The sequence below is a fragment of the Chenopodium album genome, chromosome 20 (assembly GCF_948465745.1).
Source record: "Chenopodium album chromosome 20, dcCheAlbu1.1, whole genome shotgun sequence".
Taxonomy (NCBI): domain Eukaryota; kingdom Viridiplantae; phylum Streptophyta; class Magnoliopsida; order Caryophyllales; family Amaranthaceae; genus Chenopodium; species Chenopodium album.
This window is the reverse complement of record NC_137853.1, coordinates 17,492,500-17,564,588: the sequence shown is the minus strand read 5'-3', so window position 1 is coordinate 17,564,588 and position 72,089 is coordinate 17,492,500. Positions and strand designations below refer to the sequence as shown.

Below are 72,089 nucleotides of genomic sequence, written 5' to 3'. Positions count from 1 at the left end.
AGAAGTCTAAATAAGTCATATAATATGTCGTTGGAAAGCTCTTAAAGTCTACTTTCTAATGAAATTAAAATCAGATAAAAATATTATGTAGATCAAAAGATATGGCCGAAATAGTGAAAGTGTGTCAGTTTTGGATAGAGTTTTATATTTCTTTCATATCTTTTTCGTTATAGCTTGGATTTAATATTATAATATATCATTGGAAAGATAATTTCAAAATCTATCCAACCATATTAAATTTGGATAAAAACTATGAGACACGAAAATAATATCTGACTATCTTTGAACATCTTTAAATTCGAATAGAATTAGGAAAGTTTTAAAAAAGGAAAGTTTATATTCAAATCAAATTCCATGATCTTATCTTTTCAAAAAGGATAATTAAGATATTTTAGAAATTTATAGAAGATTCTAATCAATCCTAATTAGTTTAGGAATAGGATTAAACCTTTGGACCCTCCTCATGATCATTGGGTCGCAGGTAAAATCCGGTTTGGGCCCAGTTTAGTATTTTGGCCATAACTTCCTCATTATTCATCGGAATTGGGCTTATAATATATCGTTGGAAAGGTCTTTTCAATCCCCATCAAACTACACCATTATTGGATACTTATCATGGACACTAATAAACTGGATTGGACGTTTTCATAAAATAGAGTGGGTTTTCGAAAACAGAAAGAAGGATTTTAATAAAAACTAACCGCAGCACTAGACTTTTCACACTTTCACCTCATTCGATTATGGTTCGACGTGACAGGTATTCATCACTGGGTTTGGTTTTGGGGAGACACAAATGGGTGTCTACAGAAGCCCCCACTTTGACTGAGTTTGGAGAAACTTAGGTTTCGAAAACAAAAGTCAAAGTAGCGATAGGGACGGAGAACAATTTAGAACGTTCTGCGATTCTAAATCATTCTTGTAACGCCGATACCTGCAAACAATGTTAGTTAAACAGATAAAAGAGTTAAGAAACGCGTATCTTGCACCGTCGAGCACACGTCTCTGGAGGTAACCAATTTGTTGCACTTTGTTATTGTGACAACTTTCCACAAGCTAGGGAACGCCATCTTGCTGTTGTTGATTTTCACTCGTTTATGAACAATGGAGTCTTTTTTGAGGATTGTTCACTCGTCTCTGAACAATGGAACTTTCTTGAGGAATGTTCACTCGTCTCTGAACAATGGAGCTTGAAAGAATGCCCACGCGTCTCTGAGCAAAAGAGCTTTGATGATATGTCCACGCGTCTCTAAACAATAGAGCTTGATAGAATGCCCACGCGTCTCTGAGCAAAAGAGCTTGAAAGAATGCCCACGCGTCTCTGAGCAAAAGAGCTTGATGATATGTCCACGCGTCTCTGAACAAAAGAGCTTTGATAAGATGTCCACGTGTCTCTGAACAAAAGAGCTTGAAAGAATGCCCACGCGTCTCTGAGCAAAAGAGCTTGATGATATGTCCATGCGTCTCTGAACAAAAGAGCTTTGATGATACTTGAATGCTTGTTGCGATCGTTCGGTTGGCTGCGAACAGGAGCTTTGTTGAATGGTTGTATCTTGTAAAAATCAAAAGAATTGCCAAAAGACTTTGCTGGTGTTTTTCTTAGGGTTGACCTAAGGCTTGATGTATTTCTTAGGGTTGACCTAAGGTGAATGATTGACTTGAGGTTGACTCAATGTGACTGACTGACTAGAGGTTGACCCAAGGTGAATTGACACGACATGACTCAATGTACATGACTCGTGTGTGACGTGTGACTCGAAAATGCAAAAAAGAAAAAAAAAATTCCGTCATTTTTGTGGAGGGTACCGACCTTCTCCCGAAAAAGAAAGACGCAAAAAAGAATCGAAGTGTTTGATGGTGCATGTTGAATGAGCTTAATCAAGTATATGCGTTCAATGTTGTCCCTCAAGTTGCAAGGATTAATTCCTCCTAAACTATCTTAGTTGACTCGATTATGAAAGTATTTGGGTAACTTAGGCATGGAGGCTAAGCACTTCATACTTCCTGATACAATGATGATTACAAGTGATGAGTGATGTTGATATGACAAAGCATGCTTCAACGTTATGTTAAGACTTCATGACAAAGGGTTCCTAATTGGAAGTCTATTTGGTCATGTATCTGTGATGTGTGTGAAAGTGACACTAAAGTTAAGCTGCAAAGGCTAACGGTGGGGAAAAGTATTATTTGATAAGAGTCAAATAATGATGACTCTTAGGCTAGGTAGGCTAATGATGTAAGGATCAAGCCCCCAAATCTAGCTCTAAGTGAATAGGGATGAGCATTGGAGATCCCTTGACATGATCATGGTGTGAATGTGTGAATGTGAAAATGAATGCATTTTTATTATGGCCGCACCTCAATGTGAGGTTGCCTACGTATCCGTTAGGAATCAGGCCAAACGTAGCTCTAGCCGAACCTCGCACAAGTGTATGTATACCTCAAAAAGGTCTTTTTAAGGGTTGTAACGTGGTTAGGCTAAAGGTTAGAGAAGAAGGGGATAAAGGCTCAAGACCCTAGATAAGCCCCCAAGATGTGCAACCTTGCTTTTGAATCTTTATATTTTTATGCTTGAGCTTTTCTCTCTTTTGAGCTCTCTTTTATTTATTTATTTATTTATTTATTTTGCTCTTTTTTTATTTTGCTTTTGCATTTTTCATATTCGCATTTTTTTTATAAGTGTGGGCAATCTCGATCATGCGGTCTATCACTCACTTGGCATTCATGTTTCTCAGGCACGGTACCGAGCACTCAATAAGAGACGCAGTCTGGGACGTGTTCTTATCAAAGATATTTTCATTTCAAAGACATTGGAACACTTGCCCTTTTGTACACTTTTATTCATTTACTTATTTTTATTTTATTTTTGAGATCACTCAAGCTTTCATATTTGGAACTTGCATAAGTTACACACCATCCCATCCCAAGGTTAGTAGATGTGGGTTGAAAAATGAAAGGTCTATCGTTAGACAAGGCTCAAAGTGGTTTGTCAAGAAAGGGATTATATATTTGAAGGGTGAAAGGTAATATGATATGGTTACAAGAGGTGCCTCAAATCATTGGTATACCCTGTGCTTAATTCGACCTTGATTTTTTTTTTTTTTTTTTTTTTTTTTTGCAATGCAATGATCATATGCAAGAAAATAAAATGCTCATTTTATTAAAAGGAAAAAAGTAAATGAAAGACCTACAAAGTAAAAACTAGGGGAAATGAAAGGTGCCTATGCTAGACTTATGGGGGAAAGGTTTGAAAAAAAAGAAGAAGAAAGCATGAAATCTTAGTGAGAAGTTTGCCTTGTATTTTGTCTCATCATTACTTTTTTTCTTGTTAATCACATGATTCAAACTCGATTCAACATGCATAGATGGGAAGAGATCATGAAAGAATGAAGGGAATGATATGTATGGAGAAAGTATGTGGAGTGTAGGAAGAAGATGTAGATGAAGAAATATGGAAGAATTAAGAATAGAATGGACCCCCAACTCAAATGACTGAAAAACGACTCATGCATGAACCTAAGACATGGCCATGGTGACATATACAAAGTGTGTGCTAAGACTAATGAGTGTGGGTAACATGTTAATACTTGTGTCATTACCATGTGGCTAGACTATGTGACTAGACTCAAGTAAAGACTAAGTTAAGACTTCACGTATGTGCATTAAACTGGACAGGCTGTGGTATTTTAGTCATAACGTTTAATCTGTGACTCTGATTGGGACTAAACCAACGCCAAATTGAAGATAGAACTCGGGGCTACAGATCCATAGGTTATACGACTCGTGGTTCTTCCTAGAACTCTGGCTATGACCAAAACAAGTTGACGCATGTGCAGTATACGGGAATAAAAATCCGGGTTGACTAAAAGGAACTATGACTCGATTTTAGACTTGTTCATTAGTTCAAATTAATTAATTAATTAATTAAACAAAGTCTTTTAGTCATTGGTTAGTTTATTAAACTTATTTACAAACACAAGTCAAACCAAACGGTTAGTTTAGTCACATATAAGCTATGCACAAGCAAATAATGCACAAGTAGTTCATATAGTCACAAAATGATGTAATGAGTTTGCAACCTAACCATGGCTCTAGTTCTCTAAAGTTCAAGGATATGGGTTAAGTAAAAAAGGGTCCATGGTTATGAGTCCGTATGCATTGCACACAAGCCTACCGTGAGGGTTGGTGTGAATGGACGGGACCCCGCGAGTTCGTGATGAAATCGAACTCGACTCCATGGTTTGGTGGATTCACAAACTTTGCACGTACCCGTTGTTGCACATAAAGTGGATATTCAATTGGGCAGGTGAAGCAGGAGCCCCCAGAGGGTTATGTCCATATGTAGAACACATATGGGTTCAGAAAAGTGAAAAAAGGACTCAATCAATAAGTAAAATCGAGCCAACAGTACCAGAAATGGTCAAAACAAGAAGGCATATCCCTGGCTCGGTATTGGAAGAACTTGGCGCCAGATTACAGGGACTGTCGCCGCAAAAGAACCCCTGTCGCCAAGCGACAGAAGCTCTTTACAGGCGACAAGTCCTGTTTCTAGACGCTAGTTCCTACATGCCTTGGCAAGTGTCTGTGTTCTTAGAATTTTCCAGATTTCGTAGCGTTTTTTCGATTCTAGTCATGAAAGATATTTCTCAAATTTCCTACGTGTAAAAATCCTATGTTTTGACTCATTGGTCTATCCAATGAGAACCTTTTTATGCATATGACAATAATGTTAATCAAATTACGCACATGAAATACTTAGAATTTTTCGAGTCTCATCCGCTCATTCTAAATAATTGCCAAAATAAATTTCAGGAATATAAATAGAAATCCTCCCCAGTGGAGTCGCCAAAAAACTGTAGGGAATATTTCAAGCATTATGATCCCAAACTTGAACCCCACTGTGATCATACACTTAAGTATGGAGGCGTTCCAAAGGGAAGAAAAAGAGAGCAAAAGAGTCGCCAATAAGTTTTAGGAACTTGTAAACCCAAAAGACAATCCAAAAGGACCATCAACTCCATATGGTCTTGAACCAAATAGGGTTCGGGGATGAGGGTACGAATCCAATCTACAAAAGAAAGGACCCGCCCTATAAAATAGGCCTCTACTTTGTTCTGCTCGTATTCATGTGCGCTTTTTGAATAACATGCAAACATTATATTAAACCTAACCTGTTTATCTATGTTGGTTGAATATTAATGCACAAATAATTCTATTATTGGCGATCACTTGAGTTAAAATCACATTAGCCTAAACCAAATTAATAATTATCTTATTAAGCGTGATTTCAAGTACAAATTCCCTTTAACAAGCATAAAAGGTGTGACCAAGCAATAATAATAAATAAATAATATCAAGCAACATAATAATAACAATAATAAATAATAATAATCATAATAACAATAATTATAATTATGATAAGGCATAATAAAGCTTAATAATAATAGCAAGATCCTAGGCATGATACTAACAAGATTAATAACAAATCCTAGCATGTCACTAAACAATAAAAATCAAAGCTTTAAACCTAACATGGTACTAACATGATATTAGAAAGAGTAAAAACACCCTAAACATGACACTAGAAAGCAATAAAAACATCCTAACATGATACCAGGAATTGATCAATAATAAACAAGATTTCTACATTGTGAAAGAAATAGAGTGTAAGCTAATCTACTTACTTTGAAGCCTCATACCTCTTTCTAATAACAAAATACACAAGTTAGCAAACTTCAATGAAAATAATAAATCAAAGAATTAAATTAAATAAATCAAAAGAAAGAGTTATAAAGTTTAGACTGGATTTGGGACCAAACCCTCAGAAAATATTAAACCTTGCACGTCTAGGGCGAAGGCAACTTCGAACTTGGCTAAGTAATTCTAAGTCTTGTGAATGCGGAATATTGTATTTAAGGGTTGGTTTAGAAAAAGAGAGAAAGAAAGAATTAATCAATTCTTAATGAGAGAATAGAGAGAATTGATTGGGAGAATTGATAGTTGATTGAGAGAGTTGATGAGAATTGATTGATTATTGATGAATAAAAACAGAGGTTCGGGACCCTATTTATAGGAAAAAAGTCCGGAAAATCATAGAATTTGAGAAGGAATAGAACTCCACTCTATCGCTAGAAAACTAGACCTGTCGCCAGAAACTTATCTTGTCGCCAGGCGACAGGGTCTGTCGCGAGGCGACAAACCTGTCGTTTGGCGACAGAAACAATTTTGCGGATTTTGTTTTTATCATATCTTTTGACCTAGAAGTCCAAATAAGTCAAATAATATGTCGTTGGAAAGCTATTGAAGTCTAATTTCTAATTCAATTGAAATCAGTTTAAAATCTTTTGTAGATAAAAAGATATGGCCGAAATAGTGAAAGGGTGTCAGTTTTGGATAGAGTTTCGTATTTCTTTCATATCTTTTTCGTTATAGCTTGGATTTAATATTATAATATATCATTGGAAATATAATTTCAAGATCTATCCAACCATATTAAATTTGGATAAAAACTATGAGACACGAAAATAATATATGACTATCTTTGAACATCTTTAAATCCGAATAGAATTAAGAAAGTTTTAAAAAAGGAAAGTTTATATTCAAATCAAATTTCATGATCTTATCTTTTCAAAAAGGATAATTAAGATATTTTAGAAACTTATAGAAGATTCTAATCAATCCTAATTAGTTTAGGAATAGGATTAAACCTTTGGACCCTTCTCATGATCATTGGGTCGTAGGTAAAATCCGGTTTGGGCCCAGTTTAGTATTTTGGCCATAACTTCCTCATTATTCATCGGAATTGGGCTTATAATATATCGTTGGAAAGGTCTTTTCAAGCCCCATCCAACTACACTATTATTGGACCCTTATCATGGACCCTAATAAACTGGATTGGACGTTTTCATAAAATAGAGTGGGTTTTCGAAAACAGAAAGAAGGATTTTAATAAAAACTAACCGCAACACTAGACTTTTCACACTTTCACCTCATTCGATTATGGTTCGACGTGACAGGTATTCGTCATTGGGTTTGGTTTTGGGGAGACACAAATGGGTGTCTACACGTCTGTATACATTCTTTTCCGTTTGTATACATTTTCTTTCAAAAATAAAAATGGACTCTCCATCCACATACACGGCACTGCCTAGGATATTCAGTCGGTCTCCTGGTACGGCTGAGTCTAGAACCGGGATTGCCTTTTTTGGATAGTCGGAACTGCTTTGCTCATCCCCTTTTTTTGCCTCCCTCTCTGTGTCTGTGCAGGACACAATGGCAAGATTTAAGCAAACGGTTATACGACACAGACGGCGGCGCGCTAGGGAAGCGCCCGCAGATGAGGTTATTAGGGATGAGGACTATGAGGGTCCGGATGAGCAGGACGGTTCTTAGGAGGGTGCCGGTGCCCCCTCCACTTCAAATAGCAATAATACTGAAGAGGCAGACAGTGAGAATGCCGCCTCCTCTTCTGAGCACGAGAATGAATCTGGCGGAGAAGTCGTTGAAAGGACATAAGCCAAGGCATCTGGCTTTGACTAAGAACATCTTGCTGCTGATTACAAGCGGCCGGCCAAAGCTGCCGCTCTCCCCAATCCTAAAACGATAAGGATGCTGCCGGGAGATATCTCGATGTTGGAAAGTGGCTTCGATACCTAAAAGGAACAACATCCCTTTGGAAAGGGATGGGATATCATAGTCCCGCCTGCTAACGCAGTGATGACTTGGGACGATACAATTGAGAACGCAGACAATTACTTTGTCTGCTATGAGGCGGTAATAGAAGTCGGCCTCCGCTTCCCCCTGAACCGAGGAATAAGGAAAATTTTGAAGGGGTATGATTTGAGGGTTTGGCAACTCACCCCTAACTCTTGGGTCAACATCTTGAGCTACATCGCCGCCTGCGAGTTTCAGGATATTGAGCCCAACTTCACTGGCTTTGCTCACATGCATTACCTGAGCAAGGCCCTAGGCGGGTATGAGGCGTGGTATACTCTGTCCACTCTCCCGGAATATTTAATGTGCTTGGACAAGGTGTCCAAGTGGGGTGGATGGAAGGAGAAGTTTTATCTGATCACCTCCCCCACTTTAAGGCATAATCGGACACTGCGCCGGTAAAACAAATTACAACTTTAATTACATCATTAGCTTCAATCCAGCATCATTAGCATGTTTCTCATGCTTAGGAAATGGAAAGAGTTTAGTAAGTAGAGTTCATGAGACATTTTCATAAACATGAATTTTGCAATTTCTAAATCTTATAATCATTTTCATCTCCATACACTAAGAATTTTCCTACGCCTTTTCGCAAGGAACTTTGGAATTTCTAATTTGTATTCCAACGTTATATTGGGTTTCGATTGAAATCTATCATCACTTGTTTTAAAACACGTGAATCAAATAGACGAGTATAGTCCATGGCATGCATGATGCATCACTACTAAGGTGTATCTTAGAGTGGGAGCAGGAGAGGATCATGGAAGAAGCACACTCAGGGATATGTGCCAACCACATTGATGGAAAGGCATTGGGAGTAGAAGTCCTCAGAAGAGGTGCGTACTGGCCAACTTTGACGCAGGATGCGCTGGCATATGTGAAAAAGTGTAACAAGTGTCAAAAATATTCCCCAGTCATAAACCAACCAGCAAATGATCTGACCTCGATTCTTAGCCCGATCCCGTTTGCTCAGTGGGGAATGGACATATTGGGACCTTTCACCACTGGGTCAGCGGGCAGAAAGTATCTCATTGTGGCAGTAGATTATTTTACCAAGTGGATAGAGGATGAACCTACTAAGTACATAAAGGCAGTCCAAGTAAGGACATTCATATGGAAGAACATCATCACAAGGTTCGGTGTGCCACAGTGCATAGTCTTTAACCATGGATGTCAGTTCGACTGTGACACTATCAAGGATTACCTGGAAGAAATGGGCACCAAGTATGCGAGTGCCGCAGACTGCCACCCACAAAGTAATGGCCAAGCAGAAGCAGTGAACAAGCTGATTTTAACAGTCCTGCAGAGGAAGCTGGAGGAACATAAGGGCCTATGGGCTAACCTAGTCCCAGAGGTGTTATGGGCAAATAGAACCACTGAGAAAGAATCTACTGGTAAAAGCCCTTTCACCCTAGCCTATAGAGCTTATGCAGTTGTCCCAGTAGAAGTGCAAATTCCCAGCCTGAGGATATGTTGGACTTAATGATTTTGATGATGACACAACCTCACTTACTTACCTACTAATAAAGGCTTGATTGTTTAAGTGTGTGATCAGTGTAAAGACTAGGAGAATTAAGTGTCAAGCAAAGATACCATGAGGAACAGGAAGACCAAAAACAAAGCTATAAAAAAAAAAGAGTTCCCTCACAGGAACTGGCGCTTCAGAAATGAAGACTTGAGAAGAGAAGGTAGCTTCAGAGAAGAAGCATCACTAGAGAAGAGAAGTTCCTTCCAAGGAACAGAAGCCTCGGAGTTGAAGCTTCATCAGAGAACATGAAGACTAAATATATTTTAATATTTTAGGATTTATGTAAGTATGGAAAAATTAGTTACACTCGAAAAATCTGTGTGGAATTGGTCTTAGGATAGAATATTGTGCATGCTAGTTTTTAGGAAAACTGTTACAATTTAAATGATTATCTTTTTCTTGAATTAAAAGATTTTATTTTATTTTCTTTTTCTGATTTTCGAAAAATATATTTTAAAATAAAATCTCCCATATTTTCCAAAACTTGCGGCCTACTCTCCCATGATCTTCATCAGTCATGGCTTTGCACATTGAGGAGTTCATGGTTCCTTAATTCAAGGGACATGATCTTCTTAGTGGGTATGAGTAGTGGCGTAGTGGATTTGCTGCACAATGAAAGTTTTCCAATACGTTTATTGCTCTATAAATAACACATAATTTCTGTTGGAAAAACTCACCCTTGCTCACCTAAGTTTTAAGCTTTCAATTGAGTTAAGAGTCCAATTCCACATAAGTCAATTAGAGTGTTCTTAATGTTCTTGTACTAGAGTTTTTATTTCTTTCTTTCGAGTTGTAATTTGGGGAATGGGGAAGTTTGAGTGAACTTCTGTATTGTGAGAAAGAGAAGTGAGAAAGAGAAGAGAAACAGAGGAGAAAAGTGAGAAGAGAGAAAGAGAAGAAAAGGAGTAACAAGTTTGGTGACTTGTTCCTCGGGGCTTCAAGTTCGTTGAGGAACTTGAAGTTAGAGTCTTTAGTTTGTAATAGGATTTACTGCCCTATTCTAGTGAAGATTTTTTTCCTAAAATCCCAAGTGGTCGTGGTTTTTCTCCTTGATTAGGGCTAAGGAGTTTTCCACGTAAAAATATCTCGTGCACTTTAGTTCCTTCAGTTTATCTTTCTGTTCCTTTAGCTTACTTAGTTTTAATTCCGCAAAAAGTTTGGCTAAACTCTCATACTACAATTCAACCCCCCTTCTTGTAGTATTCATTGAAACAACAGGATACAACACTACGAACCACAAGGAAATGATAAACGCATGCTGGAGGAGCTAGACTTCCTGCCAAAAGCAGCCCTCAAGCTGGCAGCCCAGAAGAGCAGGATTTCCAAAGATTTTAACAAAAGGGTCAAGCACAGAGTGCTCTTGCCTAGAGATTTGGTCCTTAGAAGGACATCAGCAATAGGAAGAGGAAATCGGCATTGAAAGCTGTCAGCAAACTGGGAAGTTCCTTTCATCATCCACGAGCAGGTGGGACCAAGTGCATTCCTCCTCGCATATCAAGAAGGCCAGGTTTTAAGAAATAGTTTCAATGCTGATGTGTTAAAGAAATATTTTGTTTAAAAGGCATGAAATTAAGAAGGAACGGAGATAGCTGTTTCAATTTTGCAAAAGCCTTGTTTAGTTCATGTTATGTTAACTAAGGCATTTGAGCCATTTTAATTCAATGAAATACAAGCCTCTACATGAGGAATATTACATAAACTTGTCTTAATGTACCATGCTTTAGCATCACATACTAACGTGCAGAAGTAAAAAAAAAATAATAAACAAAAAGCGCTGAAGGCAGAAAGCACTTTAGCATGATGCAGCAAAACAACGCTAAACGGCAAAAGAACATCCCTCCCTAAATTTTCACCTTCCCTGCTCAAAGTAAAACAGGGCACCACCTCGGGGACGGCTAAGGGGGAGGCCTGACACGTTCAACTTAAGCAGGGAGGGGCAGTAAAACGGAGAGAGATGAGCTACGTGGGCAACGCTAAAATTCTCTTAGCCCCACCCAGCTCACCTCTTTGAGAAGGAGAGGAGGAGGAGATATATACATAATAAGCCCTTACGAAGAGAAGTAAGTGGCACAAAATACTAAGTCGCAGCATAAACAAGCTGAACGGCATAAAATAAGTCACAGCAAAACAAGCTGAATGACACAGAATGAGCAGCCAGAAAGCTGATCGACACAAGTAAGTCTCAGCAGAGCAAATGGAATAATGCCCAGATAGGCAACAATCGAATAAACTAGTTAACATGCAAGCAAACCTCTATCAAATTTAATAGAGTACATAATACACAAGCATCTAGAGCAAATAGAGTAGAAGAGTAAAGCTCATCGATGTTCCTACTAAGCACATCAGAGAACAAGAAAGCAAGAGAGCCCTTAGCAACCAAATCAGGAAAATAGGGAGGCCTAACCTACGAGGCTTCACTGAATGCTACAAAGAGACTGATGTGCTAAGGTCTAGGTACTGCTACACCTTGGCCCAGCAGTAATTCCAGACAAACACGCAGGCTACGAAATAATCAACAGACAAAATAGCAGAGAGATCACCAAATACATACAACATAAAGCTGAACCCCTGCCCACCAGGGCAGAGTAAACATTCAGCAGGTCAATTACAATATATGCAAAGCTGAGCCCTCGTCCACCAGGACAAGGAAACACTCAGCTAAGAAAGTTAGAAAAATATAAAGTCAAGTTAAGCTGGGCAGGCCAAGCAACAAAAGATAAAGTATTCAGCAAAAGCACAGGAAAACACAATCTTTGGCGGCTATACACCCCAAAGATAGCAACAAAAACTACTTGGTTACTACAGATCTAGGTGAGGGAAACTCAGAAGAACCACTGGAGTAGGAGGGTGACAGCCGCCATAGTTTTTATTGATCACTAGCCAAAGACTCCACTCCAATAGCCGCAACAGCGTCAGGGCAGAGAGGAACTTCCAACTTCAGTTTGCCTGGTCAGGAACCTTACAACTAACAACACGAGGGTGATCAGCAGGGAGCTTAAAAAAACCAGCATCGCCTGCAGCCTCAAACTTATCCCAGAAGGTGTTGAAACGAGCCTGCTGCTCCTCACCTTCACCATATAAGCTGCTCACACACCGAGCCGCAGCCTCCCATCCACCATCATAACGATCAGCCAATAACTTAGCAAAAGTAGGGGAAAGTGCAAAGGCTTTGAGTGCCTCTTTCCTGGAAGCTTCTAGCTCGGTAATGTGCCCAGCTCGCAAATCTGCAATCTCTGCTTCCAACGTCTGCACCCTGGTCTGAGAGGTCTCCAACTGCTCCTCACAGCTCTTCAATTTGGTCAGAGTGAGCTGAAATTCTCCCAGCTGGAGTTGGAGGGCGTCCTCCCTCTCCCTCAGAGGAGTCACCTCACTGACCATGGCATCCCTCTCAGAACGAGCCTGCTAAATATCAAAATTTCTCTAAGAAAGAATCAGACCCTGATTCAAATACTCCTTCTCCACTGAGAGCAGGGCGTTGGACAAGTCTCCAACAGACCTGACAAGCCGCAGGAAAGATAAGGAAAGAAAGGATTAAACCAAAGGGGAATTGATTGAAAGTCAAAACAAGCAAGGCATTAACAAAAGAATGAGCAAGAAGAAAGAAGAAAACTAGAGTTAGAAGGAAGAAAGCCAGAAGCAAGCACTAGCCTTTTGCAAGTCATGACAAGTTGTAGCAGCAGGGAGACTGACTGAGCTGCGAGTAGAGTCAGCTAGAAGACGAACTCCCTGAGTGAGACGATACCCCAAGGTACCACCCTTCTGAGGGTCATCCACAAACAAGGATTCGTCAGCCCTAACGTTTATCTCAGGACGAAAAGGACCATTCTCAGCTCCAGCAAGGCACAGCAAAGGACGAAGGTGGGCATCGATGGGGACCCTAGCAGAAATCGAGGTCGTAGACAGCGGGTTCTCAAAAGCATCACTCAAGAACTGGTGAACGCAGCGGTTAAGTTCAGTAGAGTTCTGAGTATCCACCCCTCTGTCAGCATTCCCACCAGGAAGCCCAGTGTTAGCAGAGTTAGACGCAAAAGGATCAAGGCCAGAGGAGGTGCGAGCCTTTTTCGCGACAGGCTCATCTCCAACAAGGGTAGAGGACACAGGATCATCCTCTAAGTCAATAACTGGATGATCCTGCTTGTGAGAACCCCCTGCCTGGAATGCCCACCTCTGGAGGCACTTCGGAGCCTTCCTCTCAGTCCAGAGGGACGCGGTGGAAACTTTGGAAGCTCCATGATAGTTTCATTAGGGAGCTGGAAGTTAGTAGCTGCAGCAGAAGGATCAACAGTGTCCTTCGCAACAGTAGCAATATCAACATCGGAAGAAAAGAGCATAACATGCTCAGCAGAAGAAGTGGGCTATACACCCACAGCAGTAATCTCAGCCCCCTTAGGGGGAAACTGGAGAACACTATCAGCAAAATCGTCAGCAGTAGTTTTGGGATCATTAGAAGCTTGATTGCGCTGTCTTTTTGCAGCAGAAGTCTAAGGTGCCATCCGGCCGGAAGCCACAACAGATTGCTTCTCAGGAGAAGCATCATGCGCCACTAACGCCTCAGATTTTGAAGCCGCTCTTCGAGGGAGAGGCCGAGTCTCACGTCTACTCCCGTCAGCAGATGATGAGGGCTCAACTTCAGCACGACTGGACCCTACGCGGTCAGCAGTTGCTGCAGTGCCAACAACAGCTCGCAACTCAGTTGGAGCCAGACGCACTTCACCCTTCAGGGAGCCAGCATACACCTATAGTGTGTTAAAGAGCCAAAGGGATTTTCCGGAGTAGAAGTTAAAGGGTCCCTCCAATTATCATAGCCTAAAAAGGGGAAAGACAAGAAAATAAAATAAGGTAAAAAACTAAGACAAGGGAGGAAAAAGGAAAGGAAACGATAGAAGGCCAAAAAACTTACCAGACCCATGTGTATGGCACAAACGCATAGCAGAGAGCTGCTCGTTGCCCACAATGTATATGGAGTAGGGCAGCCAGATCGTGGGAAACTTGGAGTCACCAGTCCTCGGGCCATGTAGAGCCTCAAAAGCCTCCGTCTCACGGGCAGGTTCGGAGGGGGAGACAGTAACTCCATCCATGTTAGTACGAATCTCCCTGAAGTTGCATGGCGCAGCAAAAGTGGAGGGCACCTTTACCTAGAAAAACCTACCAGTCCAGTCCTTGAAGCGGCCAAGTTTCGGGTAGGACAAGACTCAGCTCTCCTTAGGAGCAACATAATACCACCCGGACTCCGTCCTAGAAGCAGATCTCTTCAAGCTCATTAAAGATTTGAACAGATGCAAGAACTCAGGATACCTTCGAAATCGCAAAAACCATAACAGACAGATCAAAGTATGAAGGGAAGCTGGATGCACCAGAGATATGCAAATATTGAAGGCACGTAGCAGCTTCTCTAGAGTGGGGTCAAGAGGGAACCTCAAACCCAAATCCAGCTGTGAGGCAAACACAGCAATATGACCAGCAGGAGGAGCAGATAGCTTCGCACCATTAGCGGGAAAAACCAGTTCATAGCCTTCGCCAAAACCATAAAATTTCTGCCCAACAGCAGCAAGGTCCAGCTTCTTAGCGTCCTTGCGCCAACTAGAGTCCAGCACGCAATTTTTGGGCTCAGCACTTATCATCCAGAAAGAACTCAATCTTACCCTCCTCTACAAGCTCCACAACATAAATGGGCTGGCAGTCATAGTAAGAACGGTCACCCAGAGACTTAGTCATCCTGCTCGATTGGACAGCCGGAGAAGGAGATGGTGATGGAGTCTTAGTGCTGCCACCCTGCACTACATAATGGTCAAACCGATTCACATCAGCCATGTCATCAAGCCAAGCAAAACTGTTTAAAGGTTGAACATGGGGAATGGGGCTAACAAGAGACACGTTAGGGGGATTAGCCTTGACAATGTCAGCTAACTTTTTATGGTGCATTGCGCGCATTCTGAAACGGGTAAGAAGGGATAAAGGGATCCCATCCAACATGAGCACCCGCTCACAATAAGGATCAAAGAAATCAGGACGGGGCTTGCGCTGGAAAGGGCGAAAGGCACTACCCTCAGCGGGATGACTATTACCTGACCTAGATGCAGCAGTAGGTGTCGTAGCAGTACCCATCCCGCTCGCAGCGGGGGAACAGTCAATAGGCATAACCATTTGTATAGGAGTGGGGAAAGAAGAAGGAACAGGGGAAGTGTGTGCTGGGCGCTCACTTGAAAGAGAAGATCAGGAAGGAGAATCCAATCCAGTGGCCGTGTGACTCACTCATGTTCTGACTATCCGAAGCGTCAGACATTATGAAATCTACAAAAAAGTACAAGGCAACAAAGAGAAGAAAAAGCAATGGGGCACCGAAAATCAAAGATCAGTTTAGGAGACAAGAGCAGTGAAGGAAAGGGAAATAATCAAGAACGCAATTACAACAACAAGAAAGAGAAAAAATTGGACATGGACAATTGGGAAGAATCAAAAGATACAATCTTGTGAAGAAAAAAGCAAAAAGAAGCGAAATTGGGAAAATACATACAATAAAAGGTAAAAAGTAAGTACCTTTAGGAGAAAAGGTTGCAGAAGCAACAGAGTACAACAACAATGGCGAACAAAAGAGCCCGAGCAAGACGAAGTTCAAAACTGCAATCAAGAAAGACAAAAGAGAAGCAAATCAGTAAAGAAGTAAGAACAAAGTCGAGAAAAACAAATATAGTGGAAAACTGAGACAAAAACAAAGACGAAAGAAGAAAGAACTTACCGCAACAATGGAGGAACATGAGCGTTTGAAGGGGAGGAACGAAGAGCGAAAATTTTGAAATGACAGTAATGGAGAAGGGAAGATGAAAGAATAAGAGAAGTAAAAGAAATGAGTAAAAGGGGGGACATTGAATTTAATACTGAATAAATGGGCAGTTGGGCATGAAGCAAAGCCAAACCGCCATGTCAGTTCAGTAAAATCAAACTGACGGCTTAGATCATCAACACGTGTCCCATTCATGCAAACATTGTTCCCGCCAAAAAAAAATGCGCACTTCAGCGGGAGTGATTGAAATTCCTCTCCGTAAACTCGTCATTTCTCAAACTTCAGCGGGAGTGATCGAAATTACTCTCCGCAAGCTCGTCATTTCTGAGACTTCAGCGGGAGTGATCGAAATTACTCTCCCCAAGCTCGTCATTTCTCAGACTCCAGCGGGAGTGATCGAAATTTCTCTCCGCAAGCTCGTCATTTCTCAGACTTCAAAGGGAGTGATCGAAATTCCTCTCCGCAAGCTCGTCATTTCTCAGAAACAGGGCCACCTCTAAAATCTAAATGGTACGATAACACAGCCACCAAGATCAGAACCTGACATCCCAAGTCTCCAGGTCGCATCAACAACTTAGAGACTTGAGGGGCTAGGAGTGTGCAGGTTAATTTGGCTGGACGACCTGTTGAGCCATGGCCGAAAAGGCTACACGCTCAGAATAGCTGGCATGAATAAACATCACGTCATCTCTCGAGGGGCTAGTTATAGGGGATAGCTCCTACTAAGCTATTCCTTCTAGCTGGGCTCAGTTAAGAAGAATGTACCTGCATATAAAGAGTCGGCATGAGTGACCTCATACCACCTCTTGAGGGGCTAGTTGTATAGGATAGCTCCCACTGAATTATCTCCCAGCTCCCAGGGAGCGCACTCATTGCCGAGAGACCAGCCAAGAGGGGCATATCAGCCCGGTGGAGTCAGCCCACAAGGCTGACCAGGCTGAACCCTCCACGTAAAAGATAGTATGCCTATAAATAGAGGGTAAAGTACAACGGAAAAGAGGTTAGACACTCAAGTTATTATACTTTCTATATCTCTCTAAGTACACTTTCTCTCTCTAAAACACTCACTGACTAGGCATCGGAGGGCGGTTCCTCGGACCACCCCCGAGGGCATTACGTGTGCTGCCATGTGCAGGTTGTCGACGGGACCCAGCAGAACCCTTAGGTCCATACCTGGAATAATTATATATGTACATTTGTCACAAGACTTAAAAGCGATATTTTTATCTTATGATGCTTCAAAAATATATGAACAATTTCTAAGCCTTCTAACACATGTATATGCATGATATTTTCTAGACAATTTCTAAGCAATACTCACATCAGGTGCCTTTTGCGTGCCATGCAATGTAATAGTAAACAAAGCCATCTTATTGCCCACTCTATGCCTGCATCATTATTTACTATAGCTAAAGTGATCATTAGTCAAATTAAATTTAAAGCTGGCCACATATTACAATACACTGACCAATCAGAGCAAAAGAAAATTGACAAACAAAACGCAACCAATTACATTAACACATAAAATACGACCAATTATACACTAATCACCAAGACGAAATCACATTGGGGGATCGCGCGGGCCAACAACTAGTCTAATATAAATAACACATAGTAGCAAGTAGAAACATGTAAAGAGATAGAATTGAATCCTTTATTACAACATCCCCAAACAAAAAGGGCAAAAGAAAAAGAACACCCAAACCCCATCCCATAACTCCAGAGTCCAGGCTGCTGAAACATCGAAGGAGTTAGAAAGTGGCATGTGGCAATCCCCAAACCAACTACCTACTAACCACTAACCCCAATTCTACTTAGTACTCACAATTAATTAATGGGATCAACTACATTAAATGCCCCATTTCCCTGCCATTTTAGCCCATCTCATCGTAAACTAGCTTCTTCTTCGTCATTTCCTTCTCATTCTCTCTCCTCTTCTTCTTTCAGAGATAATAACACAAGATTTATTACAAGATTTTGTGTTGCAATGGCTACTGATTCGAATAAGCCTACTATCCTTGTTACTGGTGCTGGTGGTAGAACTGGTATTAATCTTACTTTTTCGCTTTTATTTTGTTTAATTATTTGTTTATATTTGGTGAGAATTTGTTGGATTTGTTTATTGATAAGGTTTTGTGTATTTAATGTTGTTTACGATTTTCGATTTCGCAAACTGACAATATAAAATATCGTTGTCTGAGTAATTTATTAATTATTAGGGTTTTGTTTGTTGTCAATCGTAAATATGATTAATTAATTATAAATAGGTTTATTAATTACATGAGTTTTGATGGGACCAAATGAAAGGAGAGGATTTATCATATTAGGATTACGGCTCTGATGTTATATACTCCAATGTTGAGTAGGAATTGATTAATTCGAGGAAGATGTTACTGAGACTGAGTTTGTATTAAAATAATTCATGGTGAAAGTATATGACAACTTTTTATCAATTTTTAAGATTTAGTTGGTTGAGTAGTTCATGGACATTATAATATTAAAACTGCAAAGTTGAATCCCAGACCCAAATTTTTGTAAATTTAAAAGATAAGATTGTATTTGATTAGGGGAAAAAGCAAGAGCTTCATCCTTATGGTGGTTGAATCTTTCTGTTGTTTTAAAATTCTTGTCTATAATTTTGTTTAAATCTATTTTGATTTAATGTGTACTCGTCGATTATGATTATGTCAATAATTTTGTTTTAAAAGTTAATTTAAACAGAAAATGTAATTTAGATGTGCATATTAGATTAGATTAGGCTGTTGCTCCGTCTACTATATGCCTATTTCCATGGATTTAGATATGTATTTTTACTCTGAAAGGTCTAAATTATAAAGTTCCAGTTATGGTTTAGTGCAATGATTTTTTGTAAGGGGCTACAAATTCAATAGTGCAATATAATATACCATGCACAAGCCATAGTTCCCAGCTATCCTTAGTCAATAGGTGCAACTATGAGTTTTAAGCTATTCACGGTGATAGTCACGGCCTTACATCCCTTGTTTTAGCAGTTAGGTTTTATTGCATATTTAAGGTCTAAGGTCTTCATAGAAATTATATGTATAGCTCAGATTAAAGACATCTATGATATGGTAGGGGAGATTATATGGCGTGCTTGCCTTTGTATCTATGTGTATGTGTCAATGTGTGTGCTTCCTTTACAATACGTAAAGGCTAAAGGTATCTACGTAACACTCTCGCGATCTGTACTGAGAAAAGTTCATTATTGATGGACCTTGTCAGTCCTGTAGTGATAATATGCTAATAGATCACCCCAAGGCCCAAGTACCAAACATGATTATCTTCTATGATATATTTATTAAGTAATGCATTCTTTGACCTTGAAATTGGTATATAACATTGTTATATTGTGAAGATTACATTTCTTTTGGATGTTTCTTGTCTCACAAATGGCTCTGCAAGCATAAATAACTTGAGGGTGAGAATATTTGTAAATTTTATGTTATGCTTGAGCATTGTAGATAGTATTTATGTCTCCTTAGATAGGGGCTGGCTTTTTTGCGGGACTTCTAGTTTTGTCGTTCCGTTTCTTCCATACTTCCAAAGTCAGCTTGTGTGGGCCTTTAGGCTTTTATTTGCACAAAGATTGCTTTTATCTGATCCAACTGACAGCTGCGGATAAAGCCTAAAGGTTTGCTTCCTTGCGGATTGTGACCATGAGTTTAAGCTCTCTCTGGCAGTTGCCCTAAATCTGTTGATTAACAGAGGAAAAGAAAACTCACTCACAGAACCACATTAATGTTTTATTTTATGGGGCTCTTGTGACCTGTGATTAAATTACATGGCTTTTTTTGTCTATCTTTTTATGCACTTAACAAAGTCTCTCTCTCTCTCTCTCTCTCTCTCTCTCTCTCTCTCTCTCTCTATTGTCAAATATACCCCTATTTTATTACATTTTTTAATATGAGGCTTTTCCCATGACAATACATCATCCACTCATCCCATTGTTCTTCTCATGGGTTTTTGAAATTTACATCAAAAGATTTGGTATTAGTCTTCCAAGTTTTTTTTATGTTGATGGCTTCTTTGTCAAGGAATCTTCTCATGAAAAACTATTAGTTTGTTATTGGTATCCTCTCATCTAAGAGGTGCTTCTTTTCCTTGCCACTTGAGGTATTATTATGACCGAGTAAAAAAGTATGTTCCCAACTGTAATCATGTCTGTATTGCATTGTAAACTTGACCTGCCTGTATTTTAGCTTAAGCTTCTCTTTGGAAACTTAGTTTTGAGTCAAACTTCATTGTGAATATTTATGCAACCTCCTTTAATCTTGCTTTTAATACTTTGAAATTAAAAAAAAAAAAAAAAAAAAAAAAAAAAAAAGTGATTTAAATTTGACACTGCAGCATAGAAGAATGTATCATTGTATCAACATCTGTTTTTATTCATTCTCTTTGGTAGATAAGTGAAAACTCCCGCTAAAGGGATAAGATTAAAGAATTAAACAGAAGGAAAAAATAAATTAAAAAATTCAATAGCTTTGGATTTTATAGTATAGTGATATAGAAAGGAAGTTTTTTGGATTTTTCTTAGTAAACATATGATTATTCAAAGTTAGCTGAAATTTGAACATATCAACCTCTGGGATACTGTTTAACACTTTAACATAAACTCATAATTAAGTTATGAACATCATAGCTATTTTAAATCTAGGCTAATTAATCTCTAGGATATTTTGTACCATAAATCAAAAAGGCTTCTTGGTAGTATCGCATGAACCTCTCTGCCTTTATTGCTATAATTAAGCAATGTCTGTTGATCAACATTTTACTCTAAAACCTCAACCTCATTATATAATAAGCCATCCTATTACATCTCTCAAAGTGCTCTTTTTCATTCAATTTAATCCTAACCTAGTGACCTACACAGAGGAAGTTTTATCCATACCTAAGCAATGTACTATTCAGCATATGGTACCTTTGTTGGTCTTGTGATCAGTCTAATAAATATTGAACATTGGATGGGATTACTTGATTTTATCAACCAGTAAGCTTATTTCAAGTAGAACCTGTAAAATTAATAGATGCTAGAAGTTCTCTTTTCAAGCTATAGAAGTATCTAAACTTTGTATAAATTCCTACTCACAAAGTTGAGAATGGGATACAAGAAATTATTTGGCAAGGAAAATTAATCGAATATTTAATTATATAGATAATGGAGGTAATGAGAAGTGAAAAAGCTCTGCTAGAAAATATTTATGTAGCTGATAGAATATGGACTGAACTCTTGAAGGACATGACACGCATGTGGAGGTCATGTATTTCTATGCTCATTTCACACATTAGTATAGTACTATAGCCCTCAAATATCGATGAGGTTCCAAATTTATAGCCCTCAAAACATGCTCATATCGATATTAGTTCCAAGGTCTTTGTGCCCAAATACAGACCCTTCTGTCACGATAAAAGCTTCTATGACTTTCACAAAGATTAAAATTGTGAACCTGAAAAGGGGATACATTGAGTGTTAAAAAGTGAACCAATGTTAATGCTCAATCCACTCACAAAACAATGGATCGTTCATGTATGTAACCCTTGGAATTAAGGGAGACTATATATCCAACACTTGGGATCATAAATCAAATTCTTACTAAAATCAGAGCATCCTCTCCAACAAACCGGAGTTGGAACCTTATGACACTTGTTGCCTAATTGCATGTATGATATTTAAGAGTTCTTATACTCTATAGATCTCACATCATTTCTGTTTATGTTTTTATTTTGATATTGACTTTGCTTTGGCTTTTGAAAGGCCAAATTGTTTACAAGAAATTGAAGGAAAGATCCGACCACTTTAATGGGAGAGGTTTAGTCCGAACAGAGGAGAGTAAGCAGTCAATTGGTGGAGCCGATGATGTTTTTGTTGGAGACATTAGAGATCCTGATAGCATTGTTCCTGTTATCCAAGGCATTGATGCTCTTATAATTCTTACAAGTGCTGTACCAAAAATGAAACCAGGATCTAATCCAGCCGTACAAAAGCCTGAATTTTGTTTTGAAGAGGGAGCATATCCAGAGCAGGTAACTACTTCACTATGTTTGTTGGTTATGTTTTGTATTTATTCCATCCCTGAAGTTGATGGGAGCTTGCCACTTGTTAGGTTGACTGGATAGGACAGAAGAATCAAATAGATGCTGGTAAGAGTTCCTTGCTTCCTCTTTCACTTATGCTTTTCCATTTTTCTTTAGTGCATTAACTACGACTAAAGAATTAATTTTATGGCTTTACTTGTTTGATACACATCGTTTCTTTGAACAGCCAAAGCTGCTGGTGTGAAGCAAATAGTCGTGGTTGGATCTATGGGAGGAACAAACCCTGATCATCCCCTAAACAGCCTTGGAAAAGGAAATATATTGGTAAGTTTTCATTTCTGTACGACTTCATCTTTCTCATGTTAAAAAACAATATTTGGTGTACCTCTGGTACTGTGTTCCTAAGGTAGAAAGAATATAGAAGGATATTTGTCATGTTCAGGTTCATTCTGGTGCTCAAAATACTGAGCTTAATCATTTTATGTGAATTATTGTAAAAGGAATGACTATCCACCACTCAATTATAATTTAGTCTTAAGGAAAGTTATGTGCCTTTGTATGTGTTTGGCTACATGGAATGCGTTCGCTGATAGGAAACCTAGCTTATTTTTGCTTCCAAATAATTGAGCTTATGTTTTACTCAATGACATGCTTGCACCATTCGCATTACATTATTTGACTTAATTTTAGATAAGATCAAACAAGTTCAGATAGATTACTATAAAATGTTTCGATAAGTTTTGATAAGATAAAAAAAAGATAAGTGATACTTTGTATTTCCTTTGTTCTTTTTTGGTTGATACATTTTGATTTTTGACACTATTCACAAGCTATACTTTGACTAGCTTTTGTGATTTATAGTTATGTGGGATCTTGTTTGAATTATCTTAATGTATATTCTATTAACACACTTAATTATTTTTACTTGTTGATAATTAGAGAGATTAATCCTTCAGATTGTGATAAAAGAATTGTGTCAACCTAATAAGAACGGAGGAAATATTTCATATAATTAGAAAAGATAGTTTCATGTGTAGAGTTCATGCTCTGTATCAAACTTTGGGATATGCAACTCCCAATTCTATGATTCACAAATCCGCAACTGTCAAGTAAAATGGGATGTAATTAGTAGTTTTAAATTTGGTTCACAGCAGCGAAAAGTCGAAAACCATACGGGCAACTGGAATGTTGAATAGCACTTCAAAGATTGTAGTTACAATATCCTATGATAATGCATTGATGCTGGTAGTATTTGTTGGAACAAGGATCTGTGCATAGAAGATTTATATTTCACTTTCTATGTAAGATAATAATTGTCAGGATTCTTGGGAATTTGTAGTTGCTGCTGACAAGTATGAATATTTGTTAAGGACATTTCATTATAGCATTCATGAATGCTAGTATATTTCACTTGTATTTTGTCAATGTAAAACTTTATAACAGCATTTGTTCATAAAATGATCACAATGTTACAGATATGGAAGAGAAAGGCTGAACGGTATCTGGCTGATTCTGGAATCCCGTATACAGTCATAAGGTATTCATGCCATTCAACATATATTCCGTGCATTAAACAAAAGTATGCTTTATGGATGTGGTGTAGATATGACTAGAATGAATAACTTAAGTGCTTTTAGGTTATAGTATGGCTTCTATGAGTCATGGCAAAAAGATGCATTTGACTGTTGGGCATTTTGCTAGGCCAGCTAACATCTTAAGCCTCTTTCCCTGATGTTTTTGAAGCAATATAATTAGATACAAATACACAGAAATGAATAAGAACAATTGACAATGTCGTTTCCAGGGCTGGAGGCTTGCTTGACAAACCTGGAGGTGTCAGGGAATTGATTGTCGGTAAGGACGATGAACTTCTTCAAACTGAGACAAGAACTGTTCCAAGGGCTGATGTTGCAGAAGTCTGCCTGCAGGTCTATAACTTTTTTCTCATTCTTGTATAGTTGTTTATACTATGATCTATTGTTATTCTTTCTAGATGATCCACTTTTCATTTTGAATGCTTTTTGAGTTTTTGCAAAAATGTTTCCTAGGGTTGTTGCTTTGCCTCTTGTTGGATTGTTTCTGATTATTTATTTATATATATATATATATATGTATGTATTTTTTTTTTTTTCCGGAATGGCAAGCTACTACATTTGTTTCTGAACTATCAGTTATATTTTGACAGGCTTTGAAATTTGAGGAGGCAAAGTTTAAGGCTTTTGACTTGGCTTCGAAGGCAGAGGGAAGTGGTTCACCAACCACGGATTTTAGAGCTCTCTTCTCCCAAGTCACATCTCGTTTTTAAGTTACCATAGCGACACTAGACTGTTTGGCTATCGTCCATGTATGTGTATGGATTGCAAGCAAGAACTTTGCTAATTGTTTACCTACTTGGAATTTTGGGGTTTAAATTCTGAGTGGTAGCTATGTACTTTTGCTTCTCAATGGTAACAAAATATTTGGCAAATTCAACATGACAATATTTTTACATTTAGTTTCTTAATTAAACAATTGTTTTTTAAAAAATTGCAGATTGTCAAAGCATTCCTGCCAGCCACCCCCATGCCTCCATGCCTCTAGCTACCATCAAAATCCACCATTGAAAATCACACCACCCAGCTCGCCAAACCACCTCATTCCTTGCTAGAACCCCACGCTGTGTCGGAATCCTAAAACCCCTTTTCCATCTTCTTAAACCATACTCTCTATCAAAGGTAGAGAAAACAAACAACATGCAACCAAAAAAAAAAAAAAACACCAAAACTCTAGTTAAAAAACTCAAATCAGGGTGATTTAGCAAGAATTCTTTCTCCAATCTTTGCAATCTAGAGTGTCTCAATTTGATTTTAGGGTGATTTAGCATCATCAATAATGGCGGAAACCAACCCAACCAAATTGGTATGCATCAATTATGATTACCTTGGTGTTTACAAAGGGGAAAGGGTTTTTAGGGTTTTGGCGCGTTCTGGCGTGGGGTGGGGTGGGTTTTTAGGTTCAGGCGAGCTGGGTGGTGTGATTTTCGAGGATGGGGGTGTGTTTTGGTGGCTAGCTTGCGGCATGGGTTTGGCTGACGGCGGCAGTGCTCTAATATGTTTTTTTATATTTTTTTTTTAAAAATTATTGTTTAATTAATATGATTAGTTGCTAACTGTATTTATTTTGTTATGTTAAGGAAATGTATAAAAGTAATGTTATTCCGGAGCATTTGTCAAATATTTTTTTTTTTTACCATTGAGAGTGAGCAATAGTACGTAGATTTTTTTCAAAGTTATGGAAGAATGTTTAGGAAAACTTTGGTTCTACACTAAAGATGAGTATAACTATTCACCCAGTCACACATGCGCAAACTAAGAGCAAGATTAGCCCTGAGTCTTAAGACTCAAGATGACATCATCATTTTTTGATTTTGTGATCTTAAGACAGGACTTTGTTTTTTTAATACATTTAAGAAGCTAAGTCTTAACAAAATCTAAAGTGGAGTCTTGAAAACTCAAGACTCAACTTAAGACTCAACTCTATACACTATACACAGTGTTTTCCCTATATATACATCAAAACACGGTGTTTTGATAATAATTTTTTTTTTTAGTTCTTTAAATACATTATAATTTATGTACATTTCTTTAAAAAAAAAAAAAATCTATGTACGTTGTTTTTTTTTAAAAAAAAATGTATGTATATAGATATGAACTTTGTTTTTAATTTTTTGTATACATTTACAACTATTTAATGCAATATGTGTAATTTTAAAATTTCATGCATTTTTAAATCAATTAAATTCATGTAGTTCCATTATAATTGATTTTTTTTTTGCTTGATCTATTTTGCTATTATTTTTCAACTATGACATCTAAATTGGGTTAGAAATTTGTTACCCCACTGTGAATATTCATATCAAATTATAATTATATATGTATTTCAAAAAAAATATATTGAAATACATTTGTTAAAAGACAAAAAAAATTAATAAATATTTTAAATAAATCTAAAATAAGTCTTAGGATTGAAGAGATAAATCTAATTGAGTCTTAAGGAGTCTTAACATAATTAAAATTAAAAAAATAAATAAATTTAATATAAAATCTGATGTGGAAATTAATTAAAATCTTAAGACCAGACAGGGCTAATCTTGCTCTAAGAGAACCATCCAAACACTAGAAAATATGTTGAGAACTTGTGTAATCAATTTTCAAAGAGGATAGGAACATATGATTAGACTTAATTTTCTATCACATTTCTTTTCCATAAAATATTAATTCCATTAAATATTTTTTGTTGGTTCTAATACTCATTATTAACGTCAAATAAGTAACTTGTTCATGCCCATGCACCTAAGATTATTTGCAAATATTAACCAAAAAAAAAAAAGAAAAAAAAAGTTGTAAGATCAAACAAAAATCTCAAAAAATGGAAGGAAAGATAAATTCTTATGATTTAACATCCCAAAAGTTGAATTGGCATGTTAGTTTAATAATTAGGAAGTTGAGTGAAAAACTAAATTATTTATATATAATATTGAACATTCCAAAAAATTAAAAGCTTAATGTTTTCAAAAATTGTGTAAAGTGTAATCAATGCTCAATTTTATAATTTTTCTAGATTAATTTCTATTCATTATATAATCTTAAGTATTTCTCTATATTTCATATTTCATCTCATTTTTCCTTCTTATTATTCTTTGGCTTGTCACGTGTCACCTTCTAATTGGTCTCGTTTTAAAAAAAAATTGTAAAAATATAAAAGAAAAATAGTTATTAAAAAAAATTCTCTCTCCAGCCTTCTTCCCCAGCCAAGCATCCACTGTCGCCCCTCCACCTCTGCTGGGTGCCCCGCCTGATGGCCACCTCTCCCCGCTTGGTCGACCACACACACCCCATACTGTGAAAAGATTGGCTCGTTTTGAGCGGATGGAGTAAAAGTGAGATTATTCTTTTCAATTTTTACTAAATTATATGATTATCAAATTTTATTCCCTCTGTATTTTAATAAATGTTACACTTACCAAATCTGGTCGTATTTTAATAAGTGTTAAACTTCTTTTTTTTGGCAAAAAGCTAAGCTACATTTTAATATTATATTTTCTCTCTCATATTCCTCACATAAACCCACTGCTATTTTTTTAATTAAATATTTCCTCTCACATTCATTACTGTATAATAAACTATTAATTCAACTATCTTTCTTTTACATTTTTTTTTTACTCAAAATACCCAACTTACCTCTTATTTTATTTAAGTCGATTAAACTATCTAAAACTATGTGCCGGTCAAAGTGTAACACTTATTAAAACACAGAGATAGTATAAAAAAAAAATAATATCAGTTCAACAAAAATAAGGTGAAGTGAACGGGGCCTAGGTATGTAGCTATGTACCTAGAACTACTCTATACTTTAACTTTGTAATTTAAATTTTAGGACAAATTGACAAGAATAAGCCAACCTTTGTGTGGTTAGCTCAAAATAAGCTAACCTTTTGATAAACTCAAAATAAATTAACTTTTATTAGATATTTTCTCAAAATGAGTCAAAAACTGTTAGACTAAAAGGTAACCGGTTATAAGAAAGGTAAAATATGACACGTGTCATTACGTGGTTGACCCTTTTAAATAAAAATAAATAACATTTTATTTATAAGTGATTATTTAAAAAAAATTTAATTTACAATTAAATATTTATATCAAAATAAATAAAATAAAATAAAAAACTAAAAAAAATTGAAAAATCCCAACCGCCACCCACTGCCAACCACCTCCCTCTTTCATCGCCAGCGACCCCATCCCCTCCCTTTTCCCATTCCGATCTTAACCCAACCCCCAAACCTTAAACCCAATTTCCAAATCCATTCTCGTCCCTTCGTGAAGCGCAACATCCATGGCGGGGAGAAGAGCGTTGGTGGGGAGAAGAGCGGCGAGGATGCAAAGGAGTGAAATAAAGGAGTATGAGAAGGCTCGAAAATGGCAGTTGACGAACGTCGAAGTTTGGATCTAGGTCAATATATCAAACAGCGACACTATAATGGCGGTTGATGGTGGCAACGATATGTTCAAGGATGACGGAATATGGGCGGTTGTGTATCACCCGCCTAACCTCCGTCCATCGAGGTGGGTCTCCAATTTGACCCGACCCACTGCTATCCCTAATTTTGAATTAATCGAAAGATGGACTTATTTGAGTTAGTCATGCAATATATATATATATATATATATATATATATATATATATGGGAAGGCTCTCGTGAGAATTTTTCTTATGTGAGAATTTTTCATATGTGAGAACACTTTTTATGTTCTAAATTTTTACTCATATGTTCTAAATTTTAAATCTGATGTTCTAAACTTTTTCTTAGGTGTTCTAAATTAAATCAAATTTTCTAATTTAGTACTCACATGTTCTAAACCATAAATTAGTTAAGTTTGATGTCATAAATTTTAAATAACTTGTTCCAAAATTTTAACTTATATATTCTAAATTTTAAAAAGTGTGTTCTAAGAAATTTAATTAGGAAAAATTAGAAATAATAATCCCAACTTTCATCATGTTTGCTACAATAATCCCAACTTTGGATTATTTTGGGATAATCCGAACTTTAGGGGTTCCTCTTTTTCTTCAATCCCAAAAACCGGTAACCGGTTGAATTGGTTAAATTTTTTTTATACTTTTTAAAGTGACACGTGTCACAATTGAATTGGCTAAAACAATTTCTAAAAAAAAAAAAAAAAAAAAAAAACACTAACCAACCCCTAAAATATCAGCCACCCCCAAAACCACCAGTCTAACCCCCAAAACCACCCCCAAAATATCAGCCACCCTCAAAAACCACCAGCCAACCCCCAAAACCACCAGTCTAACCCTAAACAGCGGCGTTAATTCCCCCCCAGCGTCGGTTTCCTCTTTCCCCTCCCCTTGCGCCGGTTTCCATCTTCCCCCTCTCCGTTTCTCCTTTTCCCCCAATCTCCCTCCACTCGAAATCGCCGCTTAAATCCAGTCTCCCACTCTCGAAAACCCCCAAAAACTCCTCCCCACCGTCGAAAACCCTAGCCGCTTAGGGTTTCGGGGTGGTGGGAGGAACGATTGGGGGTTTTTGGAAGTGGGGAGAGGTTTCGTTGTTGGATTTGGGGTTTCGGGGAGGTGGTTTCGGGTTTCAGGGAATGAGGATTGTTTCGGGGAAGGAGGAAGACGACGATGCGGTGGAGGTTGTTTCACGCAGCTGGTCGGCGACAAAGGGGCAGCAGGTTGGCCGTCAGGTGGTGGTTAGGGTTGCTGGTGGGGGAAGAAGAGGCTGACTGCCGACTAGTGGTGGGTTAGTTTTGGGTTTTTTATGTTTTTATTTTTATTTTTTTGGACCAATCAGGGCTTGACACGTGTCAAGTGACCTGATATAATAGGTCATTGACTTTTGTTGACCGGTTTGGGATTGAAGAAAAAAAATACCCCTAAAGTTCGGATTATTCCTGAATAATCCAAACTTGGGATTATTGTAGCAAAATTGATGAAAGTTGGGATTATTATTTCTAATTTTTCCTTTTAATTATATGTTCCAGATTTCAAAGCATATGTTCTTATTTTTTACTCGTATGTTCTAAATACTTTACTCACACTTTCTATATTCTATATTAGTTTTCTATATTAGTTTGTTCTAAATTTTTATTCACATGTTTATAATCTTAAATCAGATGTTCTAAATTTTTATTCACATGTTCATAATCTGAAATCAGATGTTCTAAATTTTAATTACTAGTATGTTTAAAATTTCATAAAGCAAGTTTTATAAATTTTTAATCACTTGTTCTAATTCTTAAATCAGATGTTCTAAACTTATTACTCACACAAATGTTCTAAATTATTACTCATATGTTCAAAATTTTAATTTGGGTCACATGTTCTAAATTTTAACTCGCATGTTCTAAATTTTTATTCACATGTTCTAAATTTATACTCACATGTTCTAAATTTTAAATTAGTTCTCATATAAGTATGAATTCTCACATATGAAGCTATTTTCACCGGATCCCTCCCCTATATATATATATATATGGAGTGTTTTTCATGAGGTTTTAGTGAACCACGTAGGGTTGTAGTCAATTAAATATTTTAAGTTTAAATTAATTAATTTTAAGATATTATCATTTGATATATTAGAAAATTTATCTCAATATGTACCAAATTTAACACATAAATAAAAAAAAACTAGATGAAGCCCGTGCGATGCACGGGACGTTTATATTTTATTTTAAAAAAATATTTTTTATATTTATGTGATAGATTACATTTGCTACTCCATATTTTATTAGTTGTACGTAATATATCGTTTTTTCGTATTTGTTTTAAAATACTCCGTAATAGATAAAATAACGTCAAGAAATTCATCATAACACGGATTGATCTATTTTTTTTAATTATTTTCCTCGTATTTGTTTTATAATACTCCGTATTAGATAAAATTCCTAATCTCAAAAGATAATAGTTTGTATTTAATTAATATAACCATTAAAATCTCATTGGTCAATTATGCTTATGTGGCACTTGAATTATTTATTGGATATAACTATAATTTATAATCCTACGTCGCACGCTAACTAATCTTAGGTGGCATAATCCTATTGTAGCGTTTTAAAAATATTAATCCTATGTGGCGCTCTAATAATTTTTTAAAAATAAAAATCCTACGTGGCGCTCTAAAATCTCGGGAAAAAACTCCCCTTTATATACATATATATATTAGATTAGATTTTTTAAAAATTTAAATAAACCGTACATCATACGGGCTTCATTTAGTGTTGACTTATTGTTGACAAGTTATCCTAAATTTGAAACCACTTACAGCGGCTAGGGGTGAAACAAACTTGGTTTTCAAACCAAACCAAACCGAAAACCGAACCGAATAACAAATATGGTTTGTTTTTTTTTTAAAGTGGTTTGGTTTCGATTTTGAAAAAAAAATATTTCGTTTTTGGTTCGGTTTCGGTTTGAGAAAGTGAAAAACCGAAAAAATCGAACCAAACCGAAATTTAGGTCCAAACCCAGAAAATACTATGTGTATGAAGCAAAAAAACCCTAATCTTGCGCCCCCTCTCTCCTCTTCTCAGATTTCTCCGCCCTCTCTCTCCTGTAATCCTCTTCTCTGCTCTCAGATTTTACTCTCTCTCCTTTCCTCTTCTCTACTTGCTCAGTTGCTCCCTATCGTTTTCCTCTTTGATCTTCTCCACCTTCACTCTCATCTCCTCTTTTTCCCACCCGTTTGAGATTTTTCGAACTCCATCAAAGGCATCAACTAAAGGGTTTTCATGTCAAATTTGACCATGAAAACACTAGATCTAGTGTTTTCATGGTCGAATTTGACCTTTAAAATCCAAAATCGAGGTTTTTCGTTGGAATTGCGAGAGTTGGTTTTGGCTAGTGTTGGTGCAATTACAAGCGTCGATCTTGTACGAAAACTGATTTTCTTTTGCTGATAATTCTCAAGCACCTGCTATTTTCTAAGGTTTGTTTTAAAAATTATGATTTTAAGTAATACAAAATTACAAAGTATTGTATTATTGATGGGCTAAAAAAATTTAGAGATAAGTAAATTCTGGGGCTTTTGTTTGGACACTTGTCTTTCTCTCCTTTTAGAATAAACTAGAGTGTACCCGTTCAATGCACGGGATATATATTTTATAGAATGATATTACAAAAAAAGATCTAATCATGGGAGATTGTAGTTTTTTTTTTTGTTTGTTTGTAATATTGAGTAAAATGGATAGTATGTGTGTTATTAGGAAAAAAATATTAAAAAAAAATAATAGTGGAAGTTATTTGGAGATTTTTTTTAATAAAAAAAAAAAAAATAAAAAAAAAAGAAAAAAGGGAATACATAAGAATTGAGGATTGAGGTTTTGGAGAAACCTCATTAACTTACTCTACAATTATAATATAGATTTAAATGGGACGATTTGAGTTAGTGTTCCATTTCAAGGAATACATGTAAAAAATTGTACCGATCTGATTTGTGTTTGTTAGTCTTCTTATTTTGTCTTCCAATTCTTATCAAATAATAAAGTCTTCAACATCTGCTACTGGTAATAAGTTACAGATATATATACTTTGTTTTGGTTTGGCTATGTTTGTATGGATTGAGTTCGGTTTTTTTTTTTTTTGCAAAATTTGATGTTTAGGAAAATTCGGTGCGGTTTGGTTTTTTTTTTTTTTTTTTTTTAGAAAACCGAAATTTAGGTGATTGAGTTTGCTTCGGTTTTTATATTAAAGTGGTGCGGTGTGGTTTGCAAAATCAAGAGACTGAAAACCGAACTTCCCCCTAACAGCGGTGACACCGGGGCGAAAATATTATTTTTTTCATAGCAAAAATATTATTTTAATTTTATATTATGATGTCACATAGTTTCCAAAATGAGTATTTACGTACATCATATATTTAACTTTTTTATAATTCTTTTTGTCCTATAATTATTTGGGGGCCACGTAACCCCATGATGTACCTAAATCTATGAAATTATACGGTTTTTGTTAAGTTCAAAGTGTAGCATTATACTGAAAACGAGTATATATCTACTATATGCAGCTTTCTAATAATAAGGTCAAACTTGAATTTCCTCGGTGACACCAACATCAACATTAGAATTTGATATTTGTTTCAGCAGAACAGAAAAAATGGCTACTAATCTCTCTCTTACTTACTTCCGCTCCCCATCTTCTTCTGAATTTAACCCTCTTGCTTTAAATTTATCTTTTCCTCCCAAATTCCCTAAACACATCAAAACTCACAGCCGCCAGCTGCGACATTACCCCAGTTCATCATCTTCCGTAAGTTCAATTATACCCAATTTTATCAATCTTTGATTATATGACCATTGATGAATTTGATTTAATAACATTTAACTCTTTTGCAACTGGGGTTACTTTTAATTTTTAAAATACAGGTTAGTAGAAAACAGCGACTAATTTCTCCAATTTTTAATAAATTTGAGCCTGAGCCTGCCCCAGACCCACAAGATGAAGATGAAGATGAAGATGAAGTGCAAAGTACAGGAGTTAAAGCTGCCTTATCAATGCTCAAATTCTATAAAAGTGAGTATTATTTTGCTGACATTTTGCCTTCATATATATATATATATATATATGTTGTTTGATGTTTTTTTTTATTTGAGATCTATATATATATATATATGTTGTTACTTATATTATTTGCAATTTTGGTGGCAGGAGAAATATCGCCATTTTTGCCAAAGAGTTGCCGTTATGTGCCATCATGTAGTGAATATTCGATGATTGCTTACAAGAAATATGGAGTTGCTAAGGGTACTATATTGACTGCTTGGCGCCTTTGTCGCTGTAATCCGCTTGGTAAAATTTACTTCCTTCAATTTTTTTGGTGGATAATTCGTTCTATTAGTTTAACTTAAATTACCCTCCATTGTGCTCCACCTGGTCTGATATTAAAAATGTCGTACATAGTGTAATTTGAACTGGTAATGTGTCACCTGAATCCGGATGGAAGGAATACATGTGTATGAAGCTATGAATGCTTAAAAAATTCTTGCAAAAGCTAAGTTAGTGCATGAGTCTTCCTGCCTCTTGTTCAGATGCTCTACACAGACTACACTAAGGAGTTAAAACTTCGATAAGACTATAATGTTGAATCTAACTTCCTAATTTGGTCTTGCTTGATCAAGTAAATCACATTGTGTAGTTTAGTTTATTGGCCAATAACAAAAGTATTATAATCGTTTTAAATCGGAGGTAACAGCAGCTTCTAGGCTTTTGAGAATATTGTTCCAAGTGGCATTTTATTGATCCAGGTTTCCTTAATTATTCCCCCAGCTTTCTATCCTTATCTCTGAATTTGCTTCCAAGCTCGTGTCAAATGCTTGATGGCCTTCTATTATAGTAGAAAGGGGTTTGTTTGTGACCTGTCTTTGCATGGTTATGAAGTTCATCGTATGGAATTTCATCTTCATAATATGAGGATGTAGAGGAGTATGCAAAAGTGCTGGGTTTTCTTTCAATTTGAGTGATTCAGAAAAGATAATTATGCTACTTTAAGAGTTGAAACCTTAGAAAATTTATTTTAGTAATCAAGGAATGTCAATCATGTTTTTGAGAGATATATAAAAGACTGCAGGATTCAATGCTTAATCCATGACTTGTTGGAAGTTGCAAAACGAAATCATCATAGAAATGATAGAAGGTGATTGTGGATCTTTTAAGAGTTTTAACCTTCACTTATAAATCTGTGCTATCAAGCTAGAAAAAACATTTAAGCTCCCAACTTGCGTTCCCTTATGTTGTGATTTGACCTACAAAATTGTAAAAGCCGTTATGAAGAAGAGCCTTGTCGTCTGTTTACCTTAGGAATCTTAAGAAGGAATAGTCTGACTTAGATATAGGTCACCAAATTAGCCAAAGAACTACGAAGCTATCAAAAAAATTGTGCAAAGAGTCTTATGATAAAAAAATCTTCATGATGGTCCTTATATTAAAGATGACTCTATTGTTGGAAATGATCTTTCATAGGAGACAAATAAGGTTGAAATAATGGAGGAAGTATCGTAAATCTTCTTGGAATGCATAACTAAACCTCAAAGTGAAAGCTAATGTGAAGGACATGGAGGTACCTCAGAATATAGAATAAGGATATTCCAACTCTTGTTTACACATTTGAGATAAAGATATAATTGGTGCTCTTGCAGATAAAGTCAAGAGCAAGAGGATTAAGTTTACCAATCATGTCTTTTTCACAGTCGAAGTGGCTATCCCTTAAAAAAAAGTCAGGTTAATCACCCATATTTCACACCTTTGATAATAATTAGTCCTTAGTGAATGGAGTTTAGATTGGGAAAAATCCTATCAAAATGCTTCTTTCAAAATTGTGGGATAGTTAAAATATGTAATGGATGTTACAGAAGTTGAGGTTGCTGCGAATATTGGGTGCATTTCAAATTCCATAGGAGAGGTATACTTAGATTTGAAAGATGAAAGAGAGTGTGCTAGAAGATACTTTAAGGCCAAAGGAATTCGATGGAGAGGTTGAGAGCCATGTTTCATAAGAAATGAAAGACGCTTTGCTAGAGATAGATATACAGTCAATAAATCAAAGAAATAGGAGTATCTTTGTACTGAATTCAGTACTCAAACTTGAACCAGCTAGTCTTCAAACATTGCTAAGATTATGTGATCCCAAAGAGGTAAGATCGTTAGTAAACCTGATGGCAAAATTGTATACAGGTATACACTTGGTGATAGTGGAATTCATCATTAAAAAGTACAATTCTTCAGTTTTTTCTGACAATATTCTTTAGAAATTGAAGTCTTAAATTCAGCTATTAGCCCAACATTGCTTGAATCGATACTAATGTTTATCAATGCATTGGAAGATGATCGGGTCCACAAAACAAGTCTTAAGCTATTTCACTTTTACTCGCTATTTATCTTTGAATGAAACTTTTTCTCGATATTTATGTCAATGGATTTAAACCGAGGAGCTAAAACTGTAAAGTGATTAAAGGTGAGCTTTATTGCAGGTGGCTCAGGCTTTGATCCTCCAAGATGGTTTGGCGAGGAAAGGGTATCTGAGTCATTAGAGGAGTGAGAATTTTCCACATCGTCATCCAATATAGGTATGTAATGAAAAAAAAAACTCGAACAGTTGATATTGAGGCATGTATCCCTTTGAATCTATGTTACTCGGACTCGAGTACTCATGTCCGATAGGAGTAAGTGTCCAAGTTTCCGGCTCGGCTATTTTGTGAAAGTCTCTATGATTTTGAAGTGTTCAAATGTCATATCCATGTTTAAGTGTCTAGGGTCCGACAGGTAAAATGAAGAGAGTCTGAGTAACACAACTTTAAATTTAACGAGAATAGTAAAAAAGACAAGGTTTAGTGAGGGAAATTTCTTTTTTTTATTTTTTTTAATTGAATATAGTCGGTTATTAAAATTTCAATTTTTAGGTTAGAATCTTACAGTTTTACGGTTCATGTATGTTATACGATTCCATTTATGATTCTGCGTGATTTTATATATTTCTCTTAACTAGTAAAATCCTTACAAGTTTAAAACATACCTACAAAACTATCTATAACTAGTAAAATCTTTACAAGTTTAAAACATGCCTACAAAGCTATCTATAACTAGTAAAATCCTTACAAACTTTAAAACATGCCTGCAAAACTTATACGTTATACTAACATAATTTTTTAAAAAACCAGATTTACATTAATTATTGCGCCGCGGTTTGATTAAGGAATTAAAAGGTTTCTTTGTCTTTGGTCACATGTGCCAATGCCACCTCATTAGAATCTTTTTTAAGTAGTAGTATGTTATTTCCTCTCTTCTTATTCTAACTTCTCTCCTCTGCTCAGGCTTCTCAATTTCTCTTCTGCCATTTATTATATTTTTACGTAATATATTATTCTTTAATTGTTTATTATTTGTGTTTTTTTTTTCTAGTGAAGTTTGTTGAAGTTCCAAACGTATCAATGAAGAAGATTAGTACAAATCCACCACATGCAAATATGTTTTTTGAATTGCTTTACGATATATCGGTATAATTTATGTGATTTTGCTATTGTTGAACTTTGATTTCAATTTTTAATTGCGTTTTTTTCATCGTTTTTCTGTCTATTTTTACTTGTAAATTGTGGAATGAAGAAGACTAGTAATCTAGCTTCAAATAAATGTTGGAGATCTGTTGTGTATTGGGTTTTGTGAAAATAAAAGGGTCACTTTTGTGAAAAAGGGTCACTTTTATATATATAAAAAAAAGGTTACTTTTGTGAAAATATGGGATACTTTTTTTTTAAAGATAAAGGGTCATGGGTCACTTTTGTGAAAAAAAGGGGTCACTTTTGTATAAGAAAAAAAGGGTCACTTTTGTAAAAAAAAAAGTCACTTTTATGAAAATATTACGGTTCACACTCGCAAAATGTTCGATGTACAATAAAATTATTGTAAATTGGGGGCATGCAAAATTATTTTTGGTATACTAATATATTAAAAGACGTTTTTAAAAATGTCGATGTGCCACATAGTCCCTTTTTTTACCGCGCCATGTTACCTAAAACATTTCATGACGCCACTTCATCATTCAAACAATCTTAACTATACGCGACGTAACCTAAGAACCCAACATTAGTTCATATAAAAACATAAGGATAAGGAGATTCGAATCCTCAACCTTTTATAACAAAGATAATTATTTAACTATCTAAGACCCTGTTCTTTTGAGCTTCTAGGCAGAGGAGAGCAGATTTCAGAGTAGTAGTAGTAAATATTATTTTTTATATTATTATTCTTAAAAATTAATAATTAGTGCTCGTATTATCTTTAAATAATAGTGATTATCTTTAAATAGTAATTTTTATTATAAAAAATCAATTATTATTATTATTATAACTAATATTATTAATTATAAGTATTATTATTACTATTATTATCATTATTATAATTACTATTACTATTATTATTAATATTATAATTATTAAATATTATTATTAAATATTAAATATTAATTATTATTATTATTGTTATTATTATTATTATTAAATATTAGTTTTTAATAATAATATTATTATTAAATATTATCTATTATTATTATTATTATCAAATATTAACTATTAATAATATTATTATCAAATATTAATTATTTTTTATTAATATTATTAAATATTAATTATTATTATTAAATATTAAATATTCATTATTATTATTATTATTTTTATTATTATTAAATATTAATTATTATTATAATAATTCAATATTAAGTATTATTTTTAAGTAGGGTAGGAAAAGCAGTTTTAAAGAACGGGGCCTAAGCCAATTATCAATTATGTCATTAATATGTAAAAAAAATTATATAAATGCAAACCACAAGGTTAAATTAAAAAAAATTAAAAATACTCAAAGAAGGGTCATTCATCTCTAGTCCACCACAAGAAGAGTTACATCAAGAATTTAAACAAAGAGAATATGATTGAACCACTTAGAATTGCATTGAAGGAGATAGGCATCTCGGGTGCTTGACAGGTTCGGAATTGACGGGGGCCCGCACAAGCCTCGTGGAAAACTTTCTAGTCGTATCACCTAATAAAATTTTTTTTCTAATTCCTCTAGCTAAAAAAGATAGGCGAGTAGGGTCGAATTTACAGGGAAACAATGTTTTCTGATCCTAATAAATTAATATAATCTAAACTATTAATTAACTAGAGTGATTTTATATGAATTATACTAAAGAAACTAATTAAACTAACACAATTAAGAATTATAAGAATAACAATAAATCAAAGCGACCAATAAATAATACTCCGGGATGAAAGACAACAATTAATTATCAATACATTGATTAATCAGATTATAAAACGCTTTCGCTACGTATTACAATTACAAAATTAATATAACGGTATTAATTTGCATCTCTTGAATCTTGACTTTAAGTCCCGTAACCATTTATAAATTAACCTGCCTATTGAAACTAGATTAATTGCAAATAATAAACAACATTTGACCCGTTCTTTCTTTAATAATTCAACCTTTTGATTATACATAAATATTACAATATTTGAGGGGTGTTCATTTTAAACAGGCAAAAACAGATTGGTAACCTGTTTTTACAGGTTACCTTGACACGTGTCATCGTTTAATTGGTTTTGTCAATTTAATTTAATATTTTAAAATTTACTTAATGTTTTTTAATTTTTAAAAGAAATAAAATAATAAAAATTACTTTTATTATTATTATTTTTGTAAAAAAAAAAAAACCACCAACCTACTACCACTTTCCCCAATCCCCACCATCCTGCCACCATTCCCTCTTTGCATCCCCTGCACACAGCACCCCTCCTCTAGCCTAGAAGTCAGCCGACCAACGTCGCTCACCTACCCCCGGCCGACCCATTCCCTGTTTCCCTCACCAGGCCGAAACTCTCATTCACACCTTCTTATGCAGCCCCAATTCTACCCCTTCCCAACCACCGCAACCAACCTCCACCACGAACTACTAGCGAACTGCAACCAAACTCCCACAAACTGCAGCCAGCAAACCGCAACTGAACTCCCATATACCACTGCCGTTCTCGATCCTCACACCAACACTGAAAAACCCTGCCACCAATTACCATAAAAAAAATCAATCAATTCCTCTATTTAATCAAAACCTATTAAAAAACAATCAAAATGTTAAATCAAACAAAAAATTCTCGAATCAAACTTCAAAATCACAAAAAAAAAAAACAAACAAAACATTTGGTTAGGAATTGGTTCGTTGGTTGTGGTGGCGCGACAAGGGAAGTGGGAAAGAGAGGGTGGGTCAGCCGGCGGTGGGGAAGTTGAGCGCTGACCGACCGACGCTAGGGAAGGCTGGTTTGGGGGAGGAGGAGAGAAGGTTGTTGCGTGGTGGGGAAAGTGGTGGTTGAGCTTTTTAAATTTTTTTTTTAATTTGTTAAAAAATAATCACAATTAATGACTTTTAAATAAGATTGCCACAAGCCAAATAGTAATGCAATGGGTGATCATCCCTTTATTCCAAAATCAAACAATTTCCAACTTTCAAACAAGATTGCCACAAGCTTTAACCATGTGACAACCACTTTGAATTTTCATTCTCTCCCTCTTTTCATCTTCATTTTACTTGGAGCTTTTGAATTTTTTTTTTTCAACTTTTACTCCGTTGTCTTTGCCTTTTACAATTATAAACGACTTTTTCTTAAATTTGCACTTGGTTTAATTGAACACAAATATTCACAAATTACAACCTTACTTTCTATTTGAAACCATCACCTTCCGACTTTTCAAACCAAAATCACAACAAAAATTCATGGCTCAAGCTTCACATTTCTATGAGTGAAAATAAAAATGAAACAAAAGGGTCATGTGGTTTGTAATGTGCTATAAATGAGGGATAGGCTCGATAGGCTAGCAAAGAGGCAAATGCAAATAAAAATTACAAAATGCAAGAAAAACAAAAGCTAATCCTAGAAAACAAAATAGTCATCGAAGGAAGAATGCCTTTGTCATTCCTAGATTTAGTTCGGTCGCGATCTCGGGTAGCTAGACGTCATGAAGGAAATCAATTCCCCCAATTAGTATTGATCCATTAGTGTTACATGTTTCACCATCTCCTTAGAAAGTAACTACTCACAATCCATGAAGGAAATCAAGATCAAAACTACACTAATCATCACATTCATCATCATCATATCAATCAAACAAATTCAATCAACTAATTAGTAAACTTGAACGATTAACAAAACAATTGAAATCAAAAGCTAAAGATTGCATTAAAGTAAAGAAAATCCTTACAAACTTTGATCAAATCAAAGGAAATGTGCTTGGAATCAAAGCAATAGAGCTATCATCAATCATCAACCATCGATCTTCAAGTTTCTCTCTCTAAAAATCTAAGAACTAGAGTTTCTCTCTCTAAGAAAATCAAACCTAATTCTAATTCTAATTTATTCTCTAATCAACTTCTCTCTCTAAAAATTAAAGAAAAATCTATATATAGTAAAACTAACAAAGGGAAATTAGTTAGATCGTCCAAAATAGATTCGTACAGGCGCGTCCATCTTGAAGGAAATGCGCGGCCACGCAAGAAAGGATATGGAACAAGGACTTCCAGGTGCGCGGCCGCGCCAAGGCCGCGCGTGGCCGCTTGGCCATGCCAGTGTCGCGTGCGCCCGTGCCTGGGAATAGGGCAACTTCCTTCCTCTTCATCTTGACGATCCTCGTGCGCTCCACTTGGTGATCTTGATGAACACAGGACATGGCAGATTCCAAGAGGCTTCTATGGTGGGTTCAACACCAAAATTGGTGCTCCCACAGCTTGAATGCACGCCTTAAGGAAACTTGGAACTTGCACATCTCCATACTTGAGCTTCAAATGGAACGTAAGCATCCTAATCAATGAAAAACCCGGGAAGGAACCTCGGGAATCCTTGGATGACGATCTTGACCTGAAAATGAGAGAAAACTAACAAATAAAAGGGAAAAAGGCAAAACAAACCAGGAAATACAAGAAAGTGGAATACCAACTAAGGAAAGTGCAAACTAAAGAAATAAAGAGCAAAACTAAGGGAAAAGGAATAAAAAGAGCTATAAAAGCAATCTAAAATCATCCAAAAAGAGATAAAATGAGTGCCATAAATGACACTTATTAAATTCCCCAAGCTAAACTTTTGCTCGTTATCGAGCAAAACCAAGCAAGCAAGAATAAGGTGACAAGGGTCAAGCTAGGTCATTGGACTAACCTTTCCCTAGGCAAACAAAATTTATAATCACTCAACACACCCTTATACAAGTATAATGGTAAGTCGAGGGTCGAACCACTAACGAATGGGGGGCGACCTTCTATTGTCAAAGTCAAGCTATTCCGAAATGGTAAGGTAAAGGGTGCGAATGCTAAAACGACTAAACAAACTAGGTTGAAACAAATATATCAAGTACTAGGGTTTGGGATCCACAAATACTTGTAACGGATTCAACTAATCGGGAAAGGAATTGACTAAGTCGAATGATGCGAGGGAAAATCAATCATGCAATCAAAAGAGCATATCAAGCTTGTCTCCTAGAGCTCAAACTAGCGTCAACTACGAGAGACTGATAAGTGGCATTTATGTCACTCTTTTACCCTTTTTCTTTAAGAATTCTCCCCTCATTTAACACTTGTTTGAGCCTTTTTCAAGCACTTTGTCTTAGCTTTGCTTTGCCTTGTTTCCTTTTTGTGTTTTCCCTTCTTTTCCTTTCTTTTTGCTTTGCTTTGTCGCTTTCCTCTCTCTCTACTATACTCATGTTTGTGTATGAGTGTTTGAGTAGGTTGAATGGAGTGCTCGTGTGATCTCGCTTGAGGCTTAGTTCACCCTTTTGAAGTGCATTGGATTAGGAGAAGAGAGGAGCATGGACTTGAAGAAGAGCCCAGAGTACATAGAGGAGCGCCCGCTCACCCCATGGGATCGGCCGCACCATTTGCTTCCCTTCCAGCCTTACTTCACGGACTAGAGTTGCTAATTGTTCATGCTTGTAATGTTGGGGTTATGTTAATGGTGATTAAAGTCGTTGCATGCTTGATATTCTTTGATCTTCTTGCAAGTGCACATTGTTAGTTGATTAAAGGTGAATATTTGCTAACAAGGAACGGAAGTTGACTTAGTTGAGATTCATTACTATTGATAGTTCTTGATTGCACCTTCTAATATATGGTTCTAGTGTGGAAACATAGAGGCTATGTTAGGAGAAACCAATTAACCCCGGAAGACGGTTAGATTGGGCCTTACTTCGATATTCATGCATGTTTAGTTTACCATTGATTTGCTTCTGTGTTATTGCATGATCAAGCGGCATCTACATCTACCCATTTCCCTTGGTGCTTAGTTATATTGATTTTAATCCATTTCGTTCTTAATTTGATCTCCTAGTTATTCACATTTCTTGTTTCGAGATAGCTTAGACTCTAAGTAATGAATGCGGTGTTTATGCATTTCTCCCTGTGGTTCGACCCCTCTACTTGCTCTATACTCGTAATAGGTTGAGTCGAGTGTTATAAATTGTATTTGACTTAGGTGTAGTTGTTTGACGACGCAATTATAACCTTTGTCAAATTGGCGCCGTTGCCGGGGAGACGGCTTCCATTGCTATTTCATTGCTTTATTTGAGACTATCTCACTTTTTTTATTTGTTAGTACTTGCTACTTTTTGTTACTTGTCAGTGCTTACGTTCTCCTTAGCTTTGTTGTATGAACAGAGAACGAACCCGCTCAAGGTCTTTAATTCCCATCGATCCGGAGCTAGAGAGGTCTTTGTCCCTACTTCGAAGAGAAGCGAGAGCAAGGAGTAGAAATTCTCACACCCCGACGAAAGGAGTAAGAGAATTAGAAGATACTAAACCCTCTTCACCTTCAAGTGAAGAGTTAATTCACCATCAAGCCCGAAAATCAACCCCTTTTCAACCTTTAAGTCCGAAAGTGAAGAAGGTTCTAAAATGGGAGAGAATACACCTTTGAGTCAACTTGGGGCTCCCGAAGCCTTTAGAGCACAAAGTGGGATCCTAACTCCTACTACTCAAGCTAACAATTTCGAGATCAAGCCTTATTTAATTGCTTTGATTGAGAGGAAACAATTCTCGGGTGGAAAGTTTGAGAGTCCTTATGAGCACTTAAAAGAGTTTGAGAAATATTGTGACACGGTAAAAGTCAATGGAGTGACTCAAGAATATATTCGCCTCAAGATGTTTCCATTTTCTCTAATTGGAAGAGGTCTAGAATGGCTAGAGAAGGAGGTGCCCCCTAACTCTCTCACAACATGGGACCAAGTGACTACGGCTTTCTCGAGGAGATTTTACAACCATAGGAAGACCGCCGAGGCTCGGTCTTTGATCCAAGGTTTTCGCCGAAAGAGTGGTGAGTCTCTAAGTGCGGCATGGGACCGGTACAAAGAGCTTCAACGTCAATGCCCACACCATAGGATACCCAAGTATCAACTCATTCACACTTTCTATGGAGGTCTTACACCTCAAGGGAGAACAAGCCTAGACGCCGCGGCCGGCGGTCCGATCATGAACAAAGGAGAGGATGAAGTGGAGTGTATTATAGAGGAGGCCGCAAAGCATTATGATGATTAGTATGAAGGAGAAAGGGAAGCTATTTCTAATAAGGGTGTCTATGCATTGGAGCAAGCCAACGCAATCAACAATCTCTCTACCCAAATCTCCAAAATGGCCTAGCAAATGGACGAATTGATGATAGAAAACTCCAACCCTCATGGTAATACCTCCCATTCAACCAAGGGAGGCAATGGTATGACCACTTCCTCCCCCTCTTCTTATAATAAAATGCCTCAAGGATGTATGTTTTGCTCTAATTGTGAAACCTATGATCATGATACCTCCCATTGTGTGTATGCTTGTGAAGTTCAACCCCCTCCCCATGAATTTGATTATAATGTGGAAGATGTCAATGCTATGAATTTTGCTCCTAGAATGGGGAATGTAGGAAACTTGAGGCCAAACTCCAATCAAATGGGAAATTGGAATCAAGGTGGAAACCGTGGTTGGATCCACAGTGGTGGTGGTTATGATGTCCAATACCATGGTGGGGGAGGCCCTTCCAATCTCAATGGAAGAGGCTACCCTAACCAAAGAGGGTATGTTTATCAAAACCAACAACCCAATTCCCGATACCATGACCATCAAAATCAAAATTTTGGTAACCAAGGTAACATGGGAAACAATCAACAAAACAATGTTCCCAACCAAGGCACCGGAGGCAATAGGGGCCAATATGTTTCTAACTATGCCCAAACCAATAGGCCTCCGGGTTTCCATCAACCCCAACTTCATCACCTCAACAACCTTTTCAACTTGAAGCCCCTCCAAATGATCCCGTGATGGCTAAGTTTGAGGCCATCATGAAAATGCATGAAGAGGATAAGAGGAGACATGAAGAGGATAAGAGGAGGAATGAAGAGGATAGAATGAGATATGAGGAGGATAAAAAGCGAACCAATGCTCATATGAAAATGCTTGAAACCCAAATTGCTCAACTTTCTTCTAATTATCTTCTTCTTCTACCATCCCAAGTAAAGGAGTCAACCCAAAACCTTTGTATGTCGTGACAACAAGGAGTGGGAAGGTAGTAGGGAGTGACCCTTTGGTTGAGGAGGAACCCCAAGAGGAGGTAGAGCTCGAGAGGGGGGTGAGAGAACCAATGAGCCTTTGAGTGTTGAGAAGGAGAAAGATGTTGAGGTGCCAAAGGAGAAAGAGGCCACCCCCTTGCCCCTAAATCTCCAACCTAGATAGGAGAGACTACCTTTTCCACAACGATTTGTGAGAGCTAAGCTTAATGCTCAATTTGGGAAGTTTTTGGATGTGATTAAGAATTTGCATGTTTCCCTTCCTTTTGTTGATGCCATGAAACAAATGCCCCATTACTCCAAGTTTTTAAAAGACCTCTTGAGTGGGAGAAGGGAGTGTGAAACGGTGAGCTTGACCGCCAATTGTAGTGCAACTCTTTCCAACAAACTCCCTACCAAGTTTAAGGATCCGGATAGTTTTTCCATCCCTTGTTCTATTAATGGCATTAAATTTGATAAAGCTTTGTGTGATTTAGGAGCAAGTGTGAGTCTCATGCCATACTCCGTCTACCAAAAGCTTAGTGTAGGAACCCTTTCCCCCCACTAACGTTACTCTCCAACTAGCAAACCGCTCCATTAAGTTTCCCATGGGTAAGGTTGAGGACATTCCCTTTAGGATAGGAAAGTTCACATTCCCCGTGGATTTCCATGTGCTAGAGATGGATGAGGATGAGAGGATTCCTATAATTTTGGGTAGACCATTTCTAGCTACTTCTAGAGCTATCATCGATGTGAAGGAGGGTAAGATATCCTTGAAAATTGACAATGATTCTATTGAATTTGATTTGAACAATGTCATACAACAACCCTCCTCAAGTGATGAATGTTCTAGAGTAGATATTCTTGATACCGTGCTTAATGAATTTTCTCGCTCCCACTTGCATGCTACTAATGATCCTCTTAAAAGTGTGTTGTTGAATGAATCCAAGATAGATACTTACAAGGAAGACATACAATTTTATGAGAATTTGCTTGAGGAAAGTAGAGTGAGTGCAAGGATGCGAGCACGGAGGAAGAGGCTTTCTACATCCATGATCTCTTTCATGTTGAAAAAAGAGAAGAGAGCACCAATGGTAAGGGAGCACCAAAGGTAGACTTAAAACCTCTACCTTTGGGCTTCAGGTATGCATTTCTTGGTTCCGATGAATCTTTCCCCGTGATTGTCCGGAGGAGCAAACCTCCCTCTTGATCAATGTTTTGAGAAAACACAAAAAAGCTTTGGGTTATACCATTGATGATATCAAAGGTATAAGCCCCTCTTTATGCATGCACAAAATTGATCTAGAGGGAGATGCCAAACCCATTAGACAAAGGCAAAGGAAGCTTAACCCTTCCATGCAAGAGGTTGTGCGGAAGGAAGTGGCTAAGCTTCTTGATGCGGGAATTATATACCCAATTGCTCATAGTGATTAGGTATCTCCCGTACAAGTTGTGCCTAAGAAAGGGGGCATGACGGTAGTGAAAAATGATCATGATCAACTAGTTCCCACTAGGCTTGTCACCGGTTGGCGCATGTGTATTGACTATCGCCAACTTAACACAAGTATATGCAAAGATCATTTTCCACTACCGTTCATTGATCAAATGTTGGAAAGCGTTACAAAGCATTCCTTCTATTGTTTCCTTGATGGTTACCCGGGATTTTTCCAAAACCCGATTGACCCCAAGGATCAAGAGAAGACGACTTTCACATGCCCCTACGGTTCTTATGCATATCGTAGGATGCCTTTCGGGCTTTGTAATGCTCCCGCAACATTCCAACGTTGCATGATGTCCATTTTTAGTGATATGATTGAGGATGAGATAGAGATCTTCATGGACGACTTCTCCGTTGGAGGAGCCACCTATGAAGACTGTCTATCTAATTTATCTCGTTACTTAGAAAGATGTGAGAGGGATAACCTCGTGTTGAATTGGGAAAAGTGCCTTTTTATGGTAGAAAGTGGGATTGTTCTTGGGTACAAAATTTCCCATGCCTGCATTGAGGTAGATAGAGCCAAGGTAGAGGTCATTGAGAAACTCCCTCCCCCCACCAACGTGAGGGAAGTGAGATCCTTTCTTGGCCATGCCGGGTTCTATCGGCGTTTTATAAAAGATTTTTCATTGATTGCTAAGCCTCTCACATCCCTATTGCAACAAGATAAAGAGTTTGTATTTGATGATGCTTGTCAAGAGTCTTTTTGTAGGTTGAAAGAAGCCCTTTGCACCGCCCCTATTGTCCAAGGTCTGGATTGGTCTCTTTCATTTGAGCTCATGTGTGATGAAAGCGACGAGGCTATTGGTTCGGCTCTTGGGCAACGAAAGGATGGGAAACTTCATGTCGTACATTATTTGTCTAAAACTCTCAATGATACCCAACGAAACTACACAACTACGGAGAAGGAGTTCCTAGCGGTTATTCACTCATTTGCGAAGTTTAGAACCTACCTCATTTGTTCTAGGACAAGTGTATACCGACCACTCGGCACTTAAATATTTGATAGGAAAGAAGGAAGCTAAACCGAGTTTGTTGAGATGGGTTTTAGTTCTCCAAGACTTTGATTATGAAATGAGAGACAAGAATGGAGCCGAGAATGTGGTGGCGGATCACCTTTCAAGGTTGGGCGGTGCAAGGTTCAAGGAAAATGGTTTGCCGATAGAGGATGCTATAAGGGATGATGTGCTATATGTTCTTGAAGTGAAGTCGGCGCCATGGTATGCTGATATTGCGAATTATTTGGCTTGTGTTCTCCATATGTGCCACTCTTCTCCTTGTGGTGGACATATGAGTGCTCAAAAAACCGCCTCAAAGGTTCTTCAATCTATGCTCTTTTGGTCTTCTCTATTCAAGGATGCTTGGATATTTGTCAAGATTTGTGATAGATGTCAACGGATGGAGAATATTTCTAGAAGGGATGAAATGCCGCAAAACCCCATCCTTGAGCTTGAAGTTTTTGATGTGTGGGCTATAGACTTCATGGGCCCTTTTATTTCTTCACATGGGAACAAGTATATTTTGGTCGCCGTTGATTATGTGTCTAAGTGGGCGGAGGTCGTAGCTTCACCAACGAATGACTCTAAGGTGGTGGTCAATCTTTTCAAGAAAGTGATCTTCCTGAGATTTGGTGTTCCAAGAGCAATAATTAGTGATGGGGGGTTGCGTTTCAAGCACCACACCTTCGTTCGACTTCTCGATAAGTATGGGGTGTCTCACAAGCGAGGGCTCGCTTACCACCCTCAAACGAGTGGTCAAGCGGAGATCACCAATAGAGAGCTTAAGGTGATTTTGGAGAAGACGGTTGCTAGGACGAGGAAGGATTGGTCCTCCAAACTCATTGATTCTCTATGGGCTTATAGAACCGCCTTCAAGACCCCGATAGGGACTAGCCCCTACAAGCTCGTCTATTGAAAGAATTATCATTTGCCCGTGGAAATGGAGCATCGTGCGCATTGGGCAATAAAGCAAGTCAACTTGGATCTCCATAATGTGGGAGAACAAAAGCTTCTAGAGTTGCACGAGCTAGAGAAGATGAGGATGAATGCCTACGAGAGTGCAAGAATGTACAAGGCGAGAACAAAAGCTTGGCACGATGCCCAAATCGCCAAGAAAGATTTTTTAAGGGCCAAAAGGTGCTCCTCTTCAACTCGCGATTGAAACTCTTCCCAGGTAAACTTTGATTAAGGTGGAGTGGACCGTACACTATCACGGAGGCATTTCCATATGGGGCCTATGAAATTTTCCAAGACGGCCACTCACCTTTCAAAGTCAACGGCCACTCACCTTTCAAAGTCAACGACCCTTGAGGCATTCCCATATGGAGTGGACTGTCTCAAGCCCTATTACGAAGGATTCCCAAGTGATGAACCGATTTCTGTGACTCTTCTTGATGTGCATCATCGATATGACCTTCCTTGACTTGCTCGAGCAACGTCGAGCTAACGACGTTAACCAAAAGCGCTTCCGGGAGGCAACCCGAGTTTCTCTTTATTTTATTTAGTCTTGTGTTTTGTGGGTTTAGATTAATTTGGATGTTTGGTTATTTATATTTTTGTTGTTTGATGTTGTAGGGTAGGAATAGAGTCGGGAAATGCGGCTAAGTGAAGAAGAGGAGCTCAAATTCCAAGGATTTAATGAGCAAATCAGTTGAATGGTGCGTCCGCTCCATCCCATAGGAGCACCCGCACCATTCCTGCAAATTTTCATCCGGAAAGGCAGCTTAATGGAGCGGCCGCTCCACTTACAAGGAGCGCTCGCTCCACATGTGGAGCGCCCGCACCATTAGCTGAATTTCACTAGGCAAATAAGCCTAATGGAGCGTCCGCTCCATTCTAAGGGAGCGCCCGTTCCCCCCCGTGGAGCGCCCGCTCCATTTGATTTTTCGGAAAAAAAATCAGGTTTAATAACCCGATTTCTCCCTTTCTTCCTCACTTTCCCTCATTTCATCTTCACACTCAAACCCTAATAAAAACCCTCTTCACTCACCCCTCGCAATTTCTCACACAAATCTCTTTCACACACAATCAAAATCACGAATTTCACACCAAATTTCACCTCAAATTTGATTTTTTATCCTTTGGTGACGAGATCAGCAAATTTCATCCGATTTGGGTCTTTGTTCTTTGAGTTTTTTCGAAGCAATTTGGTATGAATTTCTTACTCTACTTCACTTAACTGTTGATTTTGTAAGTATATTTGGCCATATTGTTGCAAAATTTGTGAATTGAAGGCTTAAATTTGTTGGATTTCATGACCACTTACTAGTTCATGTACTACTTGTGTATGATGTTTGATTGGAGGTAAATTTGAGAAGTATGTGTCTAGTAATGTTATGTTTGGGCTGCATTGATTATTTGGATAAAGTTTGTTTTGGATTTCACTTACAATTTTCATACTTGTATAGTGGGTTAATTTTTGTCCATGCTAGCGTACCATATGTTCATGATGTTTAATTTATGCTCATTTTCAATTGTTTATGCTAGTAGTGTTTGATTTCACATGAAATTGGTATTTGTATGGTTTTGTCAAAGTGAACTACTTTGATGGAGGATTATGTTATTTGGTTGATGAATTTTTATTAAACATGCTAAATTGGGCATTTAGAGGGTGTTAATGCTTCCATCACTTTATTTTGAATATAGAAATGCTTAGAAGTGATTTTGAACCCCCTCATATGTCCTAATTTTTCCTAATTTTGTTCATTGAGTGGCTTCCATTTCACCATGTAATGCCTTTTAGCTAGTTGTCTTGATTGTGAGTGATTGATATTTATGAGATAAGTATTTGAAGTTGGATTCTTGGTTGTTTGTAGGTACTTATCCTTTCCCAAGCTTATTTGTTGTTGCAAATTCAACCATCAAAATCATGTCTCGCCGATTTAGGGACTTGTTGCCGGGGTCTTCATCCCGAAAATCTCAGAAGTGGTCTACCTCTCAAGCCCCATCTAGTTCCGCCGCGGTGCCCAACGCCCCCCTTAACCCTATAAGGTGAAGTTTGGGTCACCTTATCAAGAGAAGTGCTACGAAGAGCTCTCAAAACGGGTTATCCGGTCCACCCGGTTCTATGATAAGGAGTGTTGTCAAGCCTTTGGCATCGATGCCGATGTCCGAGATATGGCCGAATCTTTTGGGTGGGAGACCTTCCTAAACCTCAAGGTCCCTTCTAAGTTCACCCATGACCCCTCGGCCGAGCCCAAGGCGCCATTCACCTACCGGGAGCTCACTCTCGAATGTCTCTCGTCCTTCAACCTTCAATCAACAGAGAGACGGGGGGGGGGGGGGGGGGGTTGAAAGAGGTCGAACTCCACTTCCGCGTGTTCAACAATCAACGGAAGGTGACAATGAGTGAGCTAAACCGGATGTTCGGGTGGGATCCCGACAGCCCCGTGCATAGAATCTTCGATAATGAGAGGATATGGCAGGGCTATGATTAGCAGGAGTGGTGGAGCACCATCACCCAAGGCGTCACCAAGTTCAAATCGAGGTCCGCGAAGGGGTCAAAAATCATCCATCCGGCCCTTCGCTACTTTCATAGGTTAATGGTGTATGTTTTATTTTCTCGTCAAGAGCTCGGGAAAATCAATTAAGAGGAGCTCACTCTACTGTGGTTGGCCACCGACGGGTACATTAACTATGATCACGGTGTGAATTTCGGGGGCCTCCTCACAGACCGCTTCCATGAGACTCAACTCGATACCTCCCTTACCGGCGACATTCAATTGGGGGGGATGATAACTTGGATACCTCCCCTACTTGAACTTAGGGGCCATCAAGACGGCCGGGATGATTCGCGAGGTGCCTACTCGCATGGGGGCGGACGAACGGGTTTGGATGGTCCGCGACTCTTCTTGGTGCCTCCTCCCAAACGACTACGTCACTAACCCGCCAGAAGATGGGAATCAATGGCGTGTTGCCTGAGCCCCTGCGCAAAGGCGGCAAGAACAACAACAACAACAAGAACAACAACAACAACAATTTCACCACCACCAACAACAACAAGGTTTTCACCAACAACAATTTGAGCATCAACCCTTCCATTATGGGGAAGGTTCTTAACCGATGCATGTCCCCTACTTTAGTGAGGGAGGTATGGCTTCTTCTTCTTCCTCCTTTAACGTTGAAACCGCTTTTCAAAATCTGAGTATGCAAGTAAACCGGTCGGCGGAAGTCGCCGATGGTCACTCGGTTTACAATGCTAACATCTACGATTGGCATGTAAACCAAGGGCATTTCGACCCTCCGGTGAATTATCCTTACTTCTCGCCCTAACAAGGGCCGATTCCTTGTCACGAGGAACCGCATGCAGACGGGACTCCCCGTCAACCAGTTTGGCCCTATTGGCCCGGGCCTTCATTTCAAGGTGCCCCCCGCGTGAACTACCCCACCTCTGAGGGGTATGAGTACAAGGCACCGGGGTGATGTGATTACCGTGGGGATCCCAACTACCCCCTGTACACATTGAAGCCCCTTGAGATGCCCCCTCCCTTTGACTCTCTTCCGGACTATCAACAAGACTTGTACCGGAACCGTGGTTTTCCACCGGGCTACACCGGTGGATGGGACCCCCATGGCCCTTCAATTGACGTCGATTACGAATGGCGTCCGTATGGAGAGGGTTCTAGTTCCCATATGGAGGACTAGGGCCCTCGGGCCTACATTTAGCCCTTCCCCCCCAACCCGATTTCCATTTTGCTCAAACCGAGGACGGTTTTCCGTTCTAGTGTGGGGGGGGTGCTTATTCATTGTTTTATTCATGGGGCTTTGTTTTATGGGGCAGATTCATGGACAATAGGTGTCTTTTGCAAGCTTTCTTTCAATGTTGGTTGATGCTCACTTTCTCTCTTCTCTAAAAATGATGTTTTTGATGATAACCTTGTGTTGTTTTGGCTCCCAATCTCAAAAATCCAAACTCCCTCTTAATCCAAACCATTTTTCTTTTCTTTATTCCTTTTCTTTAGTAGTCTTTTTTTGCTTTATTTATTTTTCTTGTTATTTCTTTGTATATATTTCCCTTGCTACTATCCAAATATTTTCCGAGTTGTTTTGGATGTTGACATTTTTGTAGGGCTTATTGGCGCATTTTCCAAGTTTTTCCGAGCGATGGAGTTTCATGACTGTGGACTTGCGATTTTTAAGCACTATTGAGTGACGAAAACTCCTTCTCAACTCTTTAAATATTTTGATTGGTTGCATAGTTTAGGTTAGACTAGGAAGAAGTTGAATGGTTCGAGGTTGCTTGATTTGGTTCTAAGGAACCTGGGATCGTTGATGTTGCTATCAACGATCACTTGTATGACAATTTGGATTTACTTGGATTACATGCCTCTTTAGTGAACCTTTTTAATTTCTTCCTCTTTCTTTTGTGTTGCTTTTCTTTTTCTTTTGTGTGATAATCATGACTATGACAAGTGGAAATATTTTTGATGTGGATTTGCTCATTCATTTGGACTTGTGGATTTGTGTGCCTTTTTGACGACACGTCTTTGAATGCTTACCTTCCTAGTTGATGAAGGTTTACACAATTTGAGAGTGCTTAGGTTGAATTAGACACATTGTAAGCTAAGGTAGCCCGGTTTAGAACTTTTGAGGACGTTTGAACCCCTAGTTCACGGGAAAGTGGTAAGATGGTGTTGCTCTCTATGGTGGATAGAATTCCCTTGGTTGGTATTTGCTTTTTCCTTATCCCGAGTGAGCTTCATTTGTTCTAGCCTTCATCATTCTTGTGAGCGGCGTTTTGGATCCTGAACTATGCATATCTTAATCCTTGTGTTGGTATCTAGCTCCCAAGATCATGACCATATAACTCTAGAGGAGGAAGAGGGCATTTCTTCTCATTTTTCTTTGTTTTCATTGTGTTTTGTTACAAATTTGATTTTCATTTTACATTCACCCAGTTGCTAACCATTTTGAGCCTTATTTCCCCTTTTCTTGATTTAGCCATATTACAAACCTAGCGGCCTATGTTCTACCAACCCTTGTAGTTAGTGAAGCATCGGCTTGTAAGGTTCGAGTTTGATAATGTTGAATTTGAGCAAGAAAGTTGTGTAATTTGGTTCAAATAAGGTCTTGAAAGATTATTCATGAAAAGAGTATGCAAAAAGGTTTGGCAAGGAAGTTGAAACTCATGAAAACCAAGAAAAAAAATGAAAAAAAGAAAAAAAAGAATGGGAAAAAAAAGAAGAGAAAAATGGATGAAAATGAAAATGGTGAAGCAAATGAAAGATATGAAAAGAGGTATAATAATGTTGTGAATTTTGTATTGAAGGTTGTAATTTGAGATTAGGTTCAATTCGTAGGTTGTTCTTGAGAGATGGCCACTCTTATGCTTCACTTAGGAGTTTCCACCAAAATTTTCAAATTGATTCCTAACCTTAACCTCTAGCCATGACATTACAACCCTAGTTAGACTTTAGAGGGGCGTGGTCAAAGAACGGTGGAGGGAGATGGATTTCAACCCTATGGAGAGAGTATGCATAGTCGTTGGACTAACCTTTCCCTAGGCCAAACAAAATTTATAATCACTCAACACACCCTTATACAAGTATAATGGTAAGTCGAGGGTAGAACCACTGAGGAATGGGGGGCGACCTTCTATTGTCAAAGTCAAGCTATTGCGAAATGGTAATGTAAAGGGTGCGAATGCTAAAACGACTAAACAAACTAGGTTGAAAAAAATATATCAAGTACTAGGGTTTGGGATCCACATATACTTGTAACAGATTCAACTTATTGGGAAAGGAATTGACTAAGTCGAGTGATGTGAGGGAAAATTAATCATGCAATCAAAAGAGCATATCAAGCTTGTCTCCTAGAGGTCAAACTAGCGTCAACTACGAGAGACTGATGAGTGGCATTTATGTCACTCTTTTACCCTTTTTCTTTAAGAATTCTCCCCTCATTTAGCACTTGTTTGAGCCTTTTTCAAGCACTTTGTCTTAGCTTTGCTTCACCTTGTTTTCTTTTTGTGTTTTCCGTTTGACAAAGGGAAATAATCGCATCGTTAAACGACTATCCCTAAATCAAATACAATTTAGAATAACACTCTACTAGCCTAATATAAGTATAGGGCAAATGAAGGGGTCGAACCACGGGGAGAAACGCATAAACACCGCATTCATTACTTAGAGTCTAAGCTATCTCAAAACAAGAAGTGTGAATAAATAAGAGATCAAGCTAAGAACAAAATGGACTAAAGATCAATATAACTAAGCACCAAGGGGAGTGGGTAGGCGAGGATGCTATTTGAACATGCAATAACACGAAAGCAAATTGAGGGTGAACTAAGCATACATGAATATCGAAACTAAACCCAATCTAATCTCCTTCCGGAGTTAATTGGCTTCTCCTAACATAGCCTCTATGCTTCCACACTAGAACCATATATTAGGAGGTGCAATCAAAGAACTATCGATAGAAATGAATCTCAACTAAGTCAACTTCCGTTTCTTGTTAGCAAAGATTCACCTTTAATCAACTAACAATGTGCACTTGCAAGAAGATCAAAGAATATCAAGCATGCAAAGGTTTAATCACAAACAACTCAATCCCAATATTACAAGCATGAACAAATAGCAACTACACCATCCCCTCACCCTTGGCTAGGTGACTACTCACAAATCATATCGAAACCAGTATCAATCATCAAATCAATAAGCTTCAACATGATCAATAAGCAAAGAAGGAAAATCAAAGTAAGCAAACAAAAATAAATGCAAAAGTAAAGAAAGAGAGTAAGAGATTTCTCATTAATTGAAGATGTAGATTTACAAAGGTTCAAACAAGCTTCTTCTTCAAAATCCAAGTTCATCAATGAAGAAATCCACACTTTCTCTCTCTACCAAATGAAAACTAATGGTGTTTCTCTCTTTAGATTAGAGCTAAAATGTACATAATCATCTCATTACAATTCTAAGGGTATTTATATGCCCCTCACATTACCCTAAAGATGGAATAAAAGTGCATGGAAATACTCACGAGAGCGGCCGCTCCATCGAGGGGGAGCGGACGCTCTAGAGGGTATTAATCAAGATAGCCGCCTTAGTGGAGCGGGCGCTCTCCCAGACAGGAGCGGGCGCTCCAGGATGGGGAGTGGACGCTCCTCTCTAGGTGAGCGGGCGCTCCTATAACCTGTGGAACAGGGTAAAATGGAGGAAACGGTGCGGCCACTCCTCTAAGGTGAGCGGGCGCTCCTCTAGGCTGTGAAGCAAGGCTGGAAGGGAAACAAATGGTGCGGCCGCTCCCATGGGATGAGCGGGCACTCCTCTATGTACTCCGGGTTCTTCTTCAAGTCCATGCTCCTCTCTTCTCCTAATCCAATGCACTTCAAAAGGGTAAACTAAGCCTCGAGCGAGATCACACGAGCACTCCATCAACATACACAATCACTCGTACACAAACATCAGTATAGTAGAGAGGGGAGAGCGACAAAACAAAGCAAAAAGAAAGGAAAAGAAGGGAAAACATAAAAAGGAAACAAGGCAAAGCAAAGCTAAGACAAGGTACTTGAAAAAGGCTCAAACAAGTGCTAAATGAGGGGAAAATTCTTAAAGAAAAAGGGTAAAAGAGTGATATAAATGCCACTCATCAAAATCCCCCACACTTGCCTCTTGCTTGTCCTCAAGCAAGAAGAACTAAAACAAAGAACAAACACAACAAACATAACATGACAAGGTTTAAGAAAATCAATCAAGTTTCACGGTGGGAAGTGCTCCATTTGGTTTCAAACATAGGGACATCCATCAAAGAATACTTACCTTTCTCAATTCAATAGGGAAAACACGTTCTAAGATGCTCATGGTTGAAGGAGACAAACCTAAGCTAAGCATAGAGAACTAATGATTTCATCCTCCACCCTAGCCCCATCCAAGACGGTCCACGTTCTCTCCACTAGTTTCAATTCATCCCCTAGTTAGCTCCTCATGATTCCTCGAGGGAACCGGAAAAAGATATTTCTATGTGGAACAATGAGGTTATCCCGAAATCTCAACCATGCACACTTTCTCCATAAGGTTGAAATCCATTTCCCTCCACCGTTCTTTGTCTGCACTCCTCCAAGTCCAAGGGTCTTAACTTGGGTTGTAATGTCATGGCTAGGGGTTAAGGTTGGGAATCAATTTGAAAATTTTGGTGGCAAATCCTAAGTGAAGCAAAAGAGTGGCCATCTCTCAAGAACAACCTAAGAATTGAACCTAAATTCAAATTGCAACCTTCAATACAAATTTCATAACACTACTTCATTTCTCTCATCATTTTCTCTTTTTTTTTTTCTCTCTTTTTTTTTTCCCATTTCCTTCACTCTTTTTTTTTTCACTTTTTGTATTTCAATTTTTTTTTTCAAAATTTTTTGTTCTTTCTTTTTTGTTCTTTCTTTTTTTGTTCTTCTTGGTTTTCATATGTTGCATCCTTATTCACAAACTTTTGCATATATTTTCTTTCATGAACAACTTCCAAAATCTCACTTGAACCAATATTCACAACTTTCTTGTCTCAAAACCAACATTCTCAAACTCGAACCTCACAAGCCAATGATTCACTAACTACAAGGGTTGGTAGAATATAGGCCGATAGGTTTGTAATATGGCTAGATCAAGAAAGGGGAATAAGGCCCAAATTGGTTAGCAAGTGGGTGGATGTAAAAATGAAAACCAAATTTGTAACAAAACACAAAGAAAACGAAGAAAAATGAGAAGAAATGCCCCCTTCCTCCGTTAAAGTTGTTTGGTCACGATCTCGGGAGCTAGATACCAACACAAAGATTAAGACATGCATAGCTAAAGGTCTAAAATGCCACTCACAGGAATGATGAAGGCTAGAACAAATGACGCTCACTCGGGGTAAGAAACAAGCAAATACTAACCAAGGGAATTCTATCTACCATAGAGAGCAACACTATCTTACCACTTTCCTGTGAGCTAGGGGTTCAAACGTCCTCAAAAGTTCTAAATCGGGCTACCTTAGCTTACAATGTGTCTAATTCAACCCTAAGCACTCTCAAACCGTGTAGACCCTCATCAACTAGGAAGGTAAGCATTCAAAGACATGTCGTCAAAAGGCACACAAATCCACATGTCCAAATGAATGAGCAATTTCACATTAAAAATATTTCCACTTGTCATAGTCATGATTGTCGCACAAAAGAACAAAGAAAAGCAACACAAAAGAAAGAGGAAGAACCAAAAAGGTTCACAAAAGAGGCATGTAATCCAAGTAAATCCCAATCGTCATACAAGTGATCGTTAATAACAACATCAACGATCCCAGCTAGGTTCCTTAGAACCAAAATCAATCAACCTCGAACCATTCAACTTCTTCCTAGTCCAACCTAAACTATGCAACCAATCAAAATATTTAAAGAGTTGAGAAGGAGTTTTCGTCACCCAATAGTGCTTAAAAATCGCAAGACCACAATCATGAAGCTCCATTGCTTGGAAAACCTTGGGAAATGCGTGAATAAGCCCTATAAAAATGTCTAAATCCAAAACTACTCGGAAAATATTTGATTAGTAGCAAGGAAAATATATACAAAGAAATAACAAGAAAAATAAACAAATAAAAAAGGACTACTAAAGAAAAGGAACAAAGAAAAGAATAATGGTTTGGATTAAGAGGGAGTTTGGATTTTTGAAATTGGGAGCCAAAACAACACAAGGTTATCATCAAAAACATCATTTTTAGAGAAGAGAGAAGGTGAGCATCAACCAACATTGAAAGAAAGCTTGCAAAGACACCTATTGACCATGAATATGCCCGAAAAAACAAAGCCCTTTGAATAAAACAATGAATAAGCACCCCTCCCACACTAGAACGGAAAACCGTCCTCGGTTTGAGCAAAATGGAAATCGGGGTGGGAGGGAAAGGGCTAAATGTAGGCCCGAGGGCCCTAATCCTCCGTATGGGAACTAGAACCCTCTCCATACGGACGCCATTCGTAATCAATGTCGATTGGATGGCCATGGGGGTCCCATCCACCGGTGTAGCCCGGTGGAAAACCGCGGTTCCTGTACAAGTCTTGTTGATAGTCCGGAAGAGGGTTAAAAGGAGGGGCATCTCAAGGGGCTCCGATGTGTACATGGGGTAGTTGGGATCCCCACGGTAATCACATCCCCCCGGTGCGTTATAGTCATACCCCTAAGAGGTGGGGTAGTTCACGCGGGGGGCACCTTGAGATGAAGGCCCGGGCCAATAGGGCCAAACCGATCGACGGGGTGTCCCGTCAACACGCGGTTCCTCGTGACAAGGAACCGGCCCCTGTTGGGGCGGGAAGTAGGGATAGTTCATCGGAGGGTCGAAATGCCCTTGGTTTACATGCCAATCGTAGATGTTGGCATTGTAAACCGAGTGACCATCGGCGACTTCCGCCAACCGGTTTACTTGCATACTCAGATTTTGGAAAGCAGTTTCAATGTCAAATGAGGAAGCAGAAGCCATACCTCCCTCACTAAAGGAAGGGACGTGCATCGGTTGAGAACCTTCCCCATAATGGAAGGGTTGATGCTCGAATTGTTGTTGGTGAAAACCTTGTTGTTGTTGTTGTTGGTGAAATTGTTGTTGTTGTTGTTCTTGTTGCCGCCTTTGCCTAGGGGCTCGGGGAGCTCTCTCCCTCAACGACAAGCTACCCTCTTCAAGATTAGCTCAGGGAACACGCCATTCATTCCCATTTTCTGGCGGGTTAGTGACGTAGTCGTTTGGGAGGAGGCACCAAGAAGAGTCGCGGACCATCCATACCCGCTCATCTCCTCCCACGCGAGTAGGCACCTCGCGAATCATCCTGACCGTCTTGAGTGCCCCTAAGTACAAGAAGGGCTGCTCATCAATCGGGGTGACCTTGGCTAACTTCGCTCCATAGCCTAGCTTGTAGGCCATCCAAGTGATCATCCTCCCCAATTGAATGTCGCTAGTGAGGGAGGTACCGAGTTGAGTCTCATGGAAGCGGTCTGTGAGGACGCCCTCGAAATTCACACCGTGATCATCATTAATGTACCCGTCGGTGGCCAACCACAGTAGAGTGAGCTCCTCTTGATTGATTTTCCCGAGCTCTTGACGGGAAAATAAGGCATACACCATTAACCTATGAAAGTAGTGAAGGGCCGGATGGATGATTTCCGACACCTTGGCGGATCTCGACTTGAACTTGGTGATGCCTTGGGTGATGGTGCTCCACCACTCCTGTTCATCATAGCCCTGCCACATCCTCTCATTATCGAAGACTCTATGCACGGGGCTCTCGGGATCCCACCTAAACATTTGGTTTAGCTCACTCATTGTCACCTTCCGTTGGTTGTTGAACATGCGGAAGTGGAGTTCGAGCTCTTTCACCCCCCGCCTCTCTGTGGATTGAAGGGTGAAGGAAGAGAGGAATTCGAGGGTGAGCTCCCGGTAGGTGAATGGTGCCTTGGGGTCGGCCTTCAGGTCATGGGTGAACCTAGAAGGAACCTTGAGGTTTAGGAAGGTCTCCCACCCAAAAGACTCGGCCATATCTCAGACATCGGCATCGATGCTCAAGGCTTGACAACACTCCTTGTCATAGAACCGGGTGAACCTAATAACCCGTTTCGAGAGCTCTTCGTAGCACTTTTCTTGATAAGGTGACGCAAAGTTCACCTTATAGGGTTGAGGGGAAGCATTAGGCACCGCGGCGGAACTAGATGGGGCTTGAGAGGTAGACCCCTTCAGAGATTTTCGGGATGAAGACCCCGGCAATAAGTCCCTAAATCGGCTATGAATTTGCAACAACAAACAAGCTTGGGAAAGGATAAGTACCTACAAACAACCAAGAATCCAACTTCAAATACTCATCTCATAAATATCAATCACCCACAATCAAGACAACTAGCTAAAAGGCATTACATAGTGAAATGGAAGCCACTCAATGAACAAAATTAGGAAAAATTAGGACATATGAAGGGGGTTCAAAATCACTTCTAAGCATTTCTATATTCAAAACAAAGTGATGGATGCATTAACACCATCTAAATGCCCAATTTAGCATGTTTAATCAAAATTCATCAACCAAATGACATAATCCTCCATCAAAATAGTTTACTTTGACAAAACCATATAAATACCAATTTCATATCGAATCAAACAATACTAGCATAAATAATTGTAATTTAGCTTGAATTAAACACCATAAACAAGTATTATGGTAGCATGAACGAAAATTAACCCATGAAACAAGTATGAAAATTTGCAAGTGAAATCAACTACAAACTTCATCCAAACAACATTATAGCCCAAACATGACAATTCTAAACACATACTACTCAATTTCAACTCAATTCAAACATCATAAACAAGTAGTACATGAATGAGCAAGTAGTCATGAAATCCAACAAGATTTGAGTCTTCAATTCACAAATTAAGAAACAATATGGCTAATTATACTTACAAAATCAACAATTAAGTGAAATATAGTAAGAAATTCATACCAAATTGCTTCTAAAAAGCTCAAAGAACAAAGACCCAAATCGGATGAAATTTGCCGATCTCGTCACCAAAGGATGAAGAATCAAATTTGGAGAGAAATTTGTGATTTTGATTGTGTGTGAGGGTGATTTGTGTGAGAAATTGTGAGGGGTGAGTAAAGAGGAGTTTTTCTAAGGGTTTGAGTGTGAAGATGAAATGAGGGAAGGTGAAGAAGGAAAGGGAAAATTGGGTTTAAAACTCCCTTTTTTTCCAGAAAAACGACAGGAGCGGGCGCTCCACGGGGGGGAGCGGACACTCCGCTCTGGTAGGAGCGGGCGCTCCTTAAGAGTGGAGCGGACGCCCCATAAGGCTGTATTACCTTTTGATTTTGAGCTAATGGTGCGGACGCTTCACATCAGGAGCAGGCGCTCCTTGAGAGTGGAGCGGCCGCTCCATTAAGCTGCCTTACCTGATGGAATTTTGCAGGAATGGTGCAGGCACTCCTATGGGTTGGAGCGGACGCACCATTCAACTGATTTGCTCTTTAAATCCTTAGAATTTGAGCTCCTCTTTTTCACTTAGCCGCATTTCCTGACTCTATTCCTACCCTACAACATCAAACAACAAAAATTCAAATAACCAAATATCCAAATTAATCCAAATCCACAAGACACAAGACTAAAGAAAATAAAGAGAAACTAGGATTGCCTCCCGCAAGCGCGTTTGGTTAATGTCGTTAGCTCGACGTTCTTCGAGTAAATCAAGGAGGGTCATATCGATGATGCACATCAAGAAGAGTCACAGAAATTGGTTCATCACTTGGGAATCCTTCGTAATAGGGCTTGAGACGGTGACCGTTGACTTTGAAAGGAGATTGGCCGTCTTGGGAGATTTAATAGGCTCCATATGGGAATGTCTCCGTGATAGTGTACGGTCCACTCCACCTTGATCGAAGTTTACCCGGGAAGAGTTTCAACTGCGAGTTGAAGAGGAGCACCTTTTGGCCCTTGACAATATCTTTCTTCGCGATTTGGGCATCGTGCCAAGCTTTTGTTCTTGCCTTGTACATACTTGCACTCTCGTAAGCATTCATCCTCAACTCCTCTAACTCGTGCAACTCTAGAAGCCTTTGTTCTCCCGCATTATGGAGATCCAAGTTGACTTGCTTGATTGCCCAATGAGCACGATGCTCCATCTCCACGGGCAAATGACAATTCTTTTCATAGATGAGCTTGTAGTGGGTGGTCCCTATAGGAGTCTTGAAGGCGGTCCTATAAGCCCATAGAGAATCAATGAGTTTGGAGGACCAATCCTTCCTCGTCCTAGCAACCGTCTTCTCCAAAATCACCTTAAGCTCTCCATTGGTGATCTCCATACTTATCAAGAAGTCAGACGAAGGTGTGGTGCTTGAAATGCGACCCCCCATCACTAATTATTGCTCTTGGAACACCAAATCTCGGGAAGATCACTTTCTTGAAAAGATTGACCACCACCTTAGAGTCATTCGTTGGAGAAGCTACGACCTCAGCCCACTTGGACACATAATCAACGCGACCAAAATATACTTGTTCCCATGTGAAGAAATAAAAGGGCCCATGAAATCTATAGCCCACACATAAAAAACTTCAAGCTCAAGGATAGGGTTTTGCGGCATTTCATCCCTTCTAGAAATATTCCCCATCCGTTGACATCTATCACAAGTCTTGACAAATGTCCAAGCATCCTTGAATAGAGAAGGCAAAAAGAGCATAGATTGAAGAACATTTGAGGCGGTCTTTTGAGCACTCATATCTCCACCACAAGGAGAAGAATGGCACATATGGAGAACACTTTGAACCTCATCGTTAGGGACGCATCTCCTCAACAAACCATCGACCCGTCTCTTCAACAAAATCAGATCATACAGAATATCTCTTTGCCTCATGCTTAAGCTTTCGACGTTGTTGTGAAGTGAAGTCCGGAGGTATGGTACCACAAGCCAAATAATTCACAATATCCGCATACCATGGCCCCGACTTCACCTCAAGAACATATAGCACATCATCCCTTAGAGCATCCTCTATTGGCAAACCATCATCCTTGAACCTTGCACCGCCAAACCTTGAAAGGTGATCTGCCACCACATTCTCGGCTCCCTTCTTGTTTCTCATTTCATAATCAAAGTCTTGGAGAACTAAAACCCATCTCAACAACCTCGGTTTAGCTTCCTTCTTTCCTATCAAATATTTGAGGGCCGAGTGGTCGGTATACACAATCGTCCTAGAACCAATAAGGTAGTTCTAAACTTCTCAAATGAGTGAATAACCGCTAGGAACTCCTTCTCGGTACTTGTGTAGTTTCGTTGGGCATCATTGAGAGTTTTGGAAAAATAATGTATGACATGAAGTTTTCCATCCTTTCGTTGCCCAAGAACCAAACAAATAGCCTCGTCGCTTGCATCACACATGAGCTCAAATGGAAGAGACCATTCCAGACCTTGGACAATAGGGGTGGTGCAAAGGGCTTTTTTCAACCTACAAAAAGACTCTTGACAAGCATCATCAAACTCAAACTCTTTATCTTGTTGCAATAGGATATGAGAGACATAGCAATCAATGAAAAATCTTTTATAAGACGTCGATAGAACCCGACATGGCCAAGAAAGGATCTCACTTCCCTCACGTTGGTGGGGGGAGGGAGTTTCTCAATGACCTCTACCTTGGCTCTATCTACCTCAATGCCGGCATGGGAAATTTTGTGCCCAAGAACAATCCCACTTTTTACCATAAAATGGCACTTTTCCCAAATCAACACGAGGTTAGCCCTCTCACATCTTTCTAAGCAATGAGATAAATTAGATAGACAATCTTCATAGTTGGCTCCTCCAACGGAGAAGTCATCCATGAAGACCTCTACCTCATCCTCAATCATATCACTAAAAATGGACATCATGCAACGTTGGAATGTTGCGGGAGCATTACAAAGCCCGAAAGGCATTCTACGATACGCATAAGTACCGTAGGGGCATGTGAAAGTCGTCTTCTCTTGATCCTTGGGGTCAATCGGGATTTGGAAAAATCCCGAGTAACCATCAAGGAAATAATAGAAGGAATGCTTTGTAATCCTTTCCAACATTTAATCAATGAACGGTAGTGGAAAATGATCTTTGCATGTACTTGTGTTAAGTTGGCGATAGTCAATACACATGCGCCAGCCGGTGACAAGCCTAGTGGGAACTAGTTGATCATGATCATTTTTTCATTACCGTCATGCCCCCTTTCTTAGGCACAACTTGAACAGAAGATACCCAATCACTATGAGTAATTGGGTATATAATTCCCGCATCAAGAAGCTTAGCCACTTCCTTCCGCACAACCTCTTGCATGGAATGGTTCAGCTTCCTTTGCCTTTGTCTAACGGGTTTGACATCTCCCTCTATATCAATTTTGTGCATGCATAAAGAAGAGCTTATACCTTGGATATCATCAATGGTACGTATATCCCAAAGCTTTCTTTTGTTTTCTCAAAACATTGATTAAGAGGGAGGTTTGCTCCTCCTTTAGGTTAGAACTGACAATCACGGGGAAAGATTCATCGGAACTAAGAAATGCATACCTCAAGCTCAAAGGTAGAGGTTTCAAGTCTACCTTTGGTGCTCCCTTACCATTGGTGCTCTCTTTTCTTTCTTAAACTGGAAAGAGATCATGGATGTAAAAAGCCTCTTCCTCTATGCTCGCATCCTTGCACTCACTCTTGCTCTCCTCAATCAAATCCTCATAAAACTGTATGTCTTCTTTGTGAGCACCTATCTTGGATTCATTCAACAATACACTTTCAAGAGGATCATTAGTGGCATGCAAGTGGGAGCGATAAAATTCATTAAGCACGGTATCAAGAACATCTACTCTAAAACATTCATCACTAGAAGAGGGTTGTTGCATGACATTATTCAAATCAAATTCAATGGAATCATTGTCAATTTTCAAAGATATCTTACCCTCCTTCAGATCGATGATAGCTCAGAAGTAGCTAGAACAAATGCAAAACTATGCTAAGTTCCTTAAGGAAATCTTGAGTGGAAAGAGGACATGTGATGTGGCGGAAACGGTTAGCCTAACCGAGAATTGTTGTGCAATCATAATGAATAAGATGCCACCTAAGTTGAAGGATCCCGGGAATTTCTCTATCCCTTGTGCTATTAATAAGATGCAAATTGATAACGCCTTATGTGATTTAGGAGCTAGTGTTAGCCTTATGCCATATTCGGTCTATCAAAGAATAGAGCTAGGGGAACTTTTGCCTTCCAAGATCACCTTACAATTAGCCGATAGGTCAATTAAGATCCCAAAGGGTAAGGTAGAAGCTGTTCCCTTGAGGGTGGGGAAATTTGTCATTCCGATAGATTTTGTAGTGCTAGAGATGGGTGAGGATGCTATTATCCATATCATCTTAGGTACACCACTTCTTGCTACATCGGGGGCTATGATTGACATCAAGAGTGCTAAGATATCAGTTAAGGTAGGAGAAGAGGTAGTTGAATTTGATTTAAATGAAGGAATGAAATATCCCTCTTCTTCTTTTGAAAATTGCATGAGGGTTGAATTTCTAGATAATATCGATAATATCGTGCACTCCATGCATGAGCACTTGCTCACATCTAATGATCCTCTTGAGTGTGTTTTGTTGAACAAAGAAAAGATAGGTGCTCCTAGCAAGGAAGTGAGATTGTATGAAGATTTGCTTCATGGAAGCATTAAAGAAGGTGATGAACAAATTTGCATGGGAATTTCAAGTCAAGATGCTTTGCAAGTGGCCTCAACCAAAGAAGTGAAAGGTGTGCCTATGGTAGAGTTCAAACCTCTACCATCACACCTTAGGTATGAATTCTTAGGTCCAAATTCTACTTATTCCGTAATTGTTAGTGCATCCTTGAGTAAAAGCCAAGCTCAAGTGCTATGTGATGTCTTGAGAAAGCACCAAGGTGCTTTAGGTTATACCATAAATGATCTCAAGGGTATAAGCCCTGCCTTATGTACACATCATATAACTCTTAAAGAAGGAACCATTCCCTCTATTGAACGACAACGAAAACTGCATCCCTAAATGGGAGAGGTAGCGAAGAAAGGAATTACCAAGCTTTTAGATGCGGGAATCATATTCCCCATCTCAAGCTCTGGTTAGGTCTCTCCCGTTCATGTCGTTCCTAAGAAGGGGGGTATGACCGTCGTCAAGAATGAAAAAGGTGAGCTTATTCTGACGAGAACGGTCATCGGTTGGCGGATGTGTATCGACTATAGACGTCTAAACACATCTACCAAGAAGGATCACTTTCCCCTTTCATTCATTGATCAAATGCTTGAGAGACTAACTAGACACAAGTTTTATTGTTTCCTTGATGGCTACTCGGGATTTTTCCAAATCCAATTCATCCCGACGATCAAGAGTTTACAACATTTACATGCCCTTATGGGACCTTTGCTTGTAGGAGGATGTCGTTTGGCCTTTGTAATGCCCCCGCAACTTTCCAAAGATGCATGATGAGCATCTTTGGAGACATGTTGGAGGAAGAAATGGAGGTGTTTATGGATGACTTTTCCGTAGGTGGGGTTTTGTTTGAGGCATGCCTCGAGAATCTTGAGAAATGTTTAGCAAGGTGTGAGAAAGTGAATCTAGGGTTGAATTGGGAGAAATGTCACTTTATGGTTGAGGATCACATAATTCTAGGACACATGGTTTCTCACAAAGGCATAGAGGTTGACAAGGCAATGATCGATGGCAAAATGGTAGGTCGTTGGACTACCCTCCCCAACCGGTCAAACAAAATTTATACACTCAACCAACCCCTATACAAGTATAGTAGCAAGTCAAGGGTCGAACCCAAAGGAATAGCGAGTGATGGTCTATTATCTTGCGCAAAGCTATCCCGTAATCGAAGGTGGGGTTGTAATGCTAAAATTAGAGCTAATCACAACAAATAAACTTGTAGAAATCAAAGATGATAAACACTAGGGTTAGGATCCATATGCATTCATAATGGAGATGGCTAATTGGGAGGTCAAATTGGCTAAGTCAAACAATGTGAAGGAAAATCAATCATGCAACCAAAAGAGCATATCAAGCTATTCTCCTAGAGGTCTAACTAGCGTCAACTACGATAAACTCTAGCAAGGAAACGTCACAAGACACCTCAATCGTGTAAATGCAAGCCACAAATCAATGGTCTGTATCAATGTGAACTTACAATGCAATCTAGTGCAACAATCAAAGTTGGCCAATCTTCAATTAATCACACACATGCACATGATTCATCAACCAAGTTTAATCACATCATCAACTCAATCAATTATCCCCAATTAACACTAATCCATTACTCATACATGCTTCACCATTACCCTAGCAAGTAAACTATTCACTAATCATGGTAATTAAGATCAAAACACAACTAATCAACAATTTCATGATAATCATATTAAGAAATCTACAATCAATACAAAAATCAATCAAACTTCAATCAAACTTCAATCAATCAACAATCATATGAAAAACAAATGAAATCAACTAAAATCAAACTTATATTGAAATCAAAGATGAGTAAACCTTACAAAACTTGATCAAAGATCAATTGGAATGAAGAAATCTTGAATCATCAAAAATACACCATGGATTTCTCTTTCTTCAAACTAGAGTTTCTCTCTCTACAAAAAATATGATAAAAAAACTCTAATTCTCTCTTTAATTACCTATCTAATGAAATCTAATCAAAGTCTAATCAAGTCTACCTAAAAATAGAAAGAAACTACTATATATACAAGGGAGAAGTCGGTTATGTTGTCCAAAAATAGACCTACGGGGATGCGGCCGCACAAAGGGAAGAAGAGGGCTCACGGAGCAGGGTACGGGCACAAACCCAGGGGGGTGCAAAATAACAAACAAATAATAGAGAAAAATAACGAATAAACAAGGAAATGCACAAAATAAAGAAACTAACTACGAAAAGTACAAAGTAAAGAAATAAAGAGCAAAACTAAGGAAAACTAAGGAAAAGAGCTACAAAATGAAATGAAAATCATCCTAAAAGAGATCAAATGAGTGTCATAAATGTCACTCATCAAATTCCCCTAAGCTAAACTTTTGCTCGTCCTCGAGCAAAACAAAGCAAGAAAGAATAAGGATGAAAAATTTTTAAAAAATGAAAAAGAAAGAATCAAGATAAGAATGTACACTAAGACTCACCGTCGTAGGAATCACGGTTTTTTTTAGCTAGAACAAGCCCTTTAAACCCCAAAGTCGCCTATGAGGACGAGTGAGGTCTCGTAAGGGTGTCCTAAGAGTTTACCTACAACTCTCCACCAACATCAAAAAGGCAAATCCATAAAAAGAAAAGAAAAGAAAAATGAAAACATAACCTTTGTGTAATGGACTTACAAAGAGACTATAATGCAAATGAATGAATGTCTTTATCAAGCAATCAAGGTATGCACTTTTCAAGATATCTAAGGTTGATTGAAACATAGGGTATGCTAGGCATGGGAACTAGACATCACAATCCAAGTTCATCCCAAACGATCTTACCGCGTTCTCCCCACTAGTCTCAAATCTCCCCTTAGTGAACATCCCAATGATTCCTCGAAGGAACCGGAAAAAGAGATTTTATTTAGGCTACTCGACAATCTTGACTATGCATCCCCTTTCCTTAGGCAATGACCCATGATTCCCTCCCCCAAATAGTGACTCAACTTTCTAGGTCGAAAGGTCTTTCCCCAAGGTTGTAACGTATGGCATAAAGAGTGAAGGTAGGCTAAAATTTAAAATTTGGTGGTTTTCCTAAAAAGTGAAGCAAAAGGGTGATCAATCCTCAACAACACAATCAAGAAATCACCAAACAAAAACAACACCCCCAAGCTTATTTGAAGCTATGCTCACAAGAAATATATACAAAAAGCGTAAACGCTTCTCCCCCAAGCTAAAATGAAGCATTGTCCTCAATGCTTAGAAGGAGAAAAGAATACATCAAAATATTTTTGAAATTTTCACTTTTTCAATTTTTTTTTTTTAATACTTAAACTCGCAATGTCCTTGCCTTTTACTAAATTCGGACGACTTTTTCTATAATACAATTTATTTGTCCATGCCTTTTATGATTAAGGACGACTTTTACTTAAACACTTGCCATTATTCACAAAGAAAACTTAACACAATCTTGCACTCATAAAAACCAAATTTCCAACTTCTCCACCACAAATTCCATCAAATATGATCAATTTGCTTCACAAAAACCAAGAAAAGAAAGAAAATGAAACAAAAGGCCAAAGAACTAAAGATGTGGCTTGAAAAGAAGGGACTAGGCTAAAATGGTTACAAGAAGGCAAATGTAAACCTAAAAATAAAGATGATACAAATTAACCTAAAAATGAAAAATAACACCCTGAAAAATGTGCCTTTGTCCTCCCTAAATAGCTCGGTCTCGGGTTTAAGAATCATACATCAAGCTTTATAGATTAGGTTTGCATAGTCAAAGATCCACGCCGCTCATACAAAATAGGTTGAAGGCTTGAAAAACGATGAAACTCACATGGATGTAGCAAAAATTCACTAATGGTGTCAAATTGACTATAGGGAGCAACTACCAAGCATGCCACAAACAAGTAGATACCGGCTTCATGATCCTCCTAGTTCAAACCAACTACCCTGGCATACACCTATCTTAGAGTCAACCGAACATAGTCTCAAACCGTGCATACCTTTACCACCTAGGAAGAAAATCATGCAAAAGACAAAGTCCAATGTACAAAGTCTAACTCATAAAGAAACAAAAATGAAATATAAGCCTCAAAATCATACCACAAACAAGAAAGAAAATAAAAGAAAATAAAGGAAAAGGAAAAGAAAAGAAAAGAAAAGAAAAGAAAACATAGATAAAGGAAAATAGGAGTAAAGAAGAAAAGGACTAGAAAGCAAGTTAAACACATATATATATCCTAATCAACAAACAAGTGATCGAATGACAACATCGTCATCGATCCCAAACACATTACGTGTTAACAAGCATTCATCCTCGAACCATTCAACTTCCCCTAAACTAATCCTAGTCTATGCAACCAAAGAAAAATAAAGAGAAAAATTAGAAAGGTCTCACCGGTCTATCCATGCTTAGCAAAATAAACGAGGGCAATATAGAAACCACCTTCGTTGCGTTCCAAGACCAAAAGTATCTTCAAAAAGCCAAGTGAGAAAAGGAAAAATAAAAGAAGCTATAAACAAAGAAAAAGGTTAATAACTTCAAAACAAAAAAAAGAAAATACCAAATAAAGGGAAACTAATCTAATCAAAAGCTATAAACAACTAATCAAAACAAGAACTAAACTATCAAAGAGTAAAAGAAAGAAAAGAATAAAAAGCTAAGAAAACAAGAAAAAACAACTATCTAAGTAGAAAACTAAACTAAATTATAAGATTTGGATTTAAGTGATTTGGATCAAAGGGTTTTGGATCAAAGGAATTTGGATACATGGGAGCGAAAGCACAACAACATCATCAAAATCGAATCAACACAACAACAACATCAAACAAAGCACATTGGGCAAACAATCATGCATCAAGAGGACAAAAGATCAAGAAAATAAAGCTAACCAAACAAGAAAAGCATAAAAAAAAAAAAATCAAACAAGCAAACAAAGTATGTATACAACAACAAGTATTGGCTACTGAGTCATCAAATTAGTTCCCCCAAGCTAAACAAAGATACATCTCAACATCCCAACAATACAAAGCATAAAAAGCATAAAAAGCAAGGGAACTAATGACCACTACCACCACTACCACTAGGCCCGGCCTCATTGGGGTCATTGTTGCCCATGTGGTCATCGAAGGTAGGGGGTGGATAAGGCTCCCAACCTCCGGTGAAACCATCAGGCCACCCATAATGCCCCTTGAAGTTATCTTGTTGCCAAGGGGCAAGAGGGCTGAAGTTATCGGGCAAAGCGAGCTCATAGGGGTGGTTAGGGTGTACATAGGGGTAGTTAGGATCACCCCTATAGTCACACCCTTCGGGAGCCTTGTAATCGTAATTACCTTGCTCTTCCGGGTAGAAACAACACTCGGTATTGCGAATGGAAGGTCCCTGCCAATACGGGTGCCCATATGAAGGTATAGGACCTTGCTGGGGCGGAGAGTAAGGATAGTTAACCGGGGGAACAATGTTCCCGCGGTCAACTTCCGTATCATATAATTGTTGTTGTTGTATGAACATACCTTGTTGCATTTTAGAAATACCTCTCATTTGGTTGTAGATTGCTTCAAAGTCTTGATCATACATGCCCTCTAAGCGGATTTGCAAATCGCTCATTTGCTCACTAAGTGCCTCCAAGTCGGCACTAGCAAAAGAATGTTGCCCATGTTGTTGTTGTTGTTGTTGTTGTTGTGGAACTTGTTGTTGTTGTTGACGTTGTTGATGTTGTTGTTGTTGATTTTGTTCTTCTTCTTCTTCATCATTATCCTCCTCTTCTTCATCATCGGAGTCAAAGTTGGGGCGCCGGTAGGACTTAGGAACGTGCCACAGGTTCTCGGTATCGATCCGCTGCAAAGAAGTCAATCTGGGGTTAGGCAAGAAGCACCAATGCTTGTTGTCCCTCAACCATTCATACTTCCCTTCCTCATAGTCCAAATATATAAATGCAGGTACATTCCAGCAAGCAAGAACGTTCCCAGATTTTTTCGAAAAACCACGAATATAAACCTGACTCCAGCGCCAGGCGACAAGGTTTTCGTTTGGCGATAAAATCTGTCGCGTGGTGACAAAGCAATATGACGACGACAGAAGATTCTAGCAAGCGCCAGTACAGCGACGAGATACATGGCCCCATATTGGATTATGTGGACCTCATACAGCAGTTTCAGGTTCATTGGTACGCCAGTTAGCCCCTATAAGCAAATTAACATGATTAGTAGTCGGCTTGATTACAATCGCAGTAAGTGATTGACCTGACGACGATCGTTTCACTTAGCTTAAGCGCCTAAACATTAGCTCATTACAAGCATCAAGGCATCAGTCCAAAAGCAAGTGCATCACTTATACGACAATTTTTTCAAATATTGGATTGTTATCCCCAACTGACAATATTTCCAAATGTGGATTGTTGTGTATCTTCTTCGAAGACAACTTTTCCAAGATTTGATTGTCACCTCTGGCAAAGTTTCTAAGCGTGGATTGTCGTGCTCCTTCTTTGTTTGGCAATTTTTTTCCAAGTTCGGATTGTCATGTATTCATAGAAACTTTGGCAATTTTTCCGAGATTGGATTGTCATACACCCAGTTTCCTACGGCAAAGTTTCCCAAAGGATTGTCGTAGGTCTCTATTCCTCTTAATATTTCGGCAATGGTTCCTCAACGTGGATTGTCATTCATTTCAACAAGTGGCAAATTTTCTAGAAGTGGACTGTCGATCGACTCTTTTTTGCAAATGTTCCAAGACGCGGATTGTCAATTGTGGCAATATTTCCTAAAAAAGGATTGTCGCATAGCATTGGCAAAATTCCAAGGTGCATT

General features: G+C 38.4%; 2 protein-coding genes across 4 annotated transcripts; both read left to right on the top strand.

Moving 5' to 3' along the window:
• Positions 1-17,664: 17,664 nt before the first annotated feature.
• On the top strand, positions 17,665-24,563 carry LOC145597489 (uncharacterized protein At5g02240-like). Its single transcript, XM_081653671.1, has 7 exons — positions 17,665-18,064; positions 21,793-22,061; positions 22,142-22,178; positions 22,300-22,397; positions 23,549-23,610; positions 23,878-24,001; positions 24,259-24,563. The coding sequence occupies exons 1-7, from the start codon at positions 17,854-17,856 to the stop codon at positions 24,376-24,378; spliced, it is 921 nt and encodes a 306-aa protein (XP_081509797.1). The 5' UTR covers positions 17,665-17,853; the 3' UTR covers positions 24,379-24,563.
• Positions 24,564-32,288: 7,725 nt separating this feature from the next.
• Positions 32,289-42,100, top strand: LOC145599326 (uncharacterized). 3 transcript variants are annotated; one of them, XM_081655724.1, is made up of 5 exons: positions 32,289-32,873; positions 32,990-33,137; positions 33,273-33,413; positions 35,591-35,686; positions 41,877-42,100. In XM_081655724.1, the coding sequence occupies exons 1-4, from the start codon at positions 32,721-32,723 to the stop codon at positions 35,656-35,658; spliced, it is 510 nt and encodes a 169-aa protein (XP_081511850.1). In that variant the 5' UTR covers positions 32,289-32,720; the 3' UTR covers positions 35,659-35,686; positions 41,877-42,100. The 3 variants fall into 3 exon arrangements, with proteins under 3 accessions (XP_081511850.1, XP_081511849.1, XP_081511848.1); XM_081655723.1 differs by lacking the exon at positions 41,877-42,100 and adding an exon at positions 36,524-36,844; XM_081655722.1 differs by lacking the exon at positions 41,877-42,100 and adding an exon at positions 36,519-36,844 and having other exon boundaries at positions 32,290-32,873.
• Positions 42,101-72,089: the final 29,989 nt, after the last annotated feature.

Bases quoted from the DNA above. Each gene is read 5' to 3' on its own strand.
- LOC145599326 (XM_081655724.1), top strand. From the start codon at position 32,721: ATGGCTACTAATCTCTCTCTTACTTACTTCCGCTCCCCATCTTCTTCT. The intron at 33,138-33,272 runs GTGAGTATTATT...TTTTGGTGGCAG, and splicing joins AATGCTCAAATTCTATAAAA to GAGAAATATCGCCATTTTTG. The intron at 33,414-35,590 runs GTAAAATTTACT...GCTTTATTGCAG, and splicing joins TTGTCGCTGTAATCCGCTTG to GTGGCTCAGGCTTTGATCCT.
- LOC145597489 (XM_081653671.1), top strand. From the start codon at position 17,854: ATGGGATCAACTACATTAAATGCCCCATTTCCCTGCCATTTTAGCCCA. The intron at 22,062-22,141 runs GTAACTACTTCA...GCCACTTGTTAG, and splicing joins AGGGAGCATATCCAGAGCAG to GTTGACTGGATAGGACAGAA. The intron at 23,611-23,877 runs GTATTCATGCCA...TGTCGTTTCCAG, and splicing joins ATCCCGTATACAGTCATAAG to GGCTGGAGGCTTGCTTGACA.